The sequence below is a fragment of the Ranitomeya imitator genome, chromosome 4 (genome assembly GCF_032444005.1).
Source record: "Ranitomeya imitator isolate aRanImi1 chromosome 4, aRanImi1.pri, whole genome shotgun sequence".
NCBI classification, from domain to species: Eukaryota; Metazoa; Chordata; class Amphibia; order Anura; family Dendrobatidae; genus Ranitomeya; species Ranitomeya imitator.
The window spans coordinates 239,041,537-239,113,625 of record NC_091285.1 but is presented as its reverse complement, the minus strand read 5'-3'; the positions used below and the strand labels follow the sequence as shown (position 1 = coordinate 239,113,625).

The 72,089-nt window shown below is 45.9% G+C and overlaps 2 protein-coding genes and 1 non-coding gene across 3 annotated transcripts; all 3 read left to right on the top strand.

Moving 5' to 3' along the window:
* Positions 1-14,081: 14,081 nt before the first annotated feature.
* Positions 14,082-25,463, top strand: LOC138675858 (solute carrier family 25 member 3-like). Its single transcript, XM_069764442.1, has 8 exons — positions 14,082-14,185; positions 15,151-15,309; positions 17,998-18,122; positions 19,734-19,913; positions 23,722-23,903; positions 24,297-24,469; positions 24,906-25,016; positions 25,103-25,463. The coding sequence occupies exons 2-8, from the start codon at positions 15,159-15,161 to the stop codon at positions 25,261-25,263; spliced, it is 1,083 nt and encodes a 360-aa protein (XP_069620543.1). The 5' UTR covers positions 14,082-14,185; positions 15,151-15,158; the 3' UTR covers positions 25,264-25,463.
* On the top strand, positions 23,945-24,188 carry LOC138677749 (small nucleolar RNA SNORA53). The gene has a single exon (XR_011321142.1). It is a non-coding gene; the product is annotated as a small nucleolar RNA SNORA53 (small nucleolar RNA).
* Positions 25,464-36,631: 11,168 nt separating the features above from the next.
* Positions 36,632-54,491, top strand: LOC138673802 (solute carrier family 25 member 3-like). Its single transcript, XM_069761845.1, has 4 exons — positions 36,632-36,692; positions 42,332-42,490; positions 53,376-53,501; positions 54,365-54,491. Exons 1-4 carry the CDS (start codon positions 36,632-36,634, stop codon positions 54,442-54,444), a joined length of 426 nt encoding a protein of 141 aa, XP_069617946.1. The 3' UTR covers positions 54,445-54,491.
* The last annotated feature ends 17,598 nt before the right edge of the window (positions 54,492-72,089 follow it).

Sequence of the window (72,089 nt, the reverse complement as noted above, 5' to 3'; positions counted from 1 at the left end):
GTTTTTAAATTCTGCGTGGGCTGTGTTATATACTGCCTGGCTGCTATATACTACATGGGCTGTGTTATATACTATGAGGGTTGTGTTGTATACTACGTGGGCTGTGTTATATACTGCCTGGCTGCTATATACTACATGGGCAGTGTTATATACTGCGTGGGCTGCGCTATATACTATGTGGCTGCGCTATATACTATGTGGCTGCGCTAAGCGCGACATACATATGTACATACATATTCTAGAATACCCGACCCATGGAAGCGCAAGCACAGCGCGAAATGGACGTCATCTGCCACTGCTCACAAGAGCTTCATTCCTCACTCCTGCGGCCATGGAGTTTTATATGAAGATGAAATAAAATTGGGAATTTTAGATCGGTGAGTGCCTTCTCCTTCTTTTCGCATTTGGAATTAAATGTTTTTTCAGAAGAGCACCCGTGATCACGATGTGTGGCTGGTTCTAAAATGACTGTTGAATGACACCTGGGTCCAAGTTTGGGACAACCTCAGCTTTTTCTGACAGTGCCGTTTACTTTTGTTTTTTTCGGCACATAAATGTAAGTACCAATGTTTATATGAATACTCGATGGTGGCCTGATTCTAATGCATCGGGTATCTACTATATAATCGTCTAATTCTGTCTGTTTGTCTGTAACGGAAATCCCGCGTTGCTGATTGGTCGCGGGCAGATGGCGAGACCAATCAGCGACAGGTGCAGCCCGGCCGCGAATTAGCCTGGGATTTGAACCAAGCTTTGCTGATTGGCCGGCCAGCCACGACCACTACCAATCAGCGATGTTGGCTCGAGATTTAAACCCCACTGCACTGATTGGTCGTGGACGGCCAAGCGCGACCAATCAGTGATATTGGTGCGGGATTTAAACACCGCTTCACTGATAATGTAGATATTTTACCTGGAAAATCCTGTGTTTTCATTGCATTATTCTTAAATCTTCATAAATAATCTACATACATATTCTAGAATACCCGATGCATTAGAATCGGGCCACCATCTTGTGATCTATAACCACCTTACTGGCTGCCATTATCAGATATAATCGCCACACCGTCTGCCCTTATGAACCATGGCCTATACCATGGTTGTCCCCTCTCCACTGTTTTCCCTTACACTCGCTATATCTCCAAACTGCTAATCTTTCTCTATACTGTGCTCCCATTTCAGGCTGCCCCTTCTCCATATCCATTCTATGCTCCCTTTTCACATTATGCCCTCATACCATGCACCACGTTGTACCCCCTCCACATATTGTCACCCTACCCAGTATGATGGTCACAACACAGCTGCCCAAACAGTATGATAGCCACAACAGCCCCCTGATAAACACTACGATGTACACCACAGTCCCTTGTAAAATATGGGCACCATAGCCTCCCTATACAGTATGATGTCCTCAACAGCCTCTTACACAGTATGGCCACCACAGCCCCCAACACAGTATGGTCATCAGAGCCCCCTTTACAGTTTGTACAATGACACTATATACAGAGCTCTTGCATATGTCACTGGTGATCCCTGTATTACCTGTATACTGACACTATATAGAGAGCTCCTGATTGTGGCCATTTGTTTCCTGATGCTAGCAGTCATTTTGTTTCATATATATTTAGTCTGGCTGGGATAGCACGCGCGCGGGGTCGCGTGTGCAACAGGAACAAGTGCTTGGCAGTTAGACAATGGCAGTTGGACAGGGCAGGAGACAGGTAAGGTGCATAAGTTCTTCAAACAATCATGCTTCTTGGTCAGTCATACTACATTATGCATTGATCATATCAATCTGCTTATTTGTTTTTACTTCTGCTTTCTCACAACTCACCCGCCCTTTAACACATTCTGGGCACTCTCTCTATATCCACCCCTCCCCTCTCCCATGTATAACTCTGAGGCTCTACTGACATTTCTTACTCACTCCAAACCAGCCACTACCTCCATGCAGCACTCAAAACGTTCATACAAATTATCCCACCACCTGCTATTTGTTTTTTCTCCTTCTAGTTGCAGGAGACATCTCCCCCAACCCTAGGCCTTCCTCCACCAGCATACAGTCATGGCCAAAAGTATTGACACCCCTGCAATTCTGTCAGATAATACTCATTTTCTTCCTGAAAATGATTGCTAACACAAATTATTTGGTATTATTATCTTCATTTGTCTTAAATGAAAAAACACAAAAAGAATTGTCCTAAAGCCAAATTGGATATAATTCCACACCAAACATAAAAAAGGGGGTGGACAAAAGTATTGGCACTGTTCGAAAAATCATGTCATGCTTCTCTAATTTGTGTAATTAACCGCACCTGTAACTTACCTGTGGCACCTAACAGGTGTTGGCAATAACTAAATCACACTTGCAGCCAGTTGACATGGATTAACCCCTCTGTGACCTTAGACGTACTATCCCGTCGAGGTGCCCTGGGCTTATCTGACCCTGGACGGGATAGTACGTCATAGCCGATCGGCCGCGCTCACGGGGGGAGCGCGGCCGATCGCGGCCGGGTGTCAGCTGCTTATCGCAGCTGACATCCGGCACTATGTGCCAGGAGCGGTCACGGACCGCCCCCGGCACATTAACCCCTGGCACACCGCGATCAAAGATGATCGCGATGTGCCGGCGGTGCAGGGAAGCACCGCGCAGGGAGGGGGCTCCCTGCGGGCTTCCCTGAGCCCCCCGCAGCAACGCGATGTGATCGCGTTGCTGCGAGGGTCTCCTCACCTCCTTCCCTGCTCGAGCCCCGGATCCAAGATGGCCGCGGATCCGGGTCCTGCAGGGAGGGAGGTGGCTTCACAGAGCCTGCTCAGAGCAGGCACTGTGAAGCATGCAGCGCTGCATGTCAGATCAGTGATCTGACAGAGTGCTGTGCAAACTGTCAGATCACTGATCTGTGATGTCCCCCCCTGGGACAAAGTAAAAAAGTAAAAAAAAAATTTTCCAAATGTGTAAAAAAAATTAAAAAAAATATTCCAAAATAATGAAAAAAAAAAAAAAATATTATTCCCATAAATACATTTCTTCATCTAAATAAAAAATAAAAAAACCAATAAAAGTACACATATTTAGTATCGCCGCGTCCGTAACGACCCGACCTATAAAACTGTCCCACTAGTTAACCCCTTCAGTAAACACCGTAAGAAAAAAAAAAAAAAACGAGGCAAAAAACAACGCTTTATTATCATACCGCCGAACAAAAAGTGGAATAACACGCGATCAAAAGGACAGATATAAATAACCATGGTACCGCTGAAAGCGTCATATTGTCCCGCAAAAAAAGAGCCACCATACAGCATCATCAGCAAAAAAATAAAAAAGTTATAGTCCTGAGAATAAAGCGATGCAAAAATAATTATTTTTTCTGTAAAATAGTTTTTATCGTATAAAAGCACCAAACCATAAAAAATGATATAAATGAGGTATCGCTGTAATCGTACTGACCCGAAGAATAAAACTGATTTATCAATTTTACCAAACGCGGAACGGTATAAACGCCTCCCCCAATAGAAATTCATGAATAGCTGGCTTTTGGTCATTCTTCCTCACAAAAATCGGAATAAAAAGCGATAAAAAAATGTCACGTGCCCAAAAATGTTTTCAATAAAAACGTCAACTCGTCCCGCAAAAAACAAGACCTCACATGACTCTGTGGACCAAAATATGGAAAAATTATAGCTCTCAAAATGTGGTATTGCAAAAAATATTTTTTGCAATAGAAAGGGTCTTTCAGTGTGTGACGGCTGCCAATCATAAAAATCCGCTAAAAAACTCGCTATAAAAGTAAATCAAACCCCCCTTCATCACCCCCTTAGTTAGGGAAAAATAAAAAAAAATGTATTTATTTCCATTTTCCCATTAGGGCTAGGGTTAGGGCTAGGGTTAGGGTTAGGGCTAGGGTTGGGGCTACAGTTAGGGTTGGGGCTAAAGTTAGGGTTAGGGTTTAGATTACATTTACAGTTGGGAATAGGGTTGGGATTAGGGTTAGGGGTGTGTCAGGGTTAGAGGTGTGGTTAGGGTTACCGTTGGGATTAGGGTTAGGGGTGTGTTTAGATTAGGGTATCAGTTATAATTGGGGGGTTTCCACTGTTTCGGCACATCAGGGGCTCTCCAAACACGACATGGCGTCCGATCTCAATTCCAGCCAATTCTGCGTTGAAAAAGTAAAACAGTGCTCCTTCCCTTCCGAGCTCTCCTGTGTGCCCAAACAGGGGTTTACCCCAACATATGGGGTATCAGCGTACTCAGGACAAATTGGACAACAACTTTTGTGGACCAATTTCTCCTGTTACCCTTGGGAAAATACAAAACTGGGGGCTAAAATATAATTTTTGTGGAAAAAAAAATATTTTTTATTTGCATGGCTCTGCGTTATAAACTGTAGTGAAATACTTGGGGGTTCAAAGCTCTCACAACACATCAATATGAGTTCCTTAGGGGGTCTAGTTTCCAAAATGGTGTCACTTGTGGGGGGTTTCTACTGTTTAGGTACATTAGGGGCTCTGCAAACGCAATGTGACGCCTGCAGACCATTCCATCTAAGTCTGCATTCCAAATGGCGCTCCTTCCCTTCCGAACCCTCCCATGCGCCCAAACGGTGGTTCCCCCCCACATATGGGGTATCAGCGTACTCAGGACAAATTGGACAACAACTTTTGGGGTCCAATTTCTCCTGTTACCCTAGGGAAAATACAAAACTGGGGGCTAAAAAATAATTTTTGTGGGAAAAATTTTTTTTTATTTTTATGGCTCTGCATTATAAACTTCTGTGAAGCCCTTGGTGGGTCAAAGTGCTCACCACACATCCAGATAAGTTCCTTAGGGGGTCTACTTTCCAAAATGGTGTCACTTGTGGGGGGTTTCAATGTTTAGGCACATCAGTGGCTCTCCAAACGCAACATGGCGTCCCATCTCAATTTCTGTCAATTTTGCATTGAAAAGTCAAACTGCGCTCCTTCCCTTCCGAGCTCTCCCATGCGCCCAAACAGTGGTTTACTGCCACATATGGGGTATCAGCGTACTCAGGACAAATTGGACAACAACTTTTGAGGTCCAATTTCTTCTTACCCTTGGAAAAATAAAAAATTGGGGGCAAAAATATAATTTTTGTGAAAAAATATGATTTTTTATTTTTACGGTTCTGCATTATAAACTTCTGTGAAGCACTTGGTGGGTCAAAGTGCTCACCACACATCCAGATAAGTTCCTTAGGGGGTCTACTTTCCAAAATGGTGTCACTTGTGGGGGGTTTCAATGTTTAGGCACATCAGTGGCTCTCCAAACGCAACACGGCGTCCCATCTCAATTCCTGTCAATTTTGCATTGAAAAGTCAAATAGCGCTCCTTCCCTTCCGAGCTCTCCCATGCGCCCAAACAGTGGTTTACTGCCACATATGGGGTATCAGCGTACTCAGGACAAATTGGACAACAACTTTTTGGGTCCAATTTCTCCTGTTACCCTTGGTAAAATAAAACAAATTGGAGCTGAAGTAAATTTTTTGTGTAAAAAAGTTAAATGTTCATTTTTATTTAAACATTCCAAAAATTCCTATTAAACACCTGAAGGGTTAATAAACTTCTTGAATGTGGTTTTGAGCACCTTGAGGGGTGCAGTTTTTAGAAAATGCCCAAGTGTGACACCATTCTATCATATAGACCCCTCAAAATGACTTCAAATGAGACGTGGTCCCTAAAAAAAAAATGGTGTTGTAAAAATGAGAAATTGCTGGTCAACTTTTAACCCTTATAACTCCCTAACAAAAAAAAAAATTGGTTCCAAAATTATGCTGATGTAAAGGAGACATGTGGGAAATGTTACTTATTAAGTATTTTGTGTGACATATCTCTGTGATTTAATTGCATAAAAATTCAAAGTTTGAAAATTGCGAAATTTTCTAAATTTTCGCCAAATTTCCGTTTTTTTCACAAATAAACGCAGGTACTATCAAAGAAATTTTACCACTATCATGAAGTACAATATGTCACGAGAAAACAATGTCAGAATCACCAGGATCCGTTGAAGCGTTTCGGAGTTATAACCTCATAAAGGGACAGTGGTCAGAATTGTAAAAATTGGCCTGGTCATTAACGTGCAAACCACCCTTGGGGGTAAAGGGGTTAAAGTTGACTCAACCTCTGTCCTGTGTCCTTGTGTGTACCACATTGAGCATGGAGAAAATAAAAAAGACCAAAGAACTGTCTGAGGACTTGAGAAACCAAATTGTGAGGAAGCATGAGCAATCTCAAGGCTTCAAGTCTATCTCCAAAGACCTGACCTGTGTCTACCGTGCGCAGTGTCATCAAGAAGTTTAAAGCCCATGGCACTGTGGCTAACCTCCCTAGATGTGGACGGAAAAGAAAAATTGACAAGAGATTTCAACGCAAGATTGTGCGGATGTTGGATAAAGAACCTCGACTAACATGCAAACAAGTTCAAGCTGCCCTGCAGTCCGAGGGTACAACAGTGTCAACCCTTACTATCCGTCGGCATCTGAATGAAAAGGGACTGTATGGTAGGAGACCCAGGAAGACCCCACTTCTTACCCCGAGACATAAAAAAGCCAGGCTGGAGTTTGCCAAAACTTACCTGAAAAAGCCTAAAAGGTTTTGGAAGAATGTTCTCTGGTCAGATGAGACAAAAGTAGAGCTTTTTGGGCAAAGGCATCAACATAGAGTTTACAGGAGAAAAAAAAGGCATTCAAAGAAGAGAACACGGTCCCTACAGTCAAACATGGCGAAGGTTCCCTGATGTTTTGGGGTTGCTTTGCTGCCTCTGGCACTGGACTGCTTGACCGTGTGCATGGCATTATGAAGTCTGAAGACTACCAACAAATTTTGCAGCATAATGTAGGGCCCAGTGTGAGAACGCTGGGACTCCCTCAGAGGTCATGGGTCTTCCAGCAGGACAATGACCCAAAACACACTTCAAAAAGCACTAGAAAATGGTTTGAGAGAAAGCACTGGAGACTTCTAAGGTGGCCAGCAAGGGCGAGGGCCAGCATGGGAGTCCAGACCTGAATCCCATAGAACACCTGTGGAGAGATCTAAAAATGGCAGTTTGGAGGAGGCACCCTTCAAATATCAGGGACCTGGAGCAGTTTGCCAAAGAAGAATGGTCTAAAATTCCAGCAGAGCATTGTAAGAAACTGATGGTTACCGGAAGCGGTTGGTCGCAGTTATTTTGGCTAAAGGTTGTGCAACCAAGTATTAGGCCATGACTACATTACTCTCCTCCAGCTGCATATAGAAACCCTGCTAATCTTATTAACATTCAGTGCATGCCTTTGCCTATCGCTTTCCACTGTGCTCTCTGGAATGCACAGTCTGTGTGTAACAAACTAACGTACATTCACGATCTTTTCATCTCTAATTCCCTTAACCTTCTGGCTATTACAGAAACCTGGATCCAGCACTCAGACACCACCGCCGCTGCCATTCTCTCATTTGGTGGGCTGAAATTTTCACATACCACCAGACCTGAGATCAGACAGGGTGGAGGTGTTGGTTTGCTCCTTTCATCACAATGTGCTTTCCAGGTCATCCCCCGGTTCCCTCGCTTACATTTCCTTCCTTTTGAAGTCCACGCCGTCAGACTCTTTAAGTCCTTCTCCTTGCGGGCGGCGGTTGTTTATCGCCCTCCAGGCTCCTCCCGCCTGTTTCTAGACCACTTTGCCACCTGGCTTACTCACTTTCTATCCTGACATCCCCACCCTCATCATGGGAGACTTTAACATCCCCATCAATGATCCCTCTCTCCCCTCTCATCTTCTTTCTCTAACTTCTTCATTCGGCCTCTCACAGTTTACTATTTGTCCTTCGCATGAGGATGGGAATACTCTGGACCTGGTTTTCTCCCGTCCCGGATCGCTGCACGACTTATCTAACTCCCCTCTCCCGCTCTCGGACCGCAACCTTTTTTCCTTCTCTGTCAAGAATTGTCTCCTCACCCGGGACACCCCCCACTTACCACACTTATCGGAATACACGTACCATTAATACCCAGCAGCTTATGGACAATCTCCACCCATCTTTAGCCACCATCTCCTCCCTCTCCTGTCCAGACTTAGCATTGTCACACTTCAATAATACATTGAAGAATGCCTTAGATGAAACAGCACCTTCTACACGCAGAAAGACCCGACACAGACAACGGCAGCCCTGGCACACTATGCAAACACTCTTTCCTCAGCATTGCTCAAGGTGTGCAGAGCGGCAGTGGCGAAAATCTCTCTTAGCAGAAGACTTCATCTACTATAAGTTCATGCTCAAAACCTAAAACTCTGCCCTTCATCTGGCCAAACAATCCTACTTCACCACCCTCATCACCTCACTATCCAACAACCCAAAACGACTTTTTGAAACCTTAAACTCTCTCCTGAAACCTAAAGTACAGGCCCCCATCACCAATCTCAGTGGTGAGGATCTGGCCACTTTTTTCCTAGAAAAAATCAACCACATCCATCAGGATATCTCAGCCCAATCTCCTCAGTGCCTGGATCCCCTTTCCTGCCGCACCTCAAGCTCACTAGACGTCTTTGAGCCTGTTTCAGAAGAAGTTTCCAAGCTCCTCACTTCTGCTCGGCCTACAACCTGCAACATTGACCCCATTCCTTCACATCTCCTGCAGTCTCTCTCACCACTCACCTGACTTAAATATTTAACCTCTCTTTCTACAGGTATTTTTCCCTCATTTAAACATGCCATCATAACCCCTTTACTTAAAATGCCATCCCTGGACCAGAACTGCACTGCTAACTACAGACCTGTCTCTAACCCTTCCTTCATCTCTAAACTCCTGGAACGCTTGGTCCACTCCCGTCTAATCCGCTATCTCTCAGATAACTCTCTTCTCGACCCCTTACAATCTGGTTTCCGCTCTTTACACTCCACTGAAACTGCCCTCACTAAAGTCTCTAATGATCTAATAACGGCAGAATCCAGTGTTCATTGCTCTCTGCTGATTCTTCAGGATCTCTCTGCTGCATTTGACACTGTGGATCACCAGCTCCTTCTCACTATGCTTCGCTCCATAGGACTCAAGGACACAGCCCTCTCCTGGTTCTCCTCCTACCTCTTTGACCGCTCCTTCCCTGTATTTTTTGCCGGCTCCTCTTCCTCTCCTCATCCCTTTACTATCGGGGTTCCGCAGGGCTCAGTCCTAGACCCCCTCCTCTTCTCTCTATACGCGGCCCCTATTGGACAATCAGCAGATTTGGGTTCCAGTATCATCTCTATGCTGATGACACCCAGTTATACACTTCTTCCCCTGACATCAACTCTACCCTAATTCAAAATACCAAGCATTGTCTGTCTGCTGTCTCTAACATCATGTCCTCCCTCTATCTGAAACTAAATCTCTCCAAAACTGAACTTCTTGTGTTTCTCTCTTCTAACCTCACTCTACCCAACATCGAAATTACCCTGGAAGGTTCAACCATAACTCCCAAGCAGCATGCCCACTGTTTTGGGGTCATATTCGACACCGACCTTTCCTTTACTCCCTATATCCGATCACTCACTCGCTCTTGTCACTTGCATCTGAAAAACATCTCCAGAATCCGACCTTTTCTCACCTTTGAAACTGCTAAGACTCTTACTGTCGCTCTTATTCATTCTCGTCTGGACTACTGCAACTCTCTTCTGATCGGTCTCCCGCTTACCAAACTTTCTTCTTTCCAATCCATCTTGAATGCGACAGCTAGGGTCATATTTCTGTCCAACCGCTTCACCGATGCCTACATCTTGTGCCAGTCATTACACTGGCTACCCATTTGCTACAGGGTCCAGTATAAACTCATCTCTCTCATCCACAAAGCTCTCCACAGTTCTGCACCACCTTATATCTCCTCTCTCATCTCCGTCTATTGCCCTACACATGCCCTCCGTTCTACAAATGACCTAAGACTAACATCCCCCGGAATCCGAACCTCGCACCTCCGTCTCCAAGACTTCTCTCGTGCGGCGCCAGCTCTCTGGAATGCACTTCCCCAGACGATCAGGATGATACCTAGCCCCGACCTATTCAGGCGCGGTTTAAAAACCCATCTCTTCAAACAAGCCTACCACATCAATTACTCAGTAAACTAACTTTGCCCTGTTCCCTCCTTCCAAATATTATTCTGAATCTGCACCCTACTATTCATCTGTTTCCACACCCTCCATGCACACAAACTGCACTTGATACTTGACTATTGCACTTAAACACACAGGCTGATGACCGGATCATGCAGCTTTATATGAAAATCCCTATTTATTATAATTGACAGACCTGAAATAACAAGCACTTTTCACCTATTGTGTCCCCCCATTTCCTTGTAGATTGTAAGCTTGCGAGCAGGGACCTCACTCCTAATGTCACTGTTTAAATTGTCTTAACTTGTATTGAATTTATTGTCTGGACATGTCCCCGCTTAATTGTAAAGTGCTGTGGAATATGTTGGCGCTATATAAATAAAAATTATCAGTGATCACTGTATTACCTGTACACTATTTACAGAGCTGTGTATAACGTCACTGGCAATCACTGTATTACCTGTACACTGACACTAGATACAGAGCTTATGTGTACAATTTCACTGGTAATCACTGTATTACCTGCACATTATACACTATATACAGAGCTCCTGTGTATGTCACTCTCTGGTAATCACTGTATTACCTGTACACTGATACTATATACAGAGTTCCTGTGTTTGATATCACTGATGACTATTGTATTACCTGTACACTATATACAGAGCTCCTGTGTATAATATCATAAGTGATCCCTAAATCACCTGTATACTGACACTATATACATAGCTCCTGTGTATAATGTCACCAGTGATCCCTGTGGTACCTGTACACTGACACTATATAGAGCTCCGGTACATAAGGTCACTGGTGATCCTTGTATTAACAGTACATTGACACTATTTACAGAGCTCATGTGTATAATGTCACTGGTGATCCCTGTATTACCTGTACACTGACACTATATACAGAGCTCCATGTCATGTCACTGATCACTGCATTATCTGTACCCTTACGTTATATAGTATCTCCAGAGCTACTGTGTATGTCACCAGTGGTAATATTAGAGCTATTAGTACTGTGGTTTTTATTCATGATCAGTATTGTATTATTATTCGGCCACTATTGGTGGTAATAAGTGATCTGGTGGTATTATTGGTCTTGGTATAGTAGATTATGGATAGTGATCACTTGTTCACTCTAATGTTAATAAGGGGAATATTTTTTTTTTCATTAGAGATAATGTACAATAACAAATTGTATTGTGGTACCGTGTTAGCCAGAAAAATCGATGTGACTACTTTTCTGCTCAATGATGACAGAAGTATTCTAGGAGTTATACCTTTTATTGGCGAACCAGAAAATATGTTTGCAGCTTTCAGAGCACAGTGGCTCCTTCTTCATGCAAGATTACAAATAGATTAATAAGAAACAAGCACAATATTGAGGGTATGTGCACACGTTCAGGTTTCTTCGCGTTTTTTTTTGGGCGATAAAACCGCATTAGAAACTGCAGACATATGCATCCTATCATTTAGAATGCATTCTGCAATTTTTGTGCACATGATGCTTTTTTTCCACGAAAAAAAAGCATTGCGGTAAAAAAAGCAGCATGTTCATTAATTTTGCGTTTTTTTTCGTGTTTTTCCTGCTATTCTATGCATTTGGAAAAAACGCATCAAACGCTCAAAAAAAAAAAAACGCGAAAAAAATGCATGCGGATTTCTGGCAGAAATGTCAGGTTTTTGTCAAGAAAATTTCTGCCAGAAATCCTGACGTGAGCACATACCCTTAGCAGGACATTTGTTCAGGAGGGTGGGAAAGTGTGATGCCTCCTAAGGCCGGTTTCACACGTCAGTGGCTCCGGTACGTGAGGTGACAGTTTCCTCAGGTACCGGAGCCACTGACTCACGTAGACACATTAAAATCAATGCATCTTTTCAGGTGTCATCGACTTTTTGCGGACCGTGTCTCCGTGTGCCAAACACGGATACATGTCAGTGTTTGTGGGAGCGCACGTATTACACGGACCCATTAAAGTCAATGGGTCTGTGTAAAACACATACCGCACATGGATGTTGTCCGTGTGCCGTGCAGGAGACAGCGCTACATTAAGCGCTGTCCCCCCCACTGGTGCTGAAGCCCCATTCATATCTTCCCTGCAGCAGCGTTTGCTGTAGAAAAGATATGAATATTAGTGTGTAAAATCAATATCCAGGTCCCCACCCCCTGTGCCCCCCCCCCCTTCCCCCTGCTGTGATTAAAATACTCACCTGTCTTCCGGATCCCTCGCAGCGTCCTTTCCTGGCCGTACCTTGTACTGTATGAGCGGTCACGTGGGGCCGCCGATTACAATCATGAATATGCGGCTCCAACTTCCAAAGGGGTGGAGCCGCATATTCATTACTGTAAATGAGCAGCCCCACGTGACCGCACAGGGGGTGGGGACCTGGATATTGATTCTACACACTAATATTCATATCTTCTTTACAGCAAACGCTGCTGCAGGGAAGATATGAATCGGGCTTCGGCACGATGCCAGGGACAGCGCTAAACTTTAGCGCTGTCTCCGGCACGGTGCGTGTGGTACCCAGTGGGCACACGTGTGCCATACTGATGTGCCACAGAAACGCACCGGCACACGGACACAGATAATTCCGGTACCGGAAATATCTGGACGTGTGAGACTGCCCTAAAGATAAGCCGAGGAAATCAAATTAGGCATTTTCTTACAAATGGAGAGGCAGAGGGAATAACGTTTTTAGTTATCCTGAGTCCATTAGAGATGAACTACTTGGAAGTTTAACCCCTCCCTGTCCTGCGACATACCATTACACAATAGCGAAGATGCACTTACAGGGATTCTCCGGTGAATACTAGTAATCGCCTATCCACAGCGGAAGTGATACGTTATTGATTGGTGAGGTTCCAACTGCTGGGACCTACTCAGATTGGCGGAATGTGGAACTTCTATTATGATTAGAATGGAGCATCTTGGATGACTTGACTACTGATCCATCCATCCATTTATTCCCTATGTGACAGTGAGTGCTGCATGTGGCTTTTTTTTGGCAGTCCCAAAAAGGATGAATGGCGCTGTGGTCAGACATCCCCCAGTTGGCTAAAAGCTCCACATTCTCCCAACAGGTGAGGTTTCCAATGGCCGGCGCCTCCAGTGACCAATAAGTTAGGACCTGCCTAACCTATGGATTGCGGTAGCGGTGCACAGTAGAGTATGGGAGCCGCCTGTGCCTGTTAGGCTACTTTCACACTAGCGTTGGCCCGTCGCAGTGCGTTGAGGCCGACGTACCGACGCATCCTGTGCCAACGCAGCACAGCGGGGGCAGTGGATGCATTATTACAATGCATCCGCTGCCCCATTGTGAGTTGTGGGGAGGAGGGGGTGGAGTTCTGGCCGTGCATGCGTGGTTGGAAATGGCGGACACAAAGCACCAAAAAACATTACCAGCAACGTTTTTTGGTGCCGATGGTCCGCCACAACTGTTGCGATGTGTGGCAATGCGTTGCTAATACAAGCCTATGGAGAAAAAATGCATTCTGCAAAACAGCGCATTGTGATGTGCGTCGTACGACGCTAGTGTGAAAGTAGCCTTACAGTGCACGCTCCACTATAAGGGGCTAACAGGCATTGCATAGAGCTGGAGTGTGGCCCCCTAGAGTCAGTTCCTCCTGAGGGCCCCAAACCCCCCAGTCCAGCCATCTGGAACACACTTTTTCTTAGCAGCAATGTGCCGAAGGTGTGCGCCATGGCGGACATATCGTGTATTCCCGCATATGTGCTGGCTGGGCAGGCGCTAGAATATCACCAGCACGCAATGTAAGGTCACTGTGGAGACGACCTGTTCCTGTGACATTGGAGACGATACTGAGGGATATACTAAGCCCAGAGTCACGCAGGGCACCGGTCAGCTGAGACGCACGCTCCCTACGCAGCGCTCGCTTCACTGGGGTCACGTGACTGAAACCGCCCTTTGAGCAGCAGCCAATAAGAATATAGGAGTTTTAATGACGTAGGTAGCAGAAGCCAATTAGCTTGGCGTTAGAGGTGCAGGGGCGGGGAGCTGACGTCACGGAAGGACAAATTTATCAGGTCTGGAGGACGTTCGCCCTCTGTTAGCCGGTGACGGCAGTGTGAGCGCCATCTTGTAGGTGAGTGCGGCAGGCCGCAGTGTGGGGGAAGCCTCGGGCCTCTCGCCGGCTAGTAATGTGGGGGACGCCGCTCTGGCCGGGTTAGCGCTGTGAAGAGCCGGTTGTACCGCTGTGTGCCCGGAGCTCGCTTGTAGTCGGCGCGGGGACGTTTGGCCTCGTGGCTCTAGTGAGCCGTATATGCGGGGTTACACGGGGTGTGCGGGGGCGACACATTCTGCTTCAGGCCCCCGGCAGCTATAATGGCAGCAGTGGCCTCCAACCAGCCCGGGGGCCAGGGATGCCACACACGGGGTTTCACCAATGGCGGCGTCCATAGTGCCTGGGTTACAGACTTGCTCTGGTGCCCTCGGGCTGCTCCATGTCTCTGGAGAGGTTGGTGGTCCGAGCCTTTGTGTCCAGAGAGCAGTCGTTCATGCTGGTGGTGATGGGAGCAGGCCACACCAAGGGTGCACCGAGTGTCTGAACCTCCGACTCCTCCATTTCCATGACTCCCACTCCACAGCCCTGGTTGGAGCAGTCATTCTGTGCTGACAGACTTGAACATAATTGTCTTAACTTGCAGTTGAACACATAATTAATACAGATAGGAGATCTAATAGATCCGGCTCATTGTGGTGAGCAGAGCCGAGTGATCCAGGACACCCATCACTGGTAAAGAGGACTTTCCCACAGTGACCAATCATATCATATTATATCTTTTGTTTCTTAGAAGCCTTTTTTTAAATGAAAGGGGACATCTGATTGGTTTCTTGGACAACCGGCTGCAGCACTTTCCTTGTGACGTGTTCTGACTCTCCATCCATGTGCAGCACCAGCCTCAGATTCTTCTGTCCGCTTAGTTGTCCCATCCAGATACTAAAGTCTAATAGTCTACCATTGTACTCTCTGCAGATCTACCGACTGTACTTTTCATCAGTGTGTGGCTACCATACATGTATGATGACGGGCCTACTTTATATCCACAGCTGCCACCATGTACTCCACTGTAGCCCAGTTAGCCCGGGTGAACCCGTTTAATGCTCCTCACTTCCAGTTGGGACCGGAGAATGTGACTTTACGGAAGAACGGTTCCTCCCAGGTCCAACCAGTTCGCCGGCTGGCTGCTGCTGCGGCTGTGCAGGAAGGTATGTGTACATAGCCGTGACACCGAGGGGTCCTAGTGACCGCGCACAAGCTGCTACATTGCCTGCACATTCCATCCATTATCTTACTAAATAGTGTCTGGCAGATCCAGCTTGTAGGATCAGGATATGATCTTGTATAGGTCACTTTTTTCAAGGTCATATCATTTTCAATATGAAGGCCTTGAGTAAATAACTGGAACGACTTCTTACCATTAACTCTTCAGAAGCAATAGTGATTTGCCTCATGCAGATGTTATCTAGAATTTCTGTGGTTATATTCTCCATACTGTCTATGAAAGTGTTGTCTCATCTGGCCTATTAGCCGGACTAACGTGACGACGTTCAAACATTGATCCCTTCCTACAACATGACGTACATTTACGACATGCGGGTATGTGAGCTGTGCCTGTACGATGTCGCCGGGCGATCATGAAAGTCATCAATAAACGTCGTCTTGCAGGAATCAAGTCCTCACATGACTGTCAATAGAAATATAGAAAAAAAATTAGAGCTCTCAGTATATGGCAATGTAAAAAAAAAGCGTCTTTTAGAGTTTGTCAGCAGCCAAACATAAAAAAAATATATAAAACTGGCATCGAAGTAATCATGCCAACCTGAATAAAGTCGCCTAATCACTTATACCGCATGAGGAACAGCATAAAAAAATAAAACCGATTTATTCTTCCTTCTAAAGATCGCAGTAAGTCTCAACACGTTTATCCTGCGCTCAACGCTGAGTGCTTACAGTGGGATCTTGGTGTAAATCTCAGTAATATGTGATTCAGACAGAACCCCCAGTGGAAGATTCCCTATAATGAGGCAATCTGGCAGACGGCGTGCATAAAAGCGCAGTACGCCACAGTTTTGTGCACTTCTGAGGAGGACACTGTTGAACAGAGGCCAGACGAAGTCCTGAGTAACTCTGCCTCCTCATTATAGTGAATGGATCCTTTGGGGGTTTCATCTGATCCATGTTCAGAGACTTAGATGGTAAACCCAATGTAAGTACTCAGTGTAGAGCGCTGGATAAATGTGATCACAAAATGTTATGTAAAATGTGTCCCCCCCCCCCCCCCCCCCCCCCAAAAAAAAAGGCAAATCTGCACTCGGGTACATCTTCTGTTAATTGAAATATAGTGGGCTTCCATATTATTATTAGCACAAAGGCTATGGATTCTTGCTCCTCCAAAAGAAATCCAGCAAATTCTCCCTCCTTCTAAGGCCATATCCACACGTGCAGTAATTGGTCAGTTTTTTTTTTTTTATATATATATCTGTATTTATAAGCCAAAATCATTATAGGAATAATCAGAGGAAAGTATAATAGAAGTACGGCACCACTTTTGCATTTTTCACCTACTCATGGTTATGGCTTGCAAATACTGAACGTGACCTATGCCACAAAATGTGCCTAAACCACACGTTTGGCATTTCTGTAGAGATGAGAACCCGTCTAATTTATGGGTACATGTCTCCAGAATCACGAGCTGGGCACAGTATATAGGAGCTACAATGTGCGGCACTACAAGTCAACTAATACACACACACATATGATGGTGGCCCGATTTTAACACATCAGGTATTCTAGAAAATGTATAGTAGTATATAGCACTGCCCACGTAGTATATAGCAATGTGGGCACCATATCTCTGTTAAAAAAAAAAAAAATAATAATAATTAAAGTAAAAAAAGTTATATACTCACCTTCCTGCGGCCCCCTGATCCAGCCCAGGCGTTTAGCGATGCTCCTCGCGACGCTCAGGTCCCAAGAATGCATTGCGGCAATAACACGTGGTGATGTAGCGGTCTCGCGAGACCGCTACGTCATCTCCAGTCATTGCCGCAATGCATTCTTGGGACTGGAGCGTCGCGAGGAGCATCGCTAAACGCATAGGCAGCATCAATAGTAAAAAGTTGGTCACAGGGTTAATAACAGCGTTAACGGACTGCTAAACCGCTATGGGGGCAGTAGGGAGGTGGCAGTGACTGGAGGGGAGTAGGGAATCATCAACGTGGGATTTCTGTGACAGACAAACAGACGGAAGTGACCCTTAGACGATTATATAGATTTTTTTTGTGGATCTCCAAAATGTCGCAAAAACTGCGTAATGCATAATATTTTACACAATTTTTCAGGCAAAATGACACTTTGAATTGTGGTTTTGGAGGGCAAATATCCCTTTATTGGTTGTTAGTAACGCTGGATGCACATGTCCATAAACGGTGTGTGCACGGACTGCAGTATCCGACAACTCTTCTGACCTGCACAGCCTCCTGTGCTTACAAGGCGACTCAGTTCAGGAGCCCTGCAGCTAGGTCAGGTATTACTCTCTAGGCACAGATTATATTATGGGTGTGTGAATCCAGCTTACGTCCAGCACTAGTGTCTTACTGTGGTGAGAATAATTTTATTCACACTTACTGTATTGATTTTGATTAAACAGAGGACTATAGCTGTGCGTATGGATCTGGGAAATTCTTTGCACTATGCGGCTTTGGTGGAATCATAAGCTGTGGTACAACGCATACTGCAGTGGTCCCATTAGATCTGGTTAAATGCAGAATACAGGTTTGTCTGCATGTATCCTGGAGTGTAAACTAACCAGTGTTTCCTAAATGAGCTTGTTGTGCCACTAAACAGCGCATGTTTGTTATAAAAGCATGGTGTGTTCTGGTTTGTTCATGCAGGAGAATACAGTTGTGAATATGGCTCGGCACAGTTCTATGCAATTTGTGGCTTTGGTGGCATCCTCAGTTGTGGTATAACACACACTGCAGTTGTACCTATGGATCTGGTGAAATGTCGAATTCAGGTTGGTATAACACGATCACATTAACATTCTGGTGTGTCCCGGTTGTTTTTTTTATTTAGATTTAAGCTGAATCTGTAATATGCCAAATAATGTAAATGTCCCCCTTCTACCAATGTGGCTTTGCAGCGCTTTCCCATAAAGAGGGTGATCCAGTCACTGCCCCCAAATAGGTATTTAGTAATGATGAGCGAGTGTACTCTTGCTCGGGTTTTCCGAGCATTTGACTGCTCGGAGATTTAGTTTTCATCACGGCAGCTGAATGAGTTACAGCTACTACCCTGCTTGATTACATGTGGGGATTCCCTAGCAACCACGCAACCCCCACATGTACTCAGCCTGGCTAGTAGCTGTAAATCATTCAGCTGCCGTGATGAAAACTAAATCTCCAAGTACGACTGTACTCGTTGCTTGGAGATCACTCACACGAGTACAGTCGCTCATCACTAGTATTTAGTTGTCATCTTCTGTCCTTTTTTCTGCAGATTAGATAAATCTTACTGAAGTGAAGCACATGTTTAATGATGAACATTAATGGGAATGTACCTAGCTTTGAATTTTGATTCCCTATCCTAAACTTATCGCTAGATGGGGGTGTGACCTTTGGGACCCTCACAATTCCAAGAACCAGGTCATTATTAGTCCTGTGTGAATGGAGCTATGGTCAGTCGTGTGCACATCCATCCATTCATTCTTAATGGGACAGGCGTAGGTAGCTTATCTCTCATTAGGAGTAGTGATGAGCGAGTGTACTCGTTGCTCAGGTTTTCCCTAGCACGCTCGGGTGGTCTCCGTGTATTTGTAACTGCTCGGAGATTTAATTTTTGGTGACGCAGCTGCATGATTAATGGCTGCTAGCCAGCCTGAGTACATGTGGGGGTTGCCTGGTTGCTAGGGAATCCCCACATGTATTCAAGCTGTCTATCAACTGTAAATCATGCAGCTGAGGCGACGAAAACTAAATCTCCGAGCAGTTGCAAATACTCGGAGACCACCCGAGCGTGCTAGGGAAAACCTGAGCAACAAGTATACTCGCTCATCACTAATTAGGAGTCAAAGGATCGGATGTGCACATGATCCACCACTGCTCCATTCACATGGAGCTCTTTCAGAGCCCTGGTTCACGGATTGGTGAATTCCTGATCTCTGAAAACCTTATAGCCTAGCCCATGGACAGGAATAATTTTCAAATTTGGTACAACCCCTTTGAAGGTTATTTGAATCTAAATTGCATTGAACTCTTGTCAAAAGTCTAACATATTCTGTTATATTGGAAAGTCTGTGGATTGGTTACTGCAAATTCCATTTGTACTGAGCACTTACAAATAGTAAACCATCTTTTTATATACAGCATGTTCCCTATTTGAGCAGAGTCTTGCAGATTGTCATCTGACCTTCTCTTCCATTTACATGTGTCCCTCTCTGAGCAACTTCTTATTGTACTGTCGAAGGTGCTAAACGAGAGTTCTCTTGTCATACTATAGACTTTTGGCAGGTGTTTCCACACAGTTGTCCTCCACCTTTTTGTAGTCCTGATCATGCAACTGTTAATTAAAAGCTGTTTAACCTTGCCCATTTTTGTCTTCTAATCTTTTTTATTCTTTTAAATTGTAGGTTGATCCTCAGAAGTACAAGAGCATTTTCAATGGCTTTTCAGTAACGCTCAAAGAAGATGGTGTCCGTGGTCTTGCTAAAGGATGGGCACCTACCTTCATTGGCTATTCAATGCAAGGATTATGCAAGTTTGGATTCTATGAAGTTTTCAAAATCTTGTATGCAAATATGCTCGGTGAGGTAAGACTATACATAAAAGATTTAATTGAGTATTTAGTTTGACTTTCATAGAATCATAGAATGGTAGAGTTGGAAGGGACCTCCTGGGTCATCTTGTCCAACCCACTCCTCAAAGCAGGATTCACTAAATCATCCCAGACAGATGTCTGTCCAGCCTGTTTGAAGACTTCCATTGAAGGAGAACTCACCATCTCTCGTGGCAGCCTGTTCCACTCATTGATCACCCTGTCGAAGTTTTTTCTAATATCTAATCTGTCTCCTCCCCTTCAGTTTCATCCCATTGCTTCTAGTCTTTCCTTGTGCAAATGAGAATAAAGATGATCCTTCTACAATGTGACAGCCCTTGAGATATTTGTAGACAGCTATTAAGTCTCCTCTCAGTCTTCTTTTTTGCAAGCTAAACATTCCCAGATTCTTTAACCTTTCCACATAGGACATGGTTTGCAGACCGGTCACCATTCTGGTCGCTCTTCTCTGAACTTGCTCCAGTTTGATGTCGTGTTTTTTTTATAATATGGTGCCCAAAACTGGACACAGTATTCCAGGTGAGGTCTGACCAAAGGGGAGTAGAGGGCAATAATGACTTCACGTGATCTAGACTGTATGCTTCTGTTAATAAATCCCAGAGTTGCATTTGCCTTTTTTGCTGCTGCGTCACACTGTTGACTCATGTTCATTTTATGATATATTCGTATACCAAGTCTTTTTTCACATGTGCTGTTGCTCCCCCCTCTCTAGTATTAGCCATCCTCCTAGCTTTGTCATCAGCAAATTTAATCAGTTTACCCTCAATTCCTTCATATGAATCATTGATAAAGATGTTGAACAATACAGGGCCCAGAACAGAACCCTGTGGTACCACACTTGAGACATTCTTCCAACTGGATGTGCAGCCATTTATGACCACTCTTTGGGTCCGATCACTAAGCCAGTTATGAATCCACCTAACAGTTACCTTGTCCATTCCATACTTAGTCCTTTTTTTTCCAATAAGGATGGTGTGAGATGATTTTTCCAATGCTTTTAAGTTAAGATATAGTATATCTACAGCAGTTCCCTGATCCACCCATTCAGTTAACGGTTAAACTGTAAAGTGCTGCGGAATATGTTGGCGCTATATAAATGATGATTATTATTATTATTATTCAGTGATTTTGTAGAAGGAAATTAAGTTAGTCTGACGTGACTTATTAGTTACAAACTCATGCTGACTGTTTAATCACTTCATTCTTACCCAGGTACTTACATACATGTTGTTTTATAATTTGTTCAAAGATCTTTCCTGGTATGAATGTCAGACTCACCGGCCTATAGTTCCCTGGGCCTACAATCTTCCCCTTTTTGATAGGAACAACATTTGCTCTTCTCCGGTCTTCTGGGACTTCTCCTGTTCTCCAAGAATTTTCAAAGATTATGGAGAGTGGTTCAAAAATTTCTTCTATCTCCTTCAGTACTCTGGGGTGTAATCTCTCGACCTGGAGACTTGAATTAATTTGTTAGCTAAGTGTTTGCTCACCATCTTTCTGTTTATAGATATCGTGGATTCTTCTATTACTTTAATAGGACAGTCAAGATCAGTTGATGTTACATTTCCTTACTGAGAGAAAACAGATGCAAAATAGGAATTAAAAAGTTCTGCCTTCTCAACATGCTTTCTTACCATTTCATCATTTTCATCCTGTAAAAATCCTATAGCATCTTTTGACTTTTCTTTTACTTTTGACATATCCCAAGAATTCTTTTTTTTTTTTATTGCAATTGACGTCTCTTGCAAGCCTTAACTTGTCAGCTTTAGATAATCCGATTCGTGCACTGCAGGTTCTGCAGACATCAGTATATTCTTTAGGTATGCCTCTTTTCATTTGATTAACAATTCTTTCTTCATTTTTAGCATGTTTTAAGTTCCGTGTTCATCCATCGTGGTTCCCTATGTTCACACGCTTCCTTTTTATGCAAATTAAAAGCTGCGTTTTACATTACCAGCAAACATTATGAGCTTTCAGAAATCTCCTGCACTCCTTTTTTTTTTTTTTTTTTAAATACCCCTTCACGACATACGCCGTACTTGTACTGTGCATGTTGTGTCTCCCCCTTTGATGTGCGCTCCTGCACTGAGCCGACATCTTTCCAGGCACATTAGCTGTTTTGAACAGCTGACATTTGCCTCTAACAGCGGCGGGGGGAATCGCGATCCACCTGTGGCTAACTAGCTAAATGCCTCTATCAATCTGACAGCGGCATTTAACATGCTTCCACCGAGAGCGTGTCACTAATCACGCCCATCGGTGACAGCCACATGATCGCAGGTCAACGCTGGGTTTGCATGACAGCCCGGGTTTGTAGCAGACCCGTGTGGTTGTCATTGCCGGATTGCTGAGTGCCGCCCAGCGGTCACCGCTCATAGCAAGTCAGCATTTTAGCTACATGGAGCGTGCTGGAAATCCCACCCATCGGTGACCCTGATCACGGGGAAACTGATGGGTTGGCATGACAACCAGAGGTCTCCAGCAGACCTCTATGGTTCATTGCCGGATTGCTACGAGCGCTGCCTGGTGGTTAGGATGGCAGTTAGGATTAGTGCAGTTTAATTAAACTGTTTGCTATCCACATATCACTAATCACCAACCAAGGTGTGAAATGAACAATACCTGACCAACTCAAGGGCTGACCAAGTGTATACAATTTCCCAACCAATTCAACTCCCTTGCTGTTGCATTTGTGTAATTTTTCATGAACTCTTCTGAACGGTTTTGTTTAAATAATGATTATTGTTTTCAGAACTAAAATCTTTTTCCACTAAATTTGCAAAATTTCCAAAAATGGCTTTGATTTCACATATGTTTAGCATTGGTGCCCTGTGTTCATGCTTCTGTGCTGGAAGCAAAGCTGAGCTTTGTCATCCTGAAAAACCTGCTTTTTGTAAGTAGCTTCTGTACTGTTAAAGGTACCGTCACACTAAGCGACGCTGCAGCGATACCGACAATGATCCGGATCGCTGCAGCGTCGCTGTTTGGTCGCTGGAGAGCTGTCACACAGACAGCTCTCCAGCGACCAACTATGCCGGTAACCAGGGTAAACATCGGGATACTAAGCGCAGGGCCGCGCTTAGTAACCCGATGTTTACCCTAGTTACCAGCGTAAAAGTAAAAAATACAAACACTACATATTTACCTTCCGCTGTCTGTCCCTCGGCGCTCTGCTTCTCTGCCCTGTGTAAGCACAGCGGCCGGAAAGCAGAGCGGTGACGTCACCGCTGTGCTTTCCGGCTGGCCGACGCTGACACAGGGCAGAGAAGCAGAGCGCCGAGGGACAGACAGTGGAAGGTAAATATGTAGTGTTTGTTTTTTTTACTTTTACGCTGGTAACTAGGGTAAACATCGGGTTACGAAGCGCGGCCCTGCGCTTAGTAACCCGATGTTTACCGTGGTTACCAGCGAAGACATCGCTGAATCAGCGTCACACGCCGATTCAGCGATGTCAGCAGGAAGTCCAGCGACGAAATAAAGTGCTGGACTTTCTGCAGCGACCAACGACATCACAGCAGGATTCTGATCGCTGCTGTGTGTCAAACTGAACGCTATCGCTAGCCAGGACGCTGCAACGTCACGGATCGCTAGCGATATCGTTTAGTGTGACGGTACCTTAAGAGATCAGATTTTGCTGTAGGACGAAACGCTGCAAAAACTCAACGTGTGAACATTGCTTAAATGTCCAATGAAATTGCGTTCTTTAAGGTCAAAGGAAGAATGTATGTAGTAGTCGTAGAATGTTCTTTATTTATTGTTTGTTTTTTTTTATTTTTTTTCAGGAAAATACCTACTTGTGGCGCACATCCCTGTACCTGGCTGCATCTGCCAGCGCTGAGTTCTTTGCAGATATTGCTTTGGCTCCAATGGAAGCTGCAAAAGTACGTATCCAAACACAGCCAGGATATGCCAACACTCTGCGGCAAGCCGCCCCCAAGATGTATGCTGAAGAAGGAATTTGGGCGTAAGTGCTGGTTCATTTCCTCCTTATTACCGCTGTTCAGTCACATGCTCCCTTAGATCCACCTTTGGGGTTGTTTTATCTCGTTCTGAGTTCAGCTGGTTCACTCCCAGCGGTTCCAGTTCAGTGACAACCAGCAACTTTTCCGGTTGTACAGTCAAAGGTGCTTGAGTCATTGGCATGTAAGAGTAATATACCTTCACATTAGCCATTTATGTTCTAATGGCAGCAGCTGCAGTATGACTGTGCCGTTTATCACCTTTAGAACATGGCTATTGTGTGGACAGTGATGCGCTTTGTGCTTAGTTTACACTGTCAGTTTGGGCTGACAAACTCATGTTAAAGTGCAGCATTTAAAAGACTTCTTATTCATAATTTAAATATTAACTTGCACAGGTTCTACAAAGGTGTTGCTCCCCTGTGGATGAGGCAGATTCCATACACCATGATGAAGTTTGCCTGCTTTGAACGTACAGTTGAAGCCCTGTATAAACATGTTGTTCCCAAGCCACGCAGTGAATGTTCAAAGGGCGAACAGTTGATTGTCACTTTTGTCGCTGGTTACATTGGTAAGTTTGTATCAACTCCTTTAAAATGGGGAACTTTAAGCTGCTTTGCTGAGTTTTCTAGTAATCGGCCTTGCATTTGCTGTCTACTTCCCAATAATATCTCTGTAAAATGGTATTTGTTTAGACTATTCACTTGATGGGGGATTCAGCTGCTGTGTGTTTACCACTGAACCGGGCCTCTGAAATCTCTAGCCTCTGTCATCTGGGCATTTCACAGCCTCGTTTGTAACCTGTCACGCCCCTTCTTAAAGCCTTTACTTTAACATGTCTATTTCTACATAGCAAAATACAATCTCCTAAATGTTCAAATTGAGCAGCTGTAATGGTCTTTGGACAGGAAGTTTTTTTGCTATGAACTCTGGATGAGTCTCTTTCTTCACCCTTTCACTGTATGCATTACATTTCAGTACTTCACAAGCTTTCTTTTTGATTTTAGCTGGGGTGTTCTGCGCTATTGTGTCCCATCCTGCTGATTCTGTGGTCTCTGTGCTGAACAAAGAAAAGGGAAGCACTGCTGTCGAAGTCCTCAAGAGGCTTGGACCAAAAGGTACAAATCTCCCCCTAGATTGAATAGTTTCCCTCCTCATTCCCCTCTCTCTCCACCCTTGTTTCACCTTTTCTTTGCATTTGTAGGAGTCTGGAAGGGGCTGACTGCTCGTATTATCATGATTGGTACCTTAACCGCTCTGCAGTGGTTCATCTATGACTCCGTGAAGGTCTACTTCAGACTTCCTCGTCCTCCTCCCCCTGAGATGCCAGAGTCTCTGAAGAAGAAGCTTGGCCTGACCCAGTAAACACATGGACTAAAATAATGTAAACTTACATGACTTTAAAGGTTTTATAAAGGAAAACTCAACCATGTAGGATCTACCATTTCCCAGATGTAATTATTGGTTGTATGTTCACTCTGCTTGGTAGCTAACCTGTCAATTGATTTTACCAGTGTGGTTGTCTGTTGAAATAAACAGAAGGTCCACAAGAATGGAAGAATGTATCTTCTGGCCTTTGTGTCCTATCCCTTTCTTAATTTACACAGGTCACCCTCCAACCTGCATGCAAGACAGTTGAAGGGAATATCATTAGGTTTCTTATAGACAAATTAAAATAACCAGCTCACCTGGTTGTGTTGAAGCACGGAATATAAAGGACCATTTGTAAAACGAATGTAGAGAAAATCCAAATTAACCAGTTTTCCACTTTAGACTTATAGTTATGTCTAAAGTGGGCTCCCGCGGTGAGCCCGCAACTTAACTGGCACATGTCAGCCTCTTTGAACAGCTGACGTGCCCCTAACAGCCACAGGTGGAATCGTGATCCACCTGCGGCTGTTAACTAAGATGCCGCTCTCAATCTGACGGCGGCATTAACATGCTTACACTGAGTGCGTCACTAATCCTGCCCATCGGTGACCAAGTCACATGACCGCGGGTTAACGCTGGGTTCATATGGTAGCCTGGGCTCTGCAGCAGACCCCTGTGGTTGTCATTGCTGTGTGTGTCGCCCAGCGATCATAGCATGTGAGCAATTTTAGCTACATAGAGCAGGGCTGAAGGCCTGCTATATGTAGAAAAAGTAATTCGATGGAAACCAAAAGTGAAAAATGTTTTTAAACCTATTTTACAAATACATTCAAATCACCCCCCATTCTCCCCATTCAAAGTAAAACAATGAGAGAAAAAAATACACATATTTAGTATTGCCGCGTTCTGAATCGTCCGCTCTATCAACATGTAAAAAGAATTAATCCGATTGGTAAACGGCGGAACGAGAAAGTCAAAAGACCATATTTATGCAGTAACAAGAGGAAAAAAAAATCTCCTTTAAGATGGTGCTGCCTGTGCAGTAGCAGCTATTGGATCGCTGATTGCTGCTACTACTGCGCTGGAGCCATTTTCAAACTTTTTTTTTTTTTTAGCAATTCATGGATACCATCAAAAACAATAATCAAACAATATGGATGTGGTCAAGGTTCCATGCCGGTGCCTGACTGCAGAAGGGATTTGTTTTAAATATATTTATTATGTAAAATGAAGGGGGGGCAGATCCCTGAGGATCAGTGACCTGTCAGTAACCATGCAAATGAATACCTAAGCAACAAACCACGAGATGGATTTAATCACCCAAGGTATCAATTTAATCAGTATAACGGCGCCGACCTGGCCGTGTCAGTAGGTTACTGAGCACAATCCTGCTGACGGGTTCCCTTTAAGCGGGAATTATATATTCCTAAATGTGTATTTATTGCAATAAAATAGCAGCCTCACAATCACGTTCAAAAGTGTAAGGAATTTTTTATTTATTTATTTTTTAGAAGGCTTTTTCACCAAATTCTTGATGTTGAAGTGGACACATTAAGCAAGAACTGCAGAAAATAATTAAAACTTGGTTTTCTTTTTAAATTGCCCATTATGCGTCCAGAGACGGACATGCAACGCGTCTCTCCAGACCACAGCATGTCTATCTTGCGGAGACGTTAGTCTCTGCAGGTTAACTTTCACCCGTACAATGTATTGGACACAGTGAATCCGCACAGTTCAGTGATCAGAGGATTCACCGCCGTTCATTAGCTGGCAGCGCTTTCATTCAGTGTACATAGGCCGAGTCCAAAGTGCTTCCAATTCTTGATCGTGTACGTATCCTGAGCGTTGCCAATTAGCTAGGCAAAGAGTGTGCTGTGTAACTAGCGTTCATCACCTGCACTTCTACTATGCTACAAAGTCAAAGCTACTGGAATAGAGCACAGAAATAGATCATCAGCATTGGCACACTGCTGGTCTGAAGTGTCAATCCAGTTGTCCCTTTTATGATTTAGGTGGCTTTTTGTTCTACTGTTTGTTCAAGCTTTTAATATCTGAGTATTGCAATAATTTACACACTTGAGTTTTTCACATAAAAAAAAAATAATTCCAAACTGGTCTGTCAACGTAAATAAACCTCATTAAAAAAAAAATATCATTAGATGCTATTTCTAATTAACAAATCAGAGGTTATTAGAGTAACTAAGAATGTTTGTGTTTTTCTGAGTTTCTTTCATGCCCTATGGCTTGCTTACAGGTTCTTGGTGCTCTTGTCTGCAGACTCTCCACGAGCTACATTATAACTGACTGGTACGCAGCTTGGGAGATAGGAAGGCACTGATTCTACCGGAGTGGGTAGATGGCAGAATATGGATTGCATTATTATTTGTAACCAAAACAAACACTATCCTGAGCTGTGCACTTTCACCTGTCTAGAACAATTGGTTGGGGTCTTTTGTAGGGTTCCTATCTTCAGGCCAATAGACTAATAAGCTGGTCAAAAGAATACTTTCTTTTTTTTTTTTTTTAAATGTGTGGTGTACACCAGTGAATTTCGTTTGTTTACCTTTTAATCTTGAAACGTGAAAAGAAAATCCACACTGCTCAGCATCATGGTGTAGATTTGGCCGTATTTGAGATTCATCGTGTGATGGTGACTGCCAGTGTCAAAGCTCTACACACTTAGTTGCTTTCATTCATCTGGGATTTGCAGTCTGAGTATGGACCAAGAAGTGTGGAGACTGGGTCTTCTGAGTGTGGGTCAAGAGGTTCACACGTGCTTTGTGCATACTGTCCAAACTCAGACTGCAAATCAGACTTGTGAATCTGACCATTCGATCGATGTATACCTGAAAGTTATTTAACAGGGGTGTTTGTTTTTAGGGTCTGGTACCCCCTGAAGCCAACTGAGCACGGCGTTCTCACTGATAGGAGTTCTGTCTTTTGGGATCTCAAAAAGGAACACCCCAAAATATCCATGTAGGGTATAAGGGCATTTGTCATTGTGGGAGGGTTTTGGGGTTTCTAGATGTTTTCAAATAATTCAATTGATTAAAGTGATTTTTTTTTTTTGTTTGCATAAACTTGACATTTAGCTGAATGTGTGACTTCTGCTGTAAAATGGTTAAAAATAAATATTTTTTTTGAGTGCAAAATTCAGTAACTATAGGCTTCTATTTTGAAGACTTTGCATAAAAGGTAACGAATACTACAGGACCAAAAAGACCTTAAAATGTAAAGAAGTTGACCCTATATCTGTTTAAGTGTTGTTACCAATCATACAGTAGAGGGATATTGAGTCTCCTAATACCACGGAAGTGCGAACACCAACATTACATATGCAATGTGATTGCCTATTTGAGCAAGGAAATGTCCAAGCAGTGCATCGTATGGACACTGAACAACACTATACACTGTGTACAGAATTATTAGGCAAGTTGTATTTTTGTCCTACTCCAAGCTGTTCAGGCTTGAGAGCCAACTATCAATTAAGTAAATCAGGTGATGTGCATTTCTGCAATGAGGAGGGGTGTTGTCTAATGACATCAAAACCCTATATAAGGTGTGCTTAATTATTAGGCAACTTCCTTTCCTTTGGCAAAATGGGTCACGGGAGATTTGACGGGCTCTGAAAGGTCCAAAATTGTGAGATGTCTTGCAGAGGGTTGCAGCAGTCTTGAAATTGCCAAACTTTTGAAGCGTGATCACCGACCAATCAAGCGTTTCATGGCAAATAGCCAGCAGGGTCGCAAGAAGCGTGTTGGGCAAAAAATGCGAAAAATAACTGCCTATGAATTGAGGAAAATCAAGCGTGAAGCTGCCAAGATGCCATTTGCCACCAGTTTTGCCATATTTCAGAGCTGCAACGTTACAGGAGTAACAAATAGCACAAGGTGTGTGATACTCGGGGACATGGCCAAGATAAAGAAGGCTGAAAAACGACCACCTTTGAACAAGAAACAAGCTAAAACGTCAAGACTGGGCCAAGAAATATCTTAAGACTGACTTTTCAAAGGTTTTATGGACTGATGAAATGAGTGACTCTTGATGGGCCAGAGGCTGGATCAGTAAAGAGCAGAGAGCTCCACTCCGACTCAGATGCCAGCAAGGTGGAGATGGGGTACTGGTATGGGCTGGTATCATCAAAGGTGAACTTGTGGGACCTTTTCGGGTTGAGGATGGAGTGAAGCTCAACTCCCAGATCTACTGCCAGTTTCTGGAAGACAACTTCTTCAAGCAGTGGTACAGGAAGAAGTTGGTATCGTTCAAGAAAAACATGATTTTCATGCAGGACAATGCTCCATCACATGCCTCCAACTACTCCACAGCGTGGCTGGCTAGTAAAGGTCTCAAAGAAGGAAAAATAATGACATGGCCCCCTTGTTCACCTGATCTGAACCCCATAGAGAACCTGTGGTTCCTAATAAAATGTGAGATCTACAGGGAGGGAAAACAGTACACCTCTCGGAACAGTGTCTGGGAGGCTGTGGTGGCTGCTGCACACACTGTTGATCGTAAACAGATCAAGCAACTGACAGAATCTATGGATGGAAGGTTGTTGTCATCATAAAGAAAGGTGGCTATATTGGTCACTAATTTTGGGGGGTTTTCTTTCTGCATGTCAGAAATGTTTATTTCTAAATCTTGTGCAGTTATACTAGTTTACCTAGTGAAAATAAACAAGTGAGATGGGAATATATTTAAGTTGCCTAATAATTCTGCACAGTAATAGTTACCTGCACAAACAGATATCCTCCTAAGATAGCCAAAGCAAAATAACCCCACTCCAACTTCCAAAAATATTAAGCTTTGATATTTGAGTTTTTTGGGTTGATTGAGAACATAGTTGTTGATCAATAACAAAAATAATCCTCTAAACTACAACTTGCCTAATAATTCTGCACACAGTGTATGTCTCTATAAATCCATGTGAGTGCTCATAGACTGAGCAATGATTCCTACAACCATGTCTGCAGATCCTTTGTGTACTTCGTTCACGGCGCTCACCTGCTTGTTCCTAGATATTGATATACCTATGAAAGCCTCAGTTGGAATCCTTCGATACATTTGAGATCAGAAAAATGTTGATCCTAATGGCCACCAACTCTGTAACCAAATAGAAACTTCAACATTTGATAGGCAAGGCTCTTATCTCTGGAACCCAGCTGGCCTGGCCTGGCTGACAGCTGAAGAATCACAGTTATGTTTTATTACTTTATAAATGTTCGTTTCCTTCCTTATTAAACTTACAGCATCACACCTATGTTGCTGTGCATTACACCTTATGGCTACAAGGATGCTAAATGTCACTGGCAGCAAATGTTTACCTCCTATAGATCAAGCACTCTAACCCATCGGAAATTTAGATAGTTGTGGTCCTGAATTGGCAAAATGATGCACACTTTAGCTTGTGTTCTGATATATACTTTTCCAAGTCCCATGTACGAGTGACAGTGAATTTTGAGTTGGTTTTTATTTTTTACCATTTGATCCACAATCTTTCTGTATTAATCAGTAAGAGAAATTTGCCAGTGAAGACAGAGCAATGTGATCTGCATCCAAAAATTAAATCTAATGTTTGTCTGAAGGGAATTATTAAATGACTTCACTCCATTTTCGTTTTCCCTCGTTCAACATCCACCTCTAAAGGGACCAGCTTATGTATTCAGAGGAGACAGTAAACAATGTGCCACTTCAATTGGAAAATTAACCTCCGTAATTGTTTGCTGTTAATTAGTGTGCCGATGGAGAGAGATAAATGTGATCTGCATCCAAAAATGTAATTAAATGTCGGTGGTGACTATTTTACCAAAGAAAACGTATTAAATGGCTTTCCATTTTGCTACAGTCAATAATACACATCTCTAAAGGGACAATATTAAACAGGCACATTGTAGCACAGTGTATTGAATTGGCAGAAAATAATGGAAAGAATTACACTGTAACATGTGAATAAACTCTTAGGCTCCTAGTGTTATTTGATTCCAGTAGAAGTAGTCTTTGGAAACCCAATGTGGATATTCAAAGCTGAGAATCTTAAATGCAGCTAGAGATACAGAATAATGCTGCGGTCACACTAGCAGTATTTGGTCAGTATTTTACATCCGTATTTGTAAGCCAAAACCAGGAGTGGAACAATTAGAGGAAAAATATAATAGAAACATATGCACCTCTTCTGTATTTGTCACCCACTCCTGGTTTTGGCTTACAAATACTGATGTAAAAAACTGACCAAATACTGCTAGTGTGACGGCAGCCTAATGCTACAACAGTTAGGGCTGTATTTGGCATTCCTGCAGCGCTAGGCATGTTACGTGGTCACGCCCACTACTGAGTCAGATTGGGGTACTTCCACACAACGGCCCCGATTTCAACAAGACCGTCAGGGTTTTTTTTGGTGTGTGGTGAAGTCTGCTGCTCCCAATTCATGAATAGTTGTATGTTCACACACAAATTGTATAAACTTCTGTGAGGCACATGTGGTGTCAATATAATCACTGCACCCCTACATGAATGAACTGAATGTCCACATGGACATTCCTTTTCTGAATCCTGCTCATACAGGTATTGTACATATGACCAGGTTTTAAATACATCAGATAGGGATTACATACATTAGTTAGGACTGCTCTGATATGGGTATACCTTGACGTTTGGTAGAGCGGCTTAATATACATTTTTTGCAAAAAACGTATCAACCAAATACCCTGTTTTTTCCATCTTTTTACTAGCACTTGCTGTCCACTGTGATTTTTTTGCAACAGTGTGTTTTTGGTTTTACTGTGCTTTTTTGTGTTTTCAAGTCTCTTGGTGGTGTGAACATGTCTCTACGGGCTTGTTCACTGTGCGCGCAGCTCATGTGTTCTGGTTTCATGAATGAACTGGAGGATGTAGTTTGTAAAATGAGGTCACAAATGGGGGGGATTCTGCTTTTCTGGCACCTCAAGGGCTCTGTAAATGTGACATGGCACCCTCAACCCATTTCAGCAAAATCTGCACTGCAATATGGCACTTCTTAAGTTCTGAGCTTTGCACTGTCTCAAAAGTAGGAAAAGGGGAAAAAAAAAAAAAAAAGGTAATCTTTTTTTTTTTTTTTGGTCATGCAGCATATAGGGGTAGTCATTCGTAGCCCATATTAATACAGGCAAAGGGGTTCAAATATACTGTGCCATATGCTGTGGGTATAACATTGGTGTGGCTGTTTCTATGAAAGCCGGTAAACCTGGGGTTAAGAAGGGGGCGGTGCGCAGTAATGGCCAGACAATATATAAGATGGGGTGAGCTGGGGGAGCGGTAACCCTGAGGAAGAGCGCTGCTCTTTGAAACGCGTTGGTTTAAACCCTCTCCCCTCCCTTTTTTGAGCGATCCAGCGCTCCTTACTGCAGGTGACGTCACTAGGTAGGAGGAGCCTATCGGCCATTGTTGGTTTTGTGTGCGGTATCCGGGGAATGCTACCGGCCGGGGCATCCCTGAGGTACGCTGCATAGCGTCATCTGACGCGCACCACGCCGGAACCCTTGGCGGTTTACATTGGACAGAGGCACATCTACCCTCACGCAACGCGGACCCGCACTTAGCTGTGTCAGTCATACCATTGGTAAGTTAGAGATATTGGCACTTAACTCATTGCAGGATAGACTGTGCTGCTGGTGCGGTACTATAGTGGTGGGGGGAGTATCTGTTTCTGGGTCAGGGGGTTCCACTGACGTGAATCCACGGGGAGTTTTGTCTGTTTGCTTTCTGTCTTTGTTTATTGCTTTTAGTCGGTTATCGTGTGCTATAACCCAGAGGTCCCCAACTCCAGTCCTCAAGGCCCACCAACAGGTCATGTTTTCAGGATTTCCTTTGCATTGCACAGGTGATGCAATTATTACCTGGGCAAGACTAAGGAAATCCTGAAAACATGACCTGTTGGTGGGCCTTGAGGACTGGAGTTGGGGACCTCTGCTATAACCCATAAGTGATATTGTTTTCCACATTTGCTAGCGCGGCATCTATCTGTTTGTTTTTTGGTTTATATTGTTACACAGGGGGGCACTACCCTGACTGATGCCAGCAGCTGCAATATCACTAGGCAGTTTCTCTGGGTGAGCGCCAGTGTTTATAATATAGTAAACTGTCTCAAAAGTAGTTTTCAACCACATATGGGGTATTGTTGTACTCGGGAGAAATAGCACAACAAATTTTTGTGTCCATTTGTTTTCCTGCTATCCTGGTGAAATAGAAAAAAAGGTTAAAACAACTCAAGGTACTCATCACACATCTATATAAATCCATTGAGGGGTCTAGTTTCCAAAAAGGGGTTAATTGTGTGTGGTTTCCACATCAGGGGCTCTCTAAATGCGACATGGCACCCACAAACCATTCCTTCAAAGTCTGCATTCCAAAATGTCACTCCTTCCTTGAGCCCTTCTGTGCACTCAAACAGTAGTTTTATTCCACATATATAGTAACATTTTTGTGGGAAAATGTGATTTTTTTTTTTTTTTCACAGCTCAACGTTATAAACTGTGAAGTGCCTGGGGATTCATAGTGCTCACCACACATCTAATATATTCCTTAAGGGGTCTAGTTTCCACAATTAGTTCACTTGGGGGGGTCTACTGTTGAGCCACATCAGGGGCTCTTCAAATGCAATGTGGCGTCTGCTAATGATTCAAGCCAATTTTGCATTCAAAAAGGTGACTATTGCGCTCTGTGATATGGTGACTCGGTTGCGCTCTGATGGTGACTGTCGGTTGTGCTCTTTTATGGTGACTCAGTTACGCTCTTTTATGGTGACTGTCAGTTGCACTGTTATGACTGTTGCGCTCTGTTATGATGACTGTCGGTTGCGCTATTATGATTGTCAGTTGCGCTCTTTATGGTGACTGGTTGAGCTCTTTTATGATGACTGTTGGTTGCGCTGTTATTACTGTCATTGGCGCTCTTTTATGATGACTGTCGGTTGCGCTCTTTTATGATGACTTGGTTGTGCTGTTATGATTGTTGGTTGCGCTGTTATGACTGTCAGTTGCGCTCTTTTATGATGACTGTCGGTTGCGCTCTGTTATGACGGTTGCGCTCTGTTATGACGGTTGCGCTCTTATGACTGTCGGTTATGCTCTTATTACTCAGTTGCGCTCTGTTATGATGACTCGGTTGCACTCTTTTATGGTGACTGACGGTTGCACTCTGTTATGATCACTGTTGGTTGCGCTCTGTTATAATCACTGTTGGTTGCACTATGTTATGACTGTCGGTTGCGCTCTGTTATGATGACTTTTGGTTGCGCTCTGTTATGATCACTGTCGGTTGCGCTCTTATGATGACTGTCGGTTGCGCTCTGTTATGATCACTGTCAGTTGCGCTCTTATGGTCACTGTCGGTTGTGCTCTTTTATGATGACTGTCGGTTGCGTTCTTATGATGACTGTTGGTTGCGCTGTTATGACTCATTGGCGCTCTTTTATGATGACTGTCGGTTGCGCTCTTATGACTCATTTGCGCTCTTTTATGATGGCTGTCGGTTGCGCTCTTATGACTCGGTTGCGCTCTTACGACTGACGGTTGCGCTCTTTCATGATGACTGTCAGTTGCCCTCTGTTATGATCACTGTCGGTTGCGCTCTGTTATGATCACTGTCGGTTGCGCCCTGTTATGATCACTGTCGGTCGCGCTCTGTTATGGTGACTGGCGGTTGCGCTCTGTTATGGTGACTGTTGGTTGCGCTCTGTTATGGTGACTGTTGGTTGCGCTCTGTTATGGTGACTGTTGGTTGCGCTGTTATGACTGTCGGTTGCGCTCTGTTATCACTATCGGTTGCGCTGTTATGGTGACTTGGTTGCGCTCTGTTATGGTGACTGTTGGTTGCGCTCTTATGATGACTGTCGGTTGCGCTGTTATGATCACTGTCGGTTGCGCTCTGTTATGGTGACTGTTGGATGCGCTCTTATGATGACTGTCGGTTGCGCTGTATTATGATCACTGTAGGTTGCGCTGTGTTATGATCACTGTAGGTTGCGCTGTGTTATGATCACTGTCGGTTGCGCTCTGTTATGATCACTGTCGGTTGCGCTCTGTTATGGTGACTGTTGGTTGCGCTCTTATGATGACTGTCGGTTGCGCTCTGTTATGATCACTGTTGGTTGCGCTCTGTTATGGTGACTGGCGGTTGCGCTCTCTTATGATCACTGTTGGTTGCACTATGTTATGACTGTCGGTTTCGCTCTATTATCACTGTCGGTTGCGCTCTGTTATGGTGACTATTGGTTGCGCTCTGTTATGGTGACTGGCGGTTGCACTCTGTTATGATTGGCGGTTGCGCTCCTCTATGGTGACTGGCGGTTGCACTCTGTTATGACTGGCGGTTGCGCTCTTTTATGATGACTGGCGGTTGCGCTCTTTTATGGTGACTGTCGGTTGCTCTCTGTTATGATGACTGTCGGTTGCTCTCTGTTATGATGACTGTCGGTTGCTCTCTGTTATGATGACTGTCGGTTGCTCTCTGTTATGATGACTGTCGGTTGCGCTCTGTTATGATCACTGTCGGTTGCGCTCTGTTATGATCACTGTCGGTTGCGCTCTTATGACTGTCGGTTGCGCTCTTTTATGGTTACTGACGGTTTGCGCTCTTATGATGACTGTCGGTTGTGCTGTGTTATGATGACTGTCGGTTGCGCTCTGTTATGACTGTCGGTTGCGCTCTGTTGTGACTGTCGGTTGCGCTCTTTTATGGTGACTGGCGGTTGGGCTCTGTTATGATCACTGTCAGTTGCGCTCTGTTACCGTGACCGTCGTTTGCTCTCTTTTATGCCTCTCCTTGCGAAGCTCCGACCACTCTTCAAAAATGTCGCTCCTGCGGACAGGACAGGTGACAGGGAAAAGTCCCATTCTGGCAAAATCTAAACAATCAGCTCTGAAAAAAGTGACAATAAAAATGCAAGTTTTATTAATCAGGAAAAAAAATTATAATTTCGCCCAAATACATAATATAGAACAGTGTACAAAAGAATTCATGTCTGACTTGTTATGTTTACTCCATTGAGCAATTCCATAAAAAAAAAGCATGCGTAGATCCTGGAACTAACTCCATTGTGTCCTGTCCGTGCTGAGCTGAGTGCAGCGGAGGGATTAGGGTTATTAGAGGGTCCTTGTTCCCGCAGCTCCGGTGTAGTCACCTCAGCGCTGAGAGGAATAGGGAAAATGAGGTCCTCAAACTATCACCTCTGACCGAGAAGCCTCAGCAGCACGCTGCTTCCGGTGACATCATCGCGTCACATGAGCATGACGTCGGCAGGACCTCTAGCCTTTACCTGTTGGTCAGCACATAATTAGTGACCCAAAGAGAGTGAGCGCCATCTTGTAGATGAGTGCGGCAGGCCGGAATGTGGGGGAAGCCTCGGGCCTCTCGCCGGCTAGTAATGTGGGGGACGCCGCTATGGCCGGGTTAGCGCTGTGTGCCCAGAGCTCGCTTGTAGTCAGCACGGGGACATTTGGCCTCGTGGCTATAGTGAGCCGTATATGTGGGGTTACATGGCTGCAGCACTCTGTGTACAGGGGCGACACATTCTGCTTCAGGCCCCCAGCTATAATGGCAGCAGTGGCCTCTAACTAGCCCGGAGGCCAGCCTTCCCTCCCGGGGACCAGCAGGCTCTCTGGCAAGGGCCACCTGCAGGTTCTGGTTGGCTCCTACTGGGAGTAAAATGATGGTGTTTGGCTGCCGGTGTGACCAAAATGGCGTCCACCTAGCCTGAAGACTGGCTGCATTGGCGGGGGTTATGGATCATATTGCACTGTGGTGACTCTTGTTGCACCCAGACATTGGGTGCACCATCCCGCCAAGTTGTTTTCATGCTAATTACCACACCGCCATCTTCTCTGACAGCTCTGGCTTTATAGAGTTAGGCCGGGGTCACACTTGCGAGTGTTATGTGAGAAACCAATACCCGGCGGCACTCAGGACCGGAGAGTTCAGCTACATAGAAATACATGCAGCCACACACTCCGGTGCCGGGTATTGTGCGAGTTTCTCGCAAGCTAGTAATTCATCTGCCGTGTACTGTAAAATCACTGCAGGAGCCGACAGGATAGAAGAGATGGATTACATACAGGAAATACAAATAGAATAGGTAGATATATAGATGTCAGTGACAAATACAATTAGTACAATGTGTGCAAATTACTGGACATGTATTTAATTAATAAAAGATTATCTTTATTGAAAAAAAAATGCCATCCCACGCATTTTTTTTAAACAGTGGCTCAGTGGTTAGCACTGTATCCTTGCAGCGCTGCAGTCCTGGGTTCAAATCCCACCAAGGACAACATCTGCAAAGGAGTTTGAATGTTCTCCCCGTGTTTGCATGGGTTTCCTCCGGGTTCTCTGGTTTCTTCCCACATTCCAAAGACATACCGCCGTAAGGTGAGAATGCCACGATTTTTTTTTTTTTATTATTATTTTTAATATTAGATCTTATACAGGTCCTTCTAAAAAAATTAGCATATAGTGTTAAATTTCATTATTTACCATAATGTAATGATTACAATTAAACTTTCATATATTATAGATTCATTATCCACCAACTGAAATTTGTCAGGTCTTTTATTGTTTTAATACTGATGATTTTGGCATACAACTCCTGATAACCCAAAAAACCTGTCTCAATAAATTAGCATATCAAGAAAAGGTTCTCTAAACGACCTATTACCCTAATCTTCTGAATCAACTAATTAACTCTAAACACATGCAAAAGATACCTGAGGCTTTTATAAACTCCCTGCCTGGTTCATTACTCAAAACCCCCATCATGGGTAAGACTAGCGACCTGACAGATGTCAAGAAGGCCATCATTGACACCCTCAAGCAAGAGGGTAAGACCCAGAAAGAAATTTCTCAACAAATAGGCTGTTCCCAGAGTGCTGTATCAAGGAACCTCAATGGTAAGTCTGTTGGAAGGAAACAATGTGGCAGAAAACGCTGTACAACGAGAAGAGGAGACTGGACCCTGAGGAAGATTGTGGAGAAGGACCGATTCCAGACCTTGGGGAACCTGAGGAAGCAGTGGACTGAGTCTGGTGTGGAAACATCCAGAGCCACCGTGCACAGGCGTGTGCAGGAAATGGGCTACAGGTGCCGCATTCCCCAGGTAAAGCCACTTTTGAGCTACAGAGAAGCAGCACTGGACTGTTGCTAAGTGGTCCCAAGTACTTTTTTCTGATGAAAGCAAATTTTGCATGTCATTCGGAAATCAAGGTGCCAGAGTCTGGAGGAAGACTGGGGAGAAGGAAATGCCAAAATGCCTGAAGTCCAGTGTCAAGTACCCACAGTCAGTGATGGTGTGGGGTGCCATGTCAGCTGCTGGTGTTGGTCCACTGTGTTTCATCAAGGGCAGGGTCAATGCAGCTAGCTATCAGGAGATTTTGGAGCACTTCATGCTTCCATCGGCTGAAATGCTTTATGGAGATGAAGATTTCATTTTTCAGCACGACCTGGCACCTGCTCACAGTGCCAAAACCACTGGTAAATGGTTTACTGACCATGGTATTACTGTGCTCAATTGGCCTGCCAACTCTCCTGACCTGAACCCCATAGAGAATCTGTGGGATATTGTGAAGAGAAAGTTGAGAGATGCAAGACCCAACACTCTGGATGACCTTAAGGCCGCTATTGAAGCATCCTGGGCCTCCATAACATCTCAGCAGTGTCACAGGCTGATTGCCTCCATGCCACGCCGCATTGAAGCAGTCATTTCTGCCAAAGGATTCCCGACCAAGTATTGAGTGCATAACTGAACATTATTATTTGATGTTTTTTTTGTTTGTTATTAAAAACACTTTTATTTGATTGGATGGGTGAAATATGCTAATTTATTGAGACAGGTTTTTTGGGTTATCAGGAGTTGTATGCCAAAATCATCAGTATTAAAACAATAAAAGACCTGACAAATTTCAGTTGGTGGATAATGAATCTATAATATATGAAAGTTTAATTGTAATCATTACATTATGGTAAATAATTAAATTTAACACTATATGCTAATTTTTTGAGAAGGACCTATACAATTGATGCTGCATAGGCAGCATCAATAGTAAAAGTTGGTCACACTTGCCAAACACTATGACTAGTGTGAACAACCTGTAATCAGTTTTCCAAGCGATGCTACAGATCTCTTGGAAAACGCTAGCATTCTGCAAGCTAACTACGCTTGCAAAATGCTAATGTTTAGCGTGAACACGCATGCCAATTCCGCATGCGTTTTACCCGCGGCACGGTTGCAGAATTGCTGTGGAAATTTCAGCGGCAATTCCGAACTTGTTCACATAGCCTATAGATAAAAAAACAGAGGTAAAGCCGACGACAAATGTTTATAGCCTGGGAAAGGGGTAATACCCATGGAGCTTCACAGGATATTAATATGAGCTCACAGCTGTATATTTAGCCTTTACTGGCTGCTAAAATTGGGGAGCCTAAAAAAATGATTGGGGCCCCCTATAATTAATAACCAGCAAAATCTATGCAGACAGCTGCAGGCTGATATTAATAGCCTAGGAAGGGGCCATGGATACTGCCCCCCCCCACTAAGATATGCCAATTTTGGCATTTAGCCTCACTCTTCCCACTTGCCCTGTAGCGGTGGCAAGTAGGTTGATGAGGAGGTTGATGTCACCTTTGTATTGTCAGGTGACATTAAGTCCCGAGGTTAATAATGGAGAGGCGTCAATAAGACGCCCCATTACTAACCCCATAGTCACATTGTATGAAGACACCCTGAAATAAGTCCTTTAATTGAAAGAATGACACAGACTCATTTAATAAATCTTAATTAAATGCTTATGACCTTACCCATTCCCCTGATGTCTTCGTCAACTCCAAATGAGTTTAAAAAAAAACCAATATTCCTCACCTTTCCAAAGAGATGCTGCTAATCCATTTGCCCCACGACGGGTCTAGCTCTGCTACATCTAGATGGAAGGCTGCATAATTCGACCATGCAGCCTGCCATCCAGCAGACACTGAGCACCATGTGCTTAGTGTCTCCCTGTGAACTTCTATTCCCTTTCTTCTTGTGGTGCCGTCAGACAGTTCCTGCGAGTTCACAGCCAATGAACTCCTTTCACCTTTCTGACTTCAGCGCGAGCGCTGTAGGAGATTATAGGGGGACCCCACGTCATTTTCTTTAAGGTCTCCCATTTTAATAGCCAGTAAAGGCTAATTTTACAGCCGTAAGAAGATATTAATAGCCCAGGAAGCTCCATGGGTATTACCCCCTTCCCAGGCTATAAACATCGGCCCCCAGCCATCGGCTTTCCCTCTGCTGATTACGAAAGCTGCGCAGGAGCCCGCACCATTGTTTTCCGAAAAATAATCTTTTATTTATTAAATGCATGTACAGTAAGCTGTACATCTATATATCTACCTATTCTATGTGTATTTACTGTTTTTAATCCATCTCTTCTATGCTGTCGGCTCCTGCAGTGATTTTACAGTACACAGCAGATGAATTGCTGGCTATCTATGTAATATATATATAAAGAAACGCTCTGACGAAGGTCCGGTGTGGACCGAAAACGTTTAGCACTTTTGTTTGTCTGGATGCATCAATAAACTAAGAAGCTTTTCTTCTCAAATTGAGTGCCAAGTTTTATTCATCTGGTATAAACGTGTGTGTGTCACTGACATCTATATATCTATGTAACCTATGTGTATATAGCTATTCTATCTATTCTACTCTTAACTTGTCAGTGTGATTTTACTGTATGCAGCACATGAATTGCCGACTTTTACAAGGAGATGAGTGTGTAAAAATCGGACAGCACTCGCATGGTCTGAGTGCTTTGCGTTTTTTTTTCTCACACCCATTGACTTCTATTGCGGGATGCGGTCCGATGTCTGATTACAACCGCAGCTTGCTGCAAGTTTTTTTCTAGTCCAATCTTGGTCCGATCTGAAAAAAAAAACGCAGATGAACACACAATGATAGAATAACATTGGTCCGAATACAATTTTTAAACGGATTGTATTAGTCCGATTCCATTGCAAGTAGGAATGAGCCCGAAAGTGGAAAACGTGAAGGTGCACCTAAATATTTGTAATAATAGAACAACACGGCACTTGTAGTAGTGTATCGAGTAGGTGCTCAAGTAGGGTATCCAGCCCAATAAATCCAAATCCGAAAAAACTTGGCACTCTGGATGAATAATTATCATATGCAAAAGGTTTATTGATGTGCATCCATAAAGGCAAGTTGAACGTTTTCAGTCCACATACGGACCTTCATCAGAACAAATATGAGAGATATGGTGTAGAGAGGAATGGTAATCCTGTCTCTATAAATTCCAAATGGCGCCATTTACCCAGTGACTCCGGTCGCATCACACGTGCTCCTACTTGGACAGGACTTCTTGCTGCATCCAGGTTACCCTACCAATATTGGAATTTATAGAGACAGTATTAACATCTCTCATATTTGTTCTGATGAAGGTCCGGATGTGGACCGAAAACTTGCCTTTATGGATGCACATCAATAAACCTTTTGCATATGATAATTATTCATCTAGAGTGCCAAGTTTTTTCGGATTTGCACATAAATATTTGGCCACACCAAGGGTGCGCTGAGTGTCTGCTTGGTTTGAATAGTCATTCTGTGCTGACAGACTTGAACATAATTGTCTTAACTTGCAGTTGAACACATAATTAATACAGATAGGAGAGCTAATAGATCCGGCTCATTCTGGTGAGCAGAGCCGAGTGATCCAGGACACCCATCACTGGTAAAGAGGACTTTCCCACAGTGACCAATCATATCATATTATATCTTTTGTTTCTTAGAAGCCTTTTTTTAAATGAAAGGGGAAATCTAATTGGTTTCTTGGACAACCGGCTGCAGCACTTTTCTTGTGACGTGTTCTGACTCTCCATCCATGTGCAGCACCAGCCTCAGATTCTTCTGTCCGCTTAGTTGTCCCATCCAGATACTAAAGTCTAATAGTCTACCATTGTACTCTCTGCAGATCTACCGACTGTACTTTTCATCAGTGTGTGGCTACCATACATGTATGATGACGGGCCTACTTTATATCCACAGCTGCCACCATGTACTCCACTGTAGCCCAGTTAGCCCGGGTGAACCCGTTTAATGCTCCTCACTTCCAGTTGGGACCGGAGAATGTGACTTTACGGAAGAACGGTTCCTCCCAGGTCCAACCAGTTCGCCGGCTGGCTGCTGCTGCGGCTGTGCAGGAAGGTATGTGTACATAGCCGTGACACCGAGGGGTCCTAGTGACCGCGCACAAGCTGCTACATTGCCTGCACATTCCATCCATTATCTTACTATACAGTGTCTGGCAGATCCAGCTTGTAGGATCAGGATATGATCTTGTATAGGTCACTTTTTTCAAGGTCATATCATTTTCAATATGAAGGCCTTGAGTAAATAACTGGAACGACTTCTTACCATTAACTCTTCAGAAGCAATAGTGATTTGCCTCATGCAGATGTTATCTAGAATTTCTGTGGTTATATTCTCCATACTGTCTATGAAAGTGTTGTCTCATCTGGCCTATTAGCCGTACTAAAGTGACCACGTTCAAACATTGATCCCTTCGTACAACATGACATACGTTTACGTCATGCGGGTATGTGAGCTGTGCCTGCACGATGTCGCCGGGCGATTGTGAAAGTGAACAAGAAATGTTATGCCCCAAAATGGTACCAATAAAAAAAACGTCAACTCGTCCCGCAAGGAAAAAGCCTTCATATGACTTGTCAGCCAGAATATGAACACATTATAGCCATTTAAATATGGGGAAGCAAAAACTTGCTTTTGCAACAAAAAGCAACTTTTAGTGTGTGACAGCAGCCAATCATAAAAGCCCAATTTAAATCTGGTTTCGATGTAATCGCACTGACCCAAAGAATGAAGTCATTTAATCATTTATCCTGCACTGAGCGCTTATACCGGGATTTCCGTGTAAATCTCTGAACTTTCGTGAGGCAGATGGAGACGCTGTCTGGCCTATGATCCAGTGATGTCTGTATTTTTAGGCGTGCATAAAAGCGTGGTCCACTACAGTTTTGTGCACCTCTGAAAAGGACAATGCTGAACAGAGAACAGACCTGAGTCCGGAGTAACTGTGCTGCCACTTTATAGTGAGTCAATACCACGGGGGTTTCATTTAAATCACATTCAGAGATTTATATGGAAACCCTGATGTAAGTGCTCAGCGTAGAGCGCAGGATAAATGTAATCAAAAATGTTATGTAAAATGTCCCAACTCAGATCCATCATCTGTTAATGGAAATATTGGGGGCTGTCACGTTACTGTTGGCACAAAGGGTCTGAAAAAGAGCTATAACTCCACAAAAGAAAACCAATAAATTCTGTACTCCCAAATCCAAATGCCCCTCACCTTCTAAAGTGATGTTCACAGTCCAGTATAGGTGAGTATTTTACATCAGTATTTGTTCCACTCCTGGTTTTCACTTACAATCAGAGGAAAAGTATAATAGAAACATATGCACCACTTCTTTATTTATCACCCACTCCTGGTTTTGGCTTACAAATACTGAACGTGACCTATGCCACATAATGTGCCTAAACCACCTTTAGCGCCGATATGTTCAGCATTTCCATAGTGATGAGAGCCCGCCTAATTTACTGGTGCATGTCTCCAGGAACATGAGCTGGGCTACTACAATGTACGGGCACTATAATGGTAAATTTGCAATTTTCACTCTGCAACATCTAAAGCTGCTTGTTTTTGGTAAACACATATGGAGTCAAAATCATCACTACACCTGTAGATAAATTAATAGAGGGGTATAACTTCCAAAATGGGGTCACTTGAGGAGATACTGCTTTTCTAACCTTTAGGGGCTCTGTATATGGAGTCCGCAAACTATTCTAAAATTTGTTCTCCTAATAGCACTCTGGCCCTCCCGAGCCTCTAAGAGCTGTACTGTACAGACACGCATGCGTATCTGTGCTCCTAATGATGCTTCGTTTGACTATAACCGCATGCGCGGAAGTAGAAAAAAAGCAGTTAGGGAAGAATATGGCATTTTTAATTGTCAGAAAATATTTTGTATTATGATGTTAAATGGGGAGTTGGTGGTTTGGATTACCAACTCCACATCCCTGTTAGTAACGCTGGATGCACATGTCCATAATGAACGGTTTGTGCACGGACTGCAGTATCCGGCAACTCTTCTGACCTGCACGACCTCATGTATTTACAAGTAAGGTAGGGTATTGCTTTCTAAGCACAGACTGTATATTTTGGGTGTGTGAATCCAGCTTACTTTCAGCACTATGCTGCTTTGGTGGAATCCAGTAGCGTAGCTACCAAGGGGGGCAGATGGGGCGGTGGCATGGGCCATGCGTTCTGAGGAGCCCACCCGGAACCACCTTACTGTTGCACACGCCCATAGAGTTTGTGACACTCTGCTCTGCCGCAGAGTAAATCTCCCTGCACTGCCACCCGGCCACTATGGGACCCACAGTGGCCCATCATTGCAAGATCCACTGTATCCGCTGGATGCCGAGACAGTTGAAAGCTCTAATGAGGCAGAGAGGCTTACGCTCCCTCTCCCATCATTCCCCCTTTTGTGTCTAATGTCCCTGACGCAGACCCTGGTAAGGAGCGCGATGACGTTATTACTTGGCGCCCGCTGTCCTGAGATGAACGGGGCATCGGGGTTACGAGGAGGAGAGATGAGTATTGTATTTTTTTTTTTTAATGGGGCATGCATTATACCATATAGAGTCTGCCTATGGTGGTGCTTTATACTGTAGAGGCTTATGGGGAATGCATTATACTGTATGGAGTTTGCCTCTGGGGAGTGCATTATACCGTATGGAAGCTCTTTAGGGGGCCATAGTACAGTGCTGGGAGATATTGTGGGGTCTTTGTACAGTGAGGGGGTTATCAGAGTGTTGCGCTCTTTTATGGTTACTGACGGTTGCGCTCTGCTATGATCACTGTTGGTTGCGCTCTGCTATGTGACTGTCAGTTGCGCTCTTATGATGACTGTCGGTTGCGCTTTTATGATGACTGTCGGTTGTGCTGTGTTATGATTGTCGGTTGTGCTCTTATGATGACTGTCGGTTGCGCTCTTATGATGACTGTCGGTTGCGCTCTTATGATGACTGTCGGTTGCGCTCTTATGACTGTCGGTTGCGCTCTTATGATGACTGTCGGTTGCGCTCTTATGACTGTCGGTTGCGCTCTTATGATGACTGTCGGTTGCGCTCTTATCATGACTGTCGGTTGCGCTCTTTTATGGTGACTTGTCAGTTGTGCTCTGATCTGGTGACTGTCACTTGCGCTCTTTTATGGTGACTGTCGATTGCGCTCTTTTATGACTGTTGGTTGCGCTCTGTTAAGGTGACTGTTGGTTGCGCTCTGTTATGGTGACTGTTGGTTGCGCTCTGTTATAGTGACTGTCTTGCGCTCTTTTATGATGACTGTCGGTTGCGCTCTGTTATGATCACTGTCGGTTGCTCTGTGTTATGGTGACTGTCGGTTGCGCTGTTATGACTGTCAGTTGCGCTCTGTTATGACTGTCGGTTGCACTCTTATGGTGACTGTCGGTTGTTCTCTTATGATCATGTTGGTTGCGCTGTTATGATGACTGTCAGTTGGCGCTCTTTTATGGTTACTGACGGTTGCGCTCTGCTATGTGACTGTCGGTTGCGCTCTATGTGACTGTCGGTTGCTCTGCCGCAGAGTAAATCTCCCTGCACTGCCACCCGGCCACTATGGGACCCACAGTGGCCCATCATTGCAAGATCCACTGTATCCGCTGGATGCCGAGACAGTTGAAAGCTCTAATGAGGCAGAGAGGCTTACGCTCCCTCTCCCATCATTCCCCCTTTTGTGTCTAATGTCCCTGACGCAGACCCTGGTAAGGAGCGCGATGACGTTATTACTTGGCGCCCGCTGTCCTGAGATGAACGGGGCATCGGGGTTACGAGGAGGAGAGATGAGTATTGTATTTTTTTTTTTTAATGGGGCATGCATTATACCATATAGAGTCTGCCTATGGTGGTGCTTTATACTGTAGAGGCTTATGGGGAATGCATTATACTGTATGGAGTTTGCCTCTGGGGAGTGCATTATACCGTATGGAAGCTCTTTAGGGGGCCATAGTACAGTGCTGGGAGATATTGTGGGGTCTTTGTACAGTGAGGGGGTTATCAGAGTGTTGCGCTCTTTTATGGTTACTGACGGTTGCGCTCTGCTATGATCACTGTTGGTTGCGCTCTGCTATGTGACTGTCAGTTGCGCTCTTATGATGACTGTCGGTTGCGCTTTTATGATGACTGTCGGTTGTGCTGTGTTATGATTGTCGGTTGTGCTCTTATGATGACTGTCGGTTGCGCTCTTATGATGACTGTCGGTTGCGCTCTTATGATGACTGTCGGTTGCGCTCTTATGACTGTCGGTTGCGCTCTTATGATGACTGTCGGTTGCGCTCTTATGACTGTCGGTTGCGCTCTTATGATGACTGTCGGTTGCGCTCTTATCATGACTGTCGGTTGCGCTCTTTTATGGTGACTTGTCAGTTGTGCTCTGATCTGGTGACTGTCACTTGCGCTCTTTTATGGTGACTGTCGATTGCGCTCTTTTATGACTGTTGGTTGCGCTCTGTTAAGGTGACTGTTGGTTGCGCTCTGTTATGGTGACTGTTGGTTGCGCTCTGTTATAGTGACTGTCTTGCGCTCTTTTATGATGACTGTCGGTTGCGCTCTGTTATGATCACTGTCGGTTGCTCTGTGTTATGGTGACTGTCGGTTGCGCTGTTATGACTGTCAGTTGCGCTCTGTTATGACTGTCGGTTGCACTCTTATGGTGACTGTCGGTTGTTCTCTTATGATCATGTTGGTTGCGCTGTTATGATGACTGTCAGTTGGCGCTCTTTTATGGTTACTGACGGTTGCGCTCTGCTATGTGACTGTCGGTTGCGCTCTATGTGACTGTCGGTTGCTCTGCCGCAGAGTAAATCTCCCTGCACTGCCACCCGGCCACTATGGGACCCACAGTGGCCCATCATTGCAAGATCCACTGTATCCGCTGGATGCCGAGACAGTTGAAAGCTCTAATGAGGCAGAGAGGCTTACGCTCCCTCTCCCATCATTCCCCCTTTTGTGTCTAATGTCCCTGACGCAGACCCTGGTAAGGAGCGCGATGACGTTATTACTTGGCGCCCGCTGTCCTGAGATGAACGGGGCATCGGGGTTACGAGGAGGAGAGATGAGTATTGTATTTTTTTTTTTTAATGGGGCATGCATTATACCATATAGAGTCTGCCTATGGTGGTGCTTTATACTGTAGAGGCTTATGGGGAATGCATTATACTGTATGGAGTTTGCCTCTGGGGAGTGCATTATACCGTATGGAGGCTCTTTAGGGAGCCATAGTACAGTGCTGGGAGATATTGTGGGGTCTTTGTACAGTGAGGGGGTTATCAGAGTGTTGTAGCCAGTTTAGGGGCTACTGAGGGGTCAGTATACTGTGTGGGGGGTACTATACAGTGAGTGGACATTAGACTATGTATAAGAGCATCATACTGTTCAGAGGGGAGCTGAACAGGGGCGGACTCTGGACAATATTAAATGTTAAGTGGGCACTTTTTGTTATGGAGGAACTTGCAGGGGTGAACCTAGCCTCTCTGCTGCCTGAGGCGAACTGCAAAATGGTGCCCCCCCATAGTAAATTTTTTAAACCGGTAAACCACACCTCCGTGTCCCGAAACGCTTAGCCAATCACAAGTGCCACACACAGGGCTGTCCGGGGCTAATAGGGCCATTGGGTTGGGCGAGGGATGTGAGAGCGGGAAGGGGGACGAGCGCCACCGACCAAACGCCGCTCGGGAGAAACATGGCTGGATGCCCGTATTTACCAAGGGGTGGCATTGGACGTGGTGTGGAAGTTATGACCAGTCAGTCCTGCAGCAGAGACATATGTGAATGGTGCAATGCATCCTGCACCAGGGGCGTACATAGAAATTATGGGGCTCCATAGCATTATTTCTAATTGCCCCCTCCTCCAGACCCCACCGGCCCACGTACTGTATTGTCCACTTCCAAATCTCTACATTCCAAAAAATGGTAACACCACTACGTAAAAAGGAAGTCAGTGACCCCAAGATGCATACTAAGCTGCTATATAGTGGTATAAGGGGCCCACCTCCGGTAAAATACAGAGTAGAACAGGACAATTTCCTAAGAAAATTGTTTACATCTAATGCAAATGAGGAGATTTTGGTGCCCCCCTATGACAGGTCTATTGGCCAATGAATGAAGTAAGGAGCCGCATATAACATGCATTCTCCACTCTCTCCTCCTCTTCAGGCTGTGTTCACACAAGGAAGGTTTTGCTGCATTTTTACCTTGGTTTTATGCTCATCTAAACCTGCATTTTTTATAGCTGAGAACGCACATTGGTTTTATTTGCAGAAAGTGAAACCTGTTTTGCTGCGATTTGGAAAGCATGAGCACCAATTCTTTTCAGCGCTTTTGCAGCGTGCTATGGGCGAAAACACAGAAATGCAGTGTTGTGAACGTAGCCTTAGGGTATGTGCTCAACATCTGGAGGGGCTGCGTCTTGGAAGCAGTGTCTCCGGACTGGTGGGAACCCGCGGGTGATCGCAGGGAGACCGCAGCTGCCCTGTACTCACGATCTGCATCTTCCCCCCTGCATTCACCCGATGGCGATCTCTTCCAACTCCGAAGCATGAAATGAACATGATGTGGTGATGCGGAAGTCCCAAAACCTGCACTGCAGCTAAAATAACGCTGCGGAGGGGAGAAACATAGTGAGGATGGGATTTCTAGAAGACTGGTGTCTTCTTCTCATACTGAATTGGCATGAGAGAAAAAAAAATCACAGAATGCTGAGTAGCAGGGTATATTGGACGGTATGCAAACATTCAAATCAGTGAGTGGGGGCAGAACATTGGACTGCACTTGGATGACATCTGAGTGCAGCCTGATTTCCGCAAAGTGATAAGATGAAGATAGAGAATTATTTCCTCCATCTTCTCCTCAGTGTGCTCCGATTCTCTCGTGAGATTATTGGACCATGTTAAGCCGACATTCTGATCAGAGGCAATAACTTAATACCATTACCCAACAGAGGAACTACACAAAAGAGTCCACCGCAGTCATTAGGTCATTGTGCTATGTCAGCAATACATATTGTTCTCAACAGAAATCTCTGATATCAGCCAGCGTGTCCGATCTGTAATAGTTTAGTCAAACAAAAAAGAGACTTTGGCCGCCCACACAGAACCGAGATAACTCTCAGTCAGAGAGGAACCTAAACCCAGACTCATCACTACATCTATATACAGTGAAATGACCGTGGTCACCACTGCCCGGACTATCAGGTCCATTGCTAGAATGACCAGAGCTCTGGAATCATGCACGAGCCTTCAGGAGATGTTCCACAGAGCGGACATTCTAGCTGAGGTGTGATAATGTGAGGGGCGAAAACTGCAGAACATACAGGTGCTGGGTGCCAGAGTGCACAGCGATCGTCTGCACTGATAGCATCACATACACCAACACCGCCTGCCTGCACCCCAGCACATTACTGGACAGGACTCCAGATACTCAGGGGAGCGCGCATCACATATACCAGCACCGCACTGCCTGCACCCCAGCACATAACTGGACAGGACTCTGGATACTCAGCAGAGCACACATCACATACACCAGCACCGCCTGCACCCCAGCACATTACTGGACAGGACTCCGGATACTCAGCAGAGCACACATCACATACACCAGCACCGCCTGCACATTACTGGACAGGACTCCGGATACTCAGCAGAGCACACATCACATACACCAGCACCGCCTGCACCCCAGCACATTACTGGACAGGACTCCAGATACTCAGGGGAGCGCACATCACATACACCAGCACCGCCTGTACCCCAGCACATTACTGGACAGGACTCCGGATACTCGGGAGTGCACATCACATGAAACCAGCACCGCCTGCACCCCAGCACATTACTGGACAGGACTCCGGATACTCAGGGGAGCGCACATCACATACACCAGCACCACCTGTACCCCAGCACAGTACTGGACAGGACTCCGGATACTCAGGGGAGTGCACATCACATGCAACCAGCACCGCCTGCACCCCAGCACATTACTGGACAGGACTCCGGATACTCTGGAGTGCACAGTTTACACTGTGCTGGATATATGCAAAGGATTGCTATTGGGGGGAATTTATTATGTGGCATCCTGCCAAGCAGAGACAATTGTGGGTTCAGGCACAGGTTCTGATCTTACTCAAGAATCACAGGCAGTATATCGCTATACACTCATTTATAAACAGAGACACACATACTGTACACTACACACACTATTACATACACAAGAAACCTCTGCATTCATTCACACACAGGAAAGCAGACACTACACACTATTACATACCCTATAAATGACATTCCATATACTCACGTGTGCTGCAGCAGAGCCGTCACTGCTCGCCCCATCCCAGGTCACCGGGGGCAGAGGAGACAGGAGGACACAGGGAGCTGCTGCCTCCTCTAGGAGTCTGTGCAGGCAGGATCTCCCCATCCTCCTCCTCCTCTGGTCCGACTGCCTCCTGTGATCTCAGAGGAACTAGGAAGGAGTTAGGCTACGTTCAGACTAGCGTTGTGCGCCGCTGCGTCGGCGACGCAACGCACAACGCGCGGCAAAACGCACGCAAAAACGCTGCGTTTTGCGACGCGTGCGTCGTTTTTTGCCGAAAATCGGACGCAAGAAAAATGCAACTTGTTGCGTTTTCTTGGTCCAACGCTTGCGGCAAAAAAGACGCACGCGTCGCAAAACGCAACACACAAAAACGCATGCGTCCCCCATGTTAAACATAGGGGCGCATGACGCGTGCGTCGCCGCTGCGTTTCCCGACGCAGCGTTGGGAAACGCTAGTCTGAACGTAGCCTTATGGAGGGGACAGTGCACAGAGGCACCAGCAGGCAGCATCAGCAGCTAGTCTCAGGAATGGTGGGGGCTGGGGGAGGGAGCAGCCCTACTCTGGAGCCAGGAGGGGGCAGCATCAATTTGTGACGCTGCCACCTACTGGCCCCTGTAATTGTCACACAATGTGGAGATTTCTGGCTCCGAGCTCCTCCTGCTTTGTCCCTCACTGCCGATGTCCTGATCAGCCAGAGGTGAGGGATAGAGAAGACCGAGGAGGAGCCAGTGCTGGAGGCGACACCAAGCTCTGCACAGGAGCAATGCTCAGGACTTTGTGCATTGGGTCTCCTGCACTGAGCGCTCCCACTGCCGCCCAGCAGGTGGCGCCGCCTGAGGCAACAAGCTCAAGTTGCCTCATTATAGGGACGCCCTTGGGAACTTGGGTTATTGTGACTGTCAAAGGGGCATGCAGAGGGCAATATTACTTTCTAGGGGGCAAAATCTGGGCACTGTTTTCCAAGACGCACACAGCATTACTATATTCTAGAGCATTGTTTCTCAACTCCAGTTCTTAAGGCCCACCACCAACAGTTGAGGTTTTCAGGATATCTTTAGTATTGCACAGGTGAGAATTTCATCACCTGCTCAAGCATTCATTCAATCACCTATGCAATACTAAAGGTACTGTCACACTTAGCGACGCTGCAGCGATACCGACAACGATCCGGATCGCTGCAGCGTCGCTGTTTGGTCGCTGGAGAGCTGTCACACAGACAGCTCTCCAGCGACCAACGATGCCGGTAACCAGGGTAAACATCGGGTAACTAAGCGCAGGGCCGCGCTTAGTAACCCGATGTTTACCCTGGTTACCATCCTAAAAGTAAAAAAAAACAAACACTACATACTTACCTACCGCTATCTGTCCTCCAGCGCTGTGCTCTGCTCTCCTCCTGCACTGGCTGTGAGCACAGCGGCCGGAAAGCAGAGCGGTGACGTCACCGCTCTGCTTTCCGGCTGACCGACGCTCACAGCCAGTACAGGAGGAGTGCAGAGCACAGCGCTGGAGGACAGACAGCGGTAGGTAAGTATGTAGTGTTTGTTTTTTTTTACTTTTAGGATGGTAACCAGGGTAAACATCGGGTTACTAAGCGCGGCCCTGCGCTTAGTAACCCGATGTTTACCCTGGTTACCAGTGAAGACATCGCTGAATCGGTGTCACACACGCCGATTCAGCGATGTCTGCGGGGAGTCCAGCGACCAAATAAAGTTCTGGACTTTCTTCCCCGACCAGCGACAGCCCAGCAGGGGCCTGATCGCTGCTGCCTGTCACACTGGACGATATCGCTAGCGAGGACGCTGCAACGTCACGGATCGCTAGCGATATCGTCTAGTGTGACGGTACCTTAAGGAAATCCCGAAAACCAGCCCTTTTGGTGGGTCTTGAGGACTGGAGTTGAGAAACACTGTTCTAGAGGGTTAGTTTACCATGTAGAGGGCACACAGCCCCACACAGCAGGTACAGTAATTGGGTCACATACGGCAGCAGCAGCTCAGTATTGGGGTATCAGCAGCATGAGGAGTTTGTGCAGGTTGGGGATAAATGTGAACATGTGTCTTTGTTGTAATCTCTGCAGACGAGTACTGGCTGTAAGAAGTTGTCGTATCAGTGTGAGCCAGATGGAAAACAAGGGAAAAGTGAAAGAACGTCACCTGTAAGTCACCATCTGTATCTGTGCTTTAATCTCTTACGTGTTCTGCAGGATTGGTATCTACCACTTTATGTCACCATATGGCGGTAATAGCAGTGTTGGTCTTTGTATAGAGAATTTTTTAGTACCATCTCTGACCTCAGCTGAGGTTCCCCCTACATCCTTTATTGGGGTCTGCTACTATAGTTGTGATCAGGGTTACCTGGTTAGGGTCTTGCTCACAAGTTTAACCCCCCACCCCCACCCCCCCCTCCCACAAGCCGAAACCCTAGCTACGCCTCTGGTGGAATCATAAGCTGTGGTACAACGCATACTGCAGTGGTCCCATTAGATCTGGTTAAGTGCAGAATACAGGTTTGTCTGCATGTATCCTGGGGTGTAAACTAACCAGTGTTTCCTAAATGAGCTTGTTGTGCCACTAAACAGCGCATGTTTGTTATAAAAGCATGGTGTGTTCTGGTTTGTTCATGCAGGAGAATACAGTTGTGAATATGGCTCGGCACAGCTCTATGCAATTTGTGGCTTTGGTGGCATCCTCAGTTGTGGTATAACACACACTGCAGTTTGTACCTATGGATCTGGTGAAATGTCGAATTCAGGTTGGTATAACACGATCACATTAACATTCTTTTGTGTCTGGGATTTTTTATTTAAGTTTAAACTGAATAAGTAATGTTATACTGATTATATGAAAAATACTGTAAATGTCCCCCATCTACCAATGTGGCTTTGCAGCGCTTTCCCATGAAGTGGTGACCCAATCACTGCCCCCAAATGGTATTTAGTTGTCCTCTACTGTCCTTTTTGCTGCAGATCAGGTAAATCTTACTGAAGTGAAGCACATGTTTCGTGATGAACATTAATGGGACTGTACCTAGCTTGGAATTTAATTCCCTATCTAAAGTTCCTGATTAATGGGGTTGGGACCCTCACAATTCCAAGATCCGGGTCCTTATGAGTCCTGTGTGAATGGAGCGGTGATCAATCGTGTGCACATCCATTCATTCTTAATGGGACAGGCGTAGGTAGCTGATCTCTCCTTAGGAGTCAAAGGATCGGATGTGCACATGATCCACCACTGCTCTATTCACGCGGAGCTCTTCAGAGCCCTGGTTCACGGATTGGTGAATTCCTGGTCTCTGAGAACCTTATTGCCTAGCCCATGGACAAATAGTAAACCATCTTTTTATATACAGCATTTTCCCTAATTGAGCAGAGTCTTGCAGATTGTCATCTGACCTTCTCTTCCATTTTCATGTGTCCGTCTCCAAGTAACTTCTGATTGTACTGTCGAAGGTGCTAAACTTTGAGAGTTCTCTTGTCATACTATAGACTTTTGGCAGGTGTTTCCACACAGTTGTCCTCCACCTTTTTGTAGTCCTGATCATGCAACTGTTAATTAAAAGCTGTTTAACCTTGCCCATTTTTGTCTTCTAATCTTTTTTATTCTTTTACATTGTAGGTGGATCCTCAGAAGTACAAGAGCATTTTCAATGGCTTTTCAGTAACGCTCAAAGAAGATGGTGTCCGTGGTCTTGCTAAAGGATGGGCACCTACCTTCATTGGCTATTCAATGCAAGGATTATGCAAGTATGGGCTCTATGAAGTTTTCAAAATCTCGTATGCAGACATGCTCGGTGAGGTAAGACTCTGTTTTCTTTATTGGATTCCTGGCATAAAAGATTTAATTGGTTCTTTAGTTTAAATGCCCAATGAAATTGCTTTGTTTAACTCCTTTCTGACATCTGGAGCTATGAAAGTTGCTTGATCATGCGCAGTGCATGATCAGCAACTTTCCCTGTCAGTGCAGACTTGACAGTTTGCATAGTATGGGAATGCTGCTGAATCCCAATACTATACAAGCAATCAGCCTGCAAAAAGGAATAGTCTCAGAATGGGAACAAGTAAAAAAAAAAAAAAATAAAAAAAAAAATAAATAAATAAATTGTAAAAATATTTTTAAAAAACTAATAAAAAATCAAGATATTGTGTTAGGAGTCGAGTTTCCTCTGCTGCACAGGGGGAATCTCGATCCGTGTCTGCTGCGGTCTCCCATTCTGCTTCGGCTGCAGTGGGCTCTGCTCAGCGGAGGCGTCGCTCCCAGCGTTTCGCTGGGACTGATTCTGTGCAAAGGGTTACTGCTGCCTTTTCTGGCTCTCCTGTTGTACCCTGCACTGATCTGCGGCGAGCGAGCTTCTCTGGGACTAAGTCCTTATTTGCACACACTGAGCATGCCCAGGGCAAGATCTCCCGTTGGAGATCGGGGGTCACATGCTCAGGTACTGCAGCACATCCCATTGGTCCTCCTGGCAGGTCCTGAAAGGGCAAAACTTCTGGAGCAGCTTCCTGTGCTGCAACTATATAAACTGCGCATGACCGCACGGCCATGCGCTAGTATTGTCTTGATAATGTGTGTGTGTGTAGATGGATGTATGTCGATGGATGAAAGCTCCTAAGTATCCCTCCCTAGTGTTGTTGACTGCTCGCGAATGATGGTAGCTATGTAGCGCCCGACTAGCCATCTGCACGTAACACACATCACAGCGTCCAGTTGCTGTGTCCGCCAGTACGGCGCCGTGCGCTTCCTCTGCGCTTTCCTTACCCAAGCCTGGGTGGTTAGTGGCATCCGTCAGTGCGGCACCGCACGCACTCTCGTGCCTTTATATTCTATTTACCGTATATACTCGAGTATAAGCCGAGATTTTCAGCCCAAATTTTTGGGCTGAAAGTGCCCCCCTCGGCTTATACTCGAGTCACGGTAGTGGTGGGGTCGGCGGGTGAGGGGGAGAGGGCGCTGAGGTATACTTACCTAGTCCCAGCGATCCTCGCGCTGTCCCTGCCTTCCTCCCCGTCTTCTGTGCTGCAGCGTCTTCCCCTCTTCAGCGGTCACGTGGGACCGCTCATTAGAGATATGAATAAGCGGCTCCACCTCCCATAGGGGCGGAGCCGCCTATTCATTTCTCTAATCAGCGGTGCCGGTGACCGCTGATAGAGGAAGAGGCTGCAGCACAGAAGACGGGGAGGAAGGCAGGGACAGCGCGAGGATCGCTGGGACTAGGTAAGTATGTTATATTCACCTGTCCGCGTTCCATCTTCGCCGCCGCCGGGCGTCGCTCCATCTTCCCGGCGCCTCCATCTTCCCGGCGTCTGCGCTCTGACTGTTCAGGCAGAGGGCGCGATGACGCATATAGTGTGCGCGGCGCCCTCTGCCTGATCAGTCAGAGCAGAGACGCCGGGAAGATGGAGGCGCCGGGACCGGACGCTGGGAGCTGCAATCAAGGGAGGTGAGTGTGTGTTTTTTTTTTTTTATTGCAGCAGCAGCAGCGGCAGCACAGATTTATGTGCAGCATCTATGGGGGCAGTATGAACGGCACACAGCACTATATGGGGGCAGTATGAACGGCACACAGCACTATATGGGGGCAGTATGAACGGCACACAGCACTATATGGGGGCAGTATGAACGGCACACAGCACTATATGGGGGCAGTATGAACGGCACACAGCACTATATGGGGGCAGTATGAACGGCACACAGCACTATATGGGGGCAGTATGAACGGCACACAGCACTATATGGGGGCAGTATGAACGGCACACAGCACTATATGGGGCATCTGTGCAGCATCTATGGGGGCAGTATGAACGGCACACAGCACTATATGGGGCATCTGTGCAGCATCTATGGGGCAATATGAACGGTGCAGAGCACTATATGGCACAGCTATGGGGAAATAATGATCTATTTTTATTTTTGAAATTCACCGGTAAATGCTACATTTCCACCCTAGGCTTATACTCGAGTCAATAAGTTTTCCCAGTTTTTTGTGGCAAAATTAGGGGGGTCGGCTTATACTCGGGTCGGCTTATACTCGAGTATATACGGTATTAGTTTCCTTACACACCCAGTTGCGGTGTTGTGCCAGCAAGTGTCTAATCGGACTTCAATCCTGAGCAGGGGTTGAGTTCGCTGACTTCTTGCTCGCGCTCTATGTGCGGTACTGCGGTCCTGTGACGCAACAGGATCGCTTCCTTCACGCAGGGTGAAGTTAACCCATGTGTGTATACTTAGTACCGCCATATAGTCCGTCTTACTAGCAGCAGGGTCTTTACCTGCACGGTGGACCTCGGACTGCGAACGCACCTAGTTTCATATCATCTATACTTGGTGCGTTCCGCCGGTCCTTAACATATTGTATCTATAAATAAATATTTGTATGAAAAAAATTAAACAATAAAAGTACACATATTTGGTATCGCCGCGTCCGCAACGACCCGACCCATAAAACTGTTCCACTAGTTAACCCCTTTAGTGAACACCATAAAAAAAACAGACAAAAACAATGCTTTATCATGCTGCCAAACAAAAAGTGGAATAAAATGCGATTAGATTGATATAAATAAACATGGTACCGCTGAAAAAGTCATCCTGTCCCGCAGAAAAACAAGCCCCCATACAGCTCTATCAGCGGAAAAATAAGTTATAGCTCTCAGAATAAAGAGATGCAAAAATTTTTTTCTATAAAATTGTTTGTGTAAAAGCACCAAAACATAAAATAAATATAAATGAGGTATTGCACTAATCGTACTGATCTGTAGAATAACACTGCCTTATCAATTTTACCATAGACGGAAAGGTATTAACCCCCTGCCCCACCCCACAAAAAATTTCATGAATTTGTTTTTATTCATTCTGCCTCCCAAAAATCAGAATAGAAAGTGATTAAAAAAAAAGTAATGTCTGAAAATGGTACCAATACAAAAGTCAACTTGTCCCACAAAAAACAAGCCCTCACATGACTCTGTAGGCCAAAATATGGAAAAATTATAGCTCTCAAAATATAGTGATGCAAAAACTATTTTTTTTGCAATAAAACAGGTCTTTTAGGCCTCTTACACACTTCCGTTTTTTACAATCAGTCACAATCCGTCAAAATGTTGAAAAGACGGATCCTGTGCAGATTGTAAAACACGGATGCACTGGATCCGTTTTTTTTGACACATCCGTAGCGTTTTCCAAGCGATCTGTAGCATCGCTTGGAAAACTGATTGACAGGTTGGTAACACATAGTTTGACAAGTGTGACCAAGTTTTAACTATTGATGCTGCCTATGCAGCATCAATAGTAAAAAGATCTAATGTTAAAAACAATCTTGATATTCTCACCTTCCGGCATCCCTCGCAGCCTTCCCGATGCTCCCGTTCCCAGAAATGACCCGATGACGTAGCATCACATGTCATTCTCGAAAGGCATTACTGGGAACTGGAGCATCGGGAGGGCTGCGAGGGACTCCGGAAGGTGAGAATATCAAGATTTTTTTATTATTTTTAACATATCTTTTTACTATTGATGCTGCATAGACAGCATCAATAGTAAAAAGAGAGCGCGAGAGAGAATTTCCCTGACTGGAAATTCTTCCACGCATGCTCCATTTCAAAAGACGGGACCCGTCGCTGGATTCCTGCTTTTGACACACAGCAACGGATCCTGCGTCCATAGGCTTCCATTATAGCCAATGACTGACAGTGCAGGATCTGAGCGATTTTCCGACGTACACAAAAAGCGTTTCTATGTGCGTTGTCTCCGCCCGACGGACAGCAATTTTATGACGGATCCAGTGCACGATGGATGAAACGGAAGGCCATCTGTCACAATCCGTCGCTAATACAAGTCTATGAGAAAAAAAACGGATCCAGCAGAAACATTTGCTGGATCCGTTTTTTTCACAAAACGCGGCATTGTGATGGAAAAAGGAAGACGGAAGTGTGAAAGAGGCCGTAGTGTGTGACAGCAGCCAAACATAAAACCCCGAAGAATAAACTCGTCTAATCACTTATACGAGGAACGGCGTAAAAAGTAAAACCAATTCTTCACCTGCTGTTGATTTTTTTTTTTTTTTTTTCATCCTGCCTCTCAAAAATTTCAGTAAAGCTCGGTGCACATTTATCATTCGCTCTGCACTGAGCTCTTACACCGGGGTTTCCGTGTAAATCTCTGAAATACATGACTCAGACAGAACCTCTGGCGGAAGATTCCCTAGAATGAGGAAGATGGAGGCACTGTAAAACCCTGACTGACCTGTGATCTGGCGGTGTCCGTCTTTAGGATTGCATAAAAGTGTCATTGGCCACAGTTTTGTACACTTCTGAAAAGGACACAGCTAAACAGAGCTGCCTCATTATAGTGATTGGATCCTTTGGGGTTTCATCTGAAACACGTTACTCAGAGATTTAGATGGAAACCCCAAAGTAAGTGATCAGCGTACAGCGCCAGATAACTGTGATCCTTAACCTCATGTAAAATGTTCCCAATAGAAGCTTCAACTCAATCCACAAAAGAAGCAAGTCCCCACTCAGGTCTGTCTGTTAACGGAAATATAGGGGGCATCCACGTTACTTTTAGCACAAAGGCTCTGGAAAAGCAAAATGGCTCCTCACCCTCCAAAAGAAATTCAGCAAATTCTCCGCTCCCAAATCCAAATGCCCCCCTCACTTCTGAGCCCCAGTGTTCCTAAATTACATATAGATCCCACATGTTTGGCATTTCTGTAGTGATGAGAGCCCGCCTAATTTACAGGTGCCTGTCTTCAGAAGCACAAGCTGAGCATAACGTACTGTTGATTGCAACGTACTGGTCACTACAGCGCACTGGTTACAACAGCAGTTTGCGCTTGTCACTCGACAACATAATCTATAATAATAATCTTTATTTTTATATAGCTAACATATTCCGCAGTGCTTTACAGGTTGCACACATTATCATAGGTGTCCCCTGATGGGGCTTACAATCTAAATTCTCTATCAGTATGTCTTTGGAATGTGGGAGGAAACCGGAGAACCCGGAGGAAACCCACGCAAACTCGAGGGGAGAACATACAAACTCCTTGCAGATGTTGGACAACATCCACTGCTGCTTGTTTCTGGAAAATACCCATGGAGTCAATATCGTCACTATACCTGTACATAAATTCCCAAAGGGGTATAATTTCCAAAATGGGGTCACTTGAGGGGGGATTCTTCTAGCAATTAGGGGCTCTGCATATGGAGTCCTCAAACTGTTCTTGGAAAATCGGCGCTCCAGGAGGCAAATAGCGCTCTGTTTCTCAAATAGTCTCTCCGTATGGCTACGTAGTACTGTACAGCCACATTTGGGGTCTTGCCACATTCAGTAGAAATTGTGGGACAAATTATGGTGCCAATTTTACCCACTTCTTGTGTGAAAATGTAAAATTTGGGGTTAAAACTGAATTTTGTTGGTAAAATGTAGTTACTTTTTCTTCTCTGCTCAATAGTCTAAAATTGTTACACACCCGTGGTGTCAATATGATTACATTGAATTCATTGGGGAGAGTAGTTTGTACAATGAGTTCACATATAGGGGGTTTCTCTTGTTCTGGCACCTCAGGGGCTCTGCCAATGTGACATGGCACCCTCAAACCATTCCTCAAAATCTGTACTCCCATTATGGCTCCTTTTCCCTTCTGAGCCTTGCCTTGTGCTTCAAAAGTAGTATTCCCCCACATATGAAGTGTCGGCGTACTCAGGAGAAATTGCCCAACAAATTGGCACAATTTCTCCTGTTACCCTTATGAAAATGCAAAATTTGGGTCTAAAATAACATTTTTGTGGGGAAAATGTGATTTTATTATTTTCACGGCTCAACGCCATAAACTTCTGTGAAGCACTTTGAGGGTTCAAGGTGCTCATCATGCATTAAAATACATTCCTTGAGGGGTCTAATTTCCAAAATGGGGTCACTTTTCTGGGGTTTCCACTATTTAGGCACATCAATGGCTTTCTAATTGGGACATGACGTCCACTAATGATTCGAGGAAATTTTACATTCAAAAAGTCAAATGACGCTCCTTCCTTTCTGAGCCCTGCCGTGTGCCCAAACAGCAGTTTCCTCCCTCATATGGGGTATCTGCAAGCTCAGGAGAATTTATAGAATTTTGGAGTCCATGTTATTTATTAACTATTTTGTGTGACCCATCTCTGATTTAAAGGCATGAAAAATCAAAGTTGGAAAATTGCAATATTTTCGCCAAATTTCCGTTTTTTTTCACAAATGCAAGTCATATCTAAGAAATTTTACTAACATGAAGTACGATATGTCACGAAAAAACGATCCCAAAATTCCTGGGATCCATTGAAGCGTTCGAGTTATTACCTCATAAAGTGACAGTGATCAGAATTGTAAAAATTGCCCTGGTCATTCTTGTGCAAACCACCTTCGGGGGTTAAAGGCAAAGGAATATATGTAGTAGATGCAGAATGTGGTTTTTTTTTTTGTTTTGTTTTTTTTTTTCAGGAAAATACTTACTTGTGGCCGCACATCCCTGTACCTTACTGCATCTGCCAGCACTGAGTTCTTTGCAGATAGTAACATAGTTAGTAAGGCCGAAAAAAGACATTTGTCCATCCAGTTTGTTACGCTCGCGCCCTGATTGGTGGGCGTGAGCTCGGGGGTATTGTGGCCCCACTGTGCCACAAACCAGACTACCCTGGAAGGGGCGTGACTATGACAGCTGCCTGGGTTTTCACTGGAGCCTCTGATGGTGAGGACAGGCTTGTGCAGCAGGCAGCTGCTACTCCAGGGTGGTGTCTGGCTGTGGCTGCTGATCCCACTTGGGAGACAGGAACACCAGGATTGGTGCGGGCATTAGGCAGGACTGGCAGAAGAGCACGGCTGGAACACAGACGAGTAGGCTGGCACGGCTGAGACAGGGCTGCAGGGGCTGACTGGCAAATTTTGGCCTGGGGGGCAAGCACACAGCAGTGGCCCATGAGGAGCGGCTCATCCTTAAAGGGGTTGTCGGATATAATGCTACATGTCTACAGTCACTATGTGTGAATCCTCATATCGTGCGCACTGTGCGTTATGAGGATTCTCTGGTGCCGGCAACAGGTGGTCTTGTGACCACAATCATGCAATATATATATTCCCAGCCACATTTCGACTAGACGGTTTTGGGCCTTGTTCAATACAGTTGCATTCGCCATGCAAGTCTTGTCGGCATGTGACCGCATGTATGCCAATCACAAACTTGCAGCCAGACACATGCCAAATAACCACAGCTCTGCGAGCAATGTGAGATGCACAAGTCTACAGTCACATAGAATGACACAGAGTGAATGCACCAATGACACATACACACACAGCCCTACTGTATAATGACACATACGCACAGCCATAATGTATGACACGCACGGCACCACTGTAAAATGACACACACACACACACACACACACAGCCCCACTATATAATGACATACACGCACGCAGCTCACACACACGCATGCAGCTCACACACACGCAGCTCTGACACAAATGCATCACACACGCAGCCATCACACACACACGCAACTCTGACACAAATGCATCACACACATGCAGCCATCACACACACAGGCAGCCAGGGGTGGATTAAGGGTAGCCAGGGCCCCGGGCTGTTCAGACACTGTGGGCCCCCTCGGTCATGTGACGGGGGTCATGTGACGGGGGTCACGATATACCTGAACCAGATTATTCCAGAAAAAGGGCCGGGCCCTACTCTACTGTAACCTATTAAATTTTTGTTAAAATATGCAATACAATTTAGGAATATTTTGACCAATATCACATACAAGGAACAAATACCACTGCACCATGACCAGACCACAAATTACAACCACAGTGATCGAATAATATCACATACAAGGAACAAATACCACCGCACCATGTCAAGACCACATATTACCACCACTTGGTGACCAAATAGCACACACAAGGGACAAATACCACAACACCATTTCCAGACCACATATTACCACCACATAGTGACTGAATAGTACAATACTGATCAGTAATAAAAAAAACAAAAAAACATAATACTATCACCATAAGTGCCAGTATTCACAGGAGATCTGTACTTAGTATGCAGTGTCTGTGTAGAGGTAATACAGAGATCATTGGTGACATTGTACACAGGACCTCTGTATATAATTTATAGGTAATACAGTGATCACTGGTGGTATTATACACAGGAGCTCTGTATATAATGTATAGGTAATACAGTGATCACTGGTGACATTATACACAGGAGCTCTGTATATAATGTATAGGTAATACAGTGATCACTGGTGACATTATACACAGGAGCTCTGTATATAATGTGTAGGTTATACAGTGATCACTGGTGACATTGTACACAGGACCTCTGTATATAGTATACAGTGTATAGTGTCAGTGTATAGGTAACACTGACTCACCAGTGATGTCTCTAGGTGAACTCCTTCATCTTTCATCCAGCACAGACTGCCATCATTTCTTCCAGCCAGGACTCGTTTCTGCAAGAAATAACACAGTTATCTCGAGCTCCGCTTGCAGAACACATTACTTAATTTTTCACAACTTCTACACAACACCACATGAAGAAAAAAAGGCGACATAGTGTCACTCTGCACAGTAACAGGCCTGCCTCCCCCCCCATTTAAAACAGTATACTAAAAAAAATAAAATAAATACATCACTGCAGTAATAATATCCCTTAATTAGCCCCTATGGTAATAATCCCCATCCTGGCCCCGTATATCTAATTCCTGGCTCCAGCCATATGTTCTCGCATCCTGCCCTCATGAGTATCCATTCTACTCCATATGATCTCCCCATCCTGCCCCATAATCCAATCCTGCCCCATGTCTTTCATTCTGCCCCGTGTCTCCAATCATGCCCCGTATCTACATTCTGCCCATGCCTCCAGTCCTGCCCCCAGTGTGTCCAGCAATCTGCCCCAGTGTGTCCAGCATATTACCCCCAGTGTGTCCAGCATATTACCCCCAGTGTGTCCAGCATATTAACCCCAGTGTGTCCAGCATATTGCCCCAGTGTCCAGCAATATGCCCCAGTGTGTCCAGCAATATGCCCCAGTGTGTCCAGCAATCACCCCCAGTGTGTCCAGCATATTACCCCCAGTGTGTCCAGCATATTACCCCCAGTGTGTCCAGCATATTACCCCCAGTCTGTCCAGCATATTACCCCCAGTGTGTCCAGCATATTACCCCCAGTGTGTCCAGCATATTACCCCCAGTGTGTCCAGCATATTACCCCCAGTGTGTCCAGCATTGCCCCCACTGTGTCCAGCAATCTGCCCCAGTGTGTCCAGCAATCTGCCCCAGTATGTCCAGCAATCTGCCCCAGTGTGTCCAGCAATCTGCCCCAGTGTGTCCAGCAATCAGCCCCAGTGTGTCCAGCATATTACCCCCAGTGTGTCCAGCAATCAGCCCCAGTGTGTCCAGCAATCAGCCCCAGTGTGTCCAGCAATCTGCCCCAGTGTGTCCAGCATATTGCCCCAGTGTGTCCAGCAATCTGCCCCAGTGTGTCCAGCAATCTGCCCCAGTGTGTCCAGCAATCTGCCCCAGCGTGTCCAGCATATTACCCCCAGTGTGTCCAGCAATCTGCCCCAGCGTGTCCAGCATATTACCCCCAGTGTGTCCAGCAATCTGCCCCAGCGTGTCCAGCATATTACCCCCAGTGTGTCCAGCAATCTGCCCCAGTATGTCCATAATATTGCCCCAGTGTCCAGCAATCTGCCCCAGTGTCCAGCAATCTGCCCCAGTGTCCAGCAATCTGCCCCAGTGTGTCCAGCAATCTGCCCCAGTGTGTCCAGCAATCTGCCCCAGTGTGTCCAGCATATTACCCCCAGTGTGTCCAGCAATCTGCCCCAGCGTGTCCAGCATATTACCCCCAGTGTGTCCAGCAATCTGCCCCAGTATGTCCATCATATTGCCCCAGTGTCCAGCAATCTGCCCCAGTGTCCAGCAATCTGCCCCAGTGTGTCCAGCAATCTGCCCCAGTATGTCCAGCAATCTGCCCCAGTGTGTCCAGCATATTACCCCCAGTGTGTCCAGCAATCTGCCCCAGTATGTCCAGCAATCTGCCCCAGTGTCCAGCAATCTGCCCCAGTGTCCAGCAATCTGCCCCAGTGTCCAGCATTGCCCCCAGTGTGTCCAGCATATTACCCCCAGTGTGTCCAGCAATCTGCTCCAGTGTGTCCAGCATATTGCCCCAGTGTGTCCAGCAATCTGCCCCAGTGTGTCCAGCAATCTGCTCCAGTGTGTCCAGCATATTACCCCCAGTGTGTCCAGCAATCTGCCCCAGTATGTCCATCATATTGCCCCAGTGTCCAGCAATCTGCCCCAGTGTCCAGCAATCTGCCCCAGTGTCCAGCAATCTGCCCCAGTGTCCAGCATTGCCCCCAGTGTGTCCAGCAATCTGCCCCAGTATGTCTAGCAATCTGCCCCAGTGTGTCCAGCATATTACCCCCGTGTGTCCAGCAATCTGCTCCAGTGTGTCCAGCATTGCCCCAGTGTGTCCAGCAATCAACAAACTGAGTTCTCACCTTACCAGCGCTCCAGGCGGCGAGCTCCCTCCAGCAGCGCGCATTCGCCGGCGACTCACAATGACGTCAGACGCCAGCGACGTGTGCGCTGCGCGTGCGCCTGCGGCCGACTTCAGCTGCCAGCCTCCAATTGGCTGGCGGCTGTTGTTGTTAACTATTGACGTGCGGGCACGCGCCCGCACGTCAATAGGAAACCGCCACAGCGCCGGTAGGGGCCCGGTGAGCAGATGAGACGGGGCCCGATGCGGGCCCCCTCTCTCTGCCAACCGGGCCCATATATGATACGCCAGTCAGGGCACAGGCAGTAATGCCCTGATGGTGGCGGGCAATCTGTGCGGTAGCCCAGGCCCCCCCCCCCACACACACCACTTGGCCCTGGGCTACCGCCTATATTGACCCTCTTATAATCCGCCCCTGTTCACGCAGACATCACACGCATGCATGCAGCCATCACACACATGCATGCAGCCATCACACACATGCATGCAACCATCACACACACATGCATGCAGCCATCACACGCATGCAGCCATCACACACATGCAGCCATCACACACATGCAGCCATCACACACATGCAGCCATCACACACATGCAGCCATCACACACATGCATGCAGCCATCACACACATGCATGCAGCCATCACATACACAACACACCAGATACCAGGCTCATACACACATCACACACTCTCCTCTGTGGTGCAGGGGCGGCTGATGTCCATGTGCAGCTCTTCAGTTTCTCCTGCTCACAGCTCTGCACTGTCCGGCACCTCCCCCGTCTCTCCTTCTCTGCCGGGATAGCAGATAAGAGCAGGAGAAGCCGGAGCTCCGTGCACACACAGGCCGGTATGCTGAGTCTGACCTTTCATCTTGATTGCTGCTGGCTCTCTCCCTCAGAGTGGCAGCGCCGCACAGGAGCCTGCTCCTCACATACCCCTGCAGCCTACATGTCGGCTGCTGGCGGGATGACGCCACCGCGCACTACAGGTGGCGCTATGTCTTGCAATCACTGCTACTGCTAGTCCTCCAGCGGCCCTGTGCAGCTGCTTAGGCACCGGCCCGGGGGGCATATGCATTCCTGCCACCTGGGCCAGTCCGCGCCTGCAGGGCTGGCAGAGACACGGCAGAGAACACAGGGCTGGCAGAGACACGGCAGGAAACAGGACTGGCTAGGACAGCAGGAACACAGGACTGGAAGGCAGGGCAGGAACGGCAGGACTGGCAGGAACACAGGATTGGGAGGCACTGCAGAGAACACAGGACTGGTTGATGTGGTATATGAAGGAACAGGTAAGGGCCTGTTCACACTGGACGTGCAGGTACAGATATGTAGTTTGGAACACAGGGCTGGCAGAGACACGGCAGAGAACACAGGGCTTGCTAGGACGGCAGGAGACACAGAACTGACTTAGGACGACAGGACTGGCTAGGACGGCAGGAAACACAGGACTAGCTGATGAGATATTAGAATCAGGCTGCACTCAGATGACACCCGAGTGCAGTCCAATTGTGAGTGAGATGAAGGAACAGGTAGGGATATATAGTTAGGAGGAACAGGTAGGGACCTGTTCACACAGGAGAGGAGTGAAAGACTGCAGATAGGAATGGAAAAGCAGCAAGCGGTAGCGTAGCGACAAAAGCTGAGCAGAGGCACAAAGAATGTGGAGAGAAGCTGCAGCAAGAGATACTGCAGAAGCTAAGCAAAGTGGAACCGCAAGGATTGCAGAGGGGAACTGCAGCAAGAGGTTTCTGCAGCAACGGGAGCGGAGCAGAGCAAGACGGAGCAGAACCGCAGAAGTGCAGAGCAGCGGCTAAGCCACCAAGATGCAGAGCAGGCAGAGCCGCAAGAGTGCGGAGTGCAAGCAGACCGAGAACACAAGGAAAGACACAGCAGGGAAGGAAGGCACACACAAGGAGACCGAGACAAGACTAAGTACAGACAAGGCAATGGAACAAGACACAGGGACCAGGATATTCTGCCTCCTGGAGGGCGGACAAAGATAAAGGCAAATGCACAGAGAATAGCCTCCAGAGAGGGAGCAACACAGAGCAAGACCTGGCAAACTCAGAAGCAAAACACTAACTGAGCAAACACATTGCACAGGCCCAGAGCACAGGGTGGAGCTGCACTATATACAGGAGGCCTCTTGATAATTGGTCAGGAACTGATTGGACAGGTGCACCTGATTCCTATAAGAACCAGAGAGTTCAGGCGCCGGCCTCCTATGCACATAGCCATGAAGCATGTACAGAGCAGAGACATAGAACATGGAGCTGGCATTAAAGAGAAAGCACATCGTGGCCTGGAGCAGTGGGTAAGATAGTGTGAGAGATGAGAGGCCATGCTGTGATGCCAGCAGAGATGTTACAGTACCCCCCCCCCCCCTTTACGGCCCCTCCTCTTCAAGCCCGCCAGAACAACCTGTAGAAGAAGGATAGGAGCACACATAGTCATAGCCATCACAACATTCCTCTTGTAGAATGAGGTATTTGAGACATTAGAGATCTCAGGATGCTCAGTCTCTTTGAGTCCAGTACGATCAGCTTCCCACACAGAAGACACAAGGGCCAGGACTTCTTTCACCTGGTTAATTGAAAGCAGGGACTTGGAAGCTTGCGATTTGACCACAACATAATGTGATTCCTTGGAAACTGAAGACACGTTCACTGGATCCAACTTAAGCCCATCATTACAAGAAAATTGGACCTTCTCCTTTAGACCGGTGGGAAGCAGAGATGAGAATACTTCTGTCTTGGGATCTTCACCAAATAGCCAGATGGAAACTGGAGGCATACATACAGGAAACATCTTCAGCCTGGTACCCTGAAAAAACTGGACCTCCTCGTCTAGATTAGAGGATGACTAAGTCTCTGTCTTAGACTGCTAGCCACTTGGAAGCAGAAGGCATACATTCAGGAAGCCCCATCAGCTTGTTACTCAGACAAAACTGGACCATCTCTTCCTCCGGACTGGTGAAGAACAGAGATGCAAGAGCTTCAGCTTCAACTTCTTCATCCACCTGCCACATGAAATCTGAAGGCATCATTACAGGAAGCATCTTCTTCCCAAAGTTCAGGGAAAATTTTTTAAGTGACAGGGATGTTCCTGGGAACTGGTCACTGGAGGTGTGCGGAGAGGACGCCACTGCTTTCTTTACTTCAGTGAGGTCGGCACACCGTGACTCAATAGCCAGCTGTTTAGGTGGCGAAGATATCAACACTGTAGATTGACCTAGCAGTTTAGGAACAAGAAACTTCTGGAGACTTGATAGTTCCAAATGCAGAACCACGCTGGGTCTTTGGACCGGAACGGGCAGCAGAGTATCCGGTTCAGAACGACCGACGGGCGGACTGGTCAACCAGTGGAAAACAAATCTCTCCGCATACAATGCTCCGATTTGGAGCTGTAGTTGTCCCTTCAACACTGGACTGTTCATAAGTAGGACTCGGCAATCACCAAACACCTTCACAGGATTCTGGAGCAGTGGAACAGGAATCACACTTAGACTCCGTCTGGTTAGCAGCTTTAACAGATCTGCAGGACCGAAGCTCCCACAAGTCACTGGAACAGACTCAGACTTTAGCGGAAGGGAGTTATTCTCACCAAGGGCAGTCTCTCCTACTGGCCCGAGGTTTTGGAGCTTTAGATCCCCTGGACAGAGGTCTTCCAGGTGTTCCTCACAACAGCAGCGACGTAGTAAGCCCTTCTTACGACTGGTCTTAGACTGATGCTTTACCAGTCCACTCTTGACAGTCTTTTTGGGTTCTATTAGAGTAGCTGCTTTAACGGGTAGAGGAACTGGAGGATCACAGACGGTCATGGCTTGACGTGGAGGTTTCTTCACGGGTTTCGCCCGTCTGGAGCGCCTCTCGGATCTAGATGGGGAAGACTTCACAGGAGCAGCAGGACAAGGCTTGTCAAAGACTTTACGGAAGGCCACCAGGAAGGCCCCAAGACTCATGACGATAGGATCCCCTGCTTCCCAGAGGGGACAAATCCATAATAACGCATCTCCTGCTAGGTAGGACATGATGTAGGCCACCTTAATCTGGTCAGAGGGAAAACAAGCTGCATTCTGCAGGATGTAGCGCAAGCACTGTTCCAGGAAGCTTTGGCATTCTTCTGGATTCCCATAGAACCTAGGTGGGTCAGCTGGGTCGTGCTCCTCCTCATAGGCCCGAAGTTGATCGTAGAGGGCGTTAGAAATTATGATTGGGCCCGAGGTCTCCTCAATTGGAACGACACAGCGCGGAACAAATTCTTCAGCTTGCTCACACTGGTAGAAAGAAAGTTCATCATGCTCTGCGAGCGGTAGGACATGGGATACAGCGGAGGCCATGGCCTGTGCAAACTGTTACGCTCGCGCCCTGACTGGTGGGCGTGAGCTCGGGGTTTTGTGGCCCCACTGTGCCACAAACCAGACTACCCTGGAAGGGGCGTGACTATGACAGCTGCCTGGGTTTTCACTGGAGCCTCTGATGGTGAGGTCAGGCTTGTGCAGCAGGCAGCTGCCAGGTGCTACTCCAGGGTGGTGTCTGGCTGTGGCTGCTGATCCCACTTGGGAGACAGGAACACCAGGATTGGTGCGGGCATTAGGCAGGACTGGCAGAAGAGCACGGCTGGAACACAGACGACTAGGCTGGCACGGCTGAGACAGGGCTGGCAGAGACACGGCAGAGAACACAGGGCTGGCAGAGACACGGCAGGAAACAGGACTGGCTAGGACAGCAGGAACACAGGACTGGAAGGCAGGGCAGGAACGGCAGGACTGGCAGGAACACAGGATTGGGAGGCACGGCAGAGAACACAGGACTGGTTGATGTGGTATATGAAGGAACAGGTAAGGGCCTGTTCACACTGGACGTGCAGGTACAGATTTGTAGTTTGGAACACAGGGCTCGCAGAGACACGGCAGAGAACACAGGGCTTGCTAGGACGGCAGGAGACGCAGAACTGACTTAGGACGGCAGGAGACAGGACTGGCTAGGACGGCAGGAAACACAGGACTAGCTGATGAGATATTAGAATCAGGCTGCACTCAGATGACACCCGAGTGCAGTCCAATTGTGAGTGAGATGAAGGAACAGGTAGGGATATATAGTTAGGAGGAACAGGTAGGGACCTGTTCACACAGGAGAGGAGTGAAAGACTGCAGATAGGAATGGAAAAGCAGCAAGCGGTAGCGTAGCGACAAAAGCTGAGCAGAGGCACAAAGAATGTGGAGAGAAGCTGCAGCAAGAGATACTGCAGAAGCTAAGCAAAGTGGAACCGCAAGGATTGCAGAGGGGAACTTCAGCAAGAGGTTTCTGCAGCAACGGGAGCGGAGCAGAGCAAGACGGAGCAGAACCGCAGAAGTGCGGAGCAGCGGCAAAGCCACCAAGATGCAGAGCAGGCAGAGCCGCAAGAGTGCGGAGTGCAAGCAGACCGAGAACACAAGGAAAGACACAGCAGGGAAGGAAGGCACACACAAGGAGACCGAGACAAGACTAAAGGTACCGTCACACATAGCGACGCTGCAGCGATACCGACAACGATCCGGATCGCTGCAGCGTCGCTGTTTGGTCGCTGGAGAGCTGTCACACAGACCGCTCTCCAGCGACCAACGATGCCGGTAACCAGGGTAAACATCGGGTAACTAAGCGCAGGGCCGCGCTTAGTAACCCGATGTTTACCCTGGTTACCATGCTAAAAGTAAAAAAAAAACAAACACTAGGTACTTACCTACCACTGTCTGTCCTCCAGCGCTGCGCTCTGCTTCTCTGCTCTCCTCCTGTACTGGCTGTGAGCCGGAAAGCAGAGCGGTGACGTCACCGCTCTGCTTTCCGGCTCCCAGACAGTACAGGAGGAGTGCAGAGCACAGCGCTGGAGGACAGACAGCGGTAGGTAAGTATCTAGTGTTTGTTTTTTTTACTTTTAGGATGGTAACCAGGGTAAACATCGGGTTACTAAGCGCGGCCCTGCGCTTAGTTACCCGATGTTTACCCTGGTTACCAGTGAAGACATCGCTGGATCGGTGTCACACACGCCGATCCAGCGATGTCTCCAGGGAGTCCAGCGACGAAATAAAGTTCTGGACTTTATTCAGCGACCAACGATCTCCCAGCAGGGGCCTGATCGTTGGTCGCTGTCACACATAACGATTTCATTAACGATATCGTTGCTACGTCACAAATAGCAACGATATCGTTAACAATATCGTTATGTGTGAAGGTACCTTAAGTACAGACAAGGCAATGGAACAAGACACAAGGACAAAGACACAGGGACCAGGATATTCTGCCTCCTGGAGGGCGGACAAAGATAAAGGCAAATGCACAGAGAAAAGCCTCCAGAGAGGGAGCAACACAGAGCTAGACATGGCAAACTCAGAAGCAAAACACTAACTGAGCAAACACATTGCACAGGCCCAGAGCACAGGGTGGAGCTGCACTATATACAGGAGGCCTCTTGGTAATTGGTCAGGAACTGATTGGACAGGTGCACCTGATTCCTATAAGAACCAGAGAGTTCAGGCGCCGGCCCCCTATACACATAGCCATGAAGCATGCACAGAGCAGAGACATAGAACATGGAGCTGGCATTAAAGAGAAAGCACATCATGGCCTGGAGCAGTGGGTAAGATTGTGTGAGAGATGTGAGGCCATGCTGTGATGCCAGCAGAGTTGTTACACAGTTCAGCCTATATTCCATCATAATAAATCCCCAGATCTACGTCCTTCTACAGAACCTAATAATTGTATGATACAATATTGTTCTGCTCCAGGAAGACATCCAGGCCTCTCTTGAACCCCTCGACTGAGTTCGC

Coding starts and splice junctions, on each gene's coding strand:
- LOC138673802 (XM_069761845.1), top strand. CDS start 36,632: ATGTGGGGGAAGCCTCGGGCCTCTCGCCGGCTAGTAATGTGGGGGACG. Junction 42,491..53,375: donor TGCTGCGGCTGTGCAGGAAG/GTATGTGTACAT, acceptor TTGTTCATGCAG/GAGAATACAGTTGTGAATAT. Junction 53,502..54,364: donor TGGTGAAATGTCGAATTCAG/GTTGGTATAACA, acceptor TTTACATTGTAG/GTGGATCCTCAGAAGTACAA.
- LOC138675858 (XM_069764442.1), top strand. CDS start 15,159: ATGTACTCCACTGTAGCCCAGTTAGCCCGGGTGAACCCGTTTAATGCT. Junction 23,904..24,296: donor GCTGAAGAAGGAATTTGGGC/GTAAGTGCTGGT, acceptor TAACTTGCACAG/GTTCTACAAAGGTGTTGCTC. Junction 25,017..25,102: donor CAAGAGGCTTGGACCAAAAG/GTACAAATCTCC, acceptor TTGCATTTGTAG/GAGTCTGGAAGGGGCTGACT.